The sequence below is a fragment of the Lissotriton helveticus genome, chromosome 4_1 (genome assembly GCF_964261635.1).
Source record: "Lissotriton helveticus chromosome 4_1, aLisHel1.1, whole genome shotgun sequence".
In the NCBI taxonomy this organism is placed as follows: Eukaryota; Metazoa; Chordata; class Amphibia; order Caudata; family Salamandridae; genus Lissotriton; species Lissotriton helveticus.
Genome location: NC_136063.1, coordinates 522,590,773 through 522,662,861, shown reverse-complemented (window position 1 = coordinate 522,662,861; position 72,089 = coordinate 522,590,773). Strand labels below are relative to the sequence as shown.

Genomic DNA, 72,089 nt, shown 5'->3' with positions numbered 1-72,089 from the left:
AGCAGGGGGCGGTGTTCACGTGGGCTAAGAGGAGGGGGACGGACATACTCCTCCTGCAGGAAACGAATTTGCTTGGTACTAAGGCGCTGTGCCTTCAGAGAAATGGGTTTATACACGCGTATCACTTGGGGTTCACGAGAGGGTCACGGGGGGTGGCGGTCCTTGTCCATCGGAGGGTCCCATTCACCCTTAAACGTACATGGACAGACCCACAGGGTAGATTTGTCTTTGTGCATGGAGAGATCAGAGGTGACCCAGTCCTGCTTGGTAGTGTTTATGCCCCGCCCCCGCTACAGTGGCCCCTAGTCGAGAAGCTGCTCTCCTAGTGGGTGGACATGCCAGATGCCATGTCCGTCGTTGGGGGGGATTGGAATGACGTGATGGATGTAGCGCTGGATAGATGGCACAGCGCAGATGATACTAGTGGAGTGGCGGGAGGGGGTGGCCACACCTCTAGGTTGAGGGCCCTGGCCACAGGTCTTGATTGGGTGGACACGTGGAGACACAAGCATGGCGCGCGCAGGGAATACACGTATTTTTCGGCAGCGCGGGACTCCTTCTCCAGGTTGGACTACGTTTTTGTACCAAGGGGCATGGCGCATAGGGTGCAGGCTGTCGAAATTATGCCAAGGGCACTATCTGATCATTCGCTGGTGTATGTCATCATTGATACTGGGCGAGCCCGGCAACCCTTCAGATGGCGTATGTCGCCGTGGCAACTGACGCAGGGGCCATATCGGGCCCATATGACACGTGAAATTGCTAACTTTTTCTCGGTAAATGAGGGCACGGTGGACACCGCGGCGATGCTTTGGGAGGCGATGAAGCCCACACTGCACGGTATGGACATCTCATGGTGCGCGGCGGCACGCAAGGAGAGGCGTAGGGACCTAGTGCGGCGCGAGGCGGATATAGAGGCGCAGGAACGCAGGGGCAGAGAAGAGGGCGGGGGGGGGTGGCCAGGAGACAGCTGGTGTTAGCTCAGCTGCAATACTCAGCGGTGCTGCTAGACGAGGCCAGGCAGGCATGGTTAGCCACGCGCAGTCGTATTTATCAATGAGGCGATAAGTCCAGTAAGATGCTGCATCGTCTATGCCAAGGTGTCATGCATGCACAGCCTCTGCCCCAAATAGTGAGATCCGATGGGGAGCCCCTATTGGAATCGGCGGCATTGGCTGAGAGCTTCGCCACATACTATGAGGCCCTCTACACGCCGAGGGAATGCTTGGACGCAGAGGTAGTACAACGCTTTGTAGCTAACCTTCCACCCAGGGCAGTCGCCGAGGACGCACGTGAAATCCTAGATCGCCCCCTGTCGGACGAGGAGCTGGCCACAGCACTAGGAGAACTGAACCCGGGGAAAGCGCCAGGGCCGAACGGGTTTCCTAGCGAGTTTTTTAAACATTTTTTGACACGGCTGAGCCCGCACTTCCGCCCGGTTGTGGAGGAGGCGCGGGAGACAGGCTCGCTGCCACCGGACTGGCGACATGCCGAGGTGGTGGTCTTTTTGAAGCCAGGGCGCCCTCCGGAGCCACATGAGTCATATCGCCCGATATCACTGCTCAATACGGAGGCCAAGATACTGGCCAAGGCTCTTGCCAATAGACTCAAACCATACATTACCGATCTGGTGCACCCCGACCAGGCGGGCTTCATGCCGCGGCAGGCTACACGCCACAATATACGTCGGGCACAGGTCGCTGTGTCGGCCTGGCGACGGCTGGGGACACAGGCCGCATTGTTCCTAGCCGACATGGATAGGGCATTCGATTCCCTGAGCTGGACATACCTTTTTGCCCTCTTGGGGCGGCTCAATTTGGGTCCTCGTTTCTTGGCGCATGTGCGGCTCCTCTATACGGATCTTACGGCGTCAGTGCGAGTGGGGGGGTGATCTCTCGCTCCTTTCGGCTCGAGCGTAGGACGAGGCAGGGTTGCCCCCTTTCCCTGTATCTGTTCGCCCTGGCTATGGAACCTCTAGCGGCGTGGGTGAGGATAGATGCTCAGCTCAGGGGTTTCCAGTGGGCGGGTGGTGTGACAGATAGGATAGCGTTGTACGCTGACGACGTCCTGTTTTTTCTCACTGACCTGGAGCGCTCGGGCCTAGGCTCCTGCGAATTCTGCAGATTTTTGGCGAAACCTCTGGACTATACTTGAATCCTAAGAAATCCACTTTGTGGATTCTGGGCGGCCCGCAGCCGCCTGGGGATTGGGCCGGGGAGCTCCAGATAGCCACAGATGGATTGAAATACCTGGGAGTGTTCCTGTCGGAGGACGCCTCCGTTGCTATGGAACGAAACATTACCCCGGTGTGGGAGCGCACAAGAGAAGACATCAAGGTTTGGTCTAGAATGCCACTCTCCATCCATGGTCGGTCGGCCATCTTTAAGATGGTGGCACTTCCACGTTTGATTTACCAACTACAGAATCACCCAGCCCTGATAGCGCGTAGTTGGTTCGGGCGCCTTAACTCGGCGCTCAGCCGCTTTCTGTGGGAAGGGGGTGCGGCGCGGGTTGCCCTGCGGACCTGCTTCCGGTCAACTTACACAGGGGGCTTGGCCACTTCTGACGTCCTCTCTTACTACCAGGCGTCCCATTTGCTGGTCTTAAACGATTGGTGGTACGTGGACAGTAGCGACCCTGCCTATGCGGTCGAGAGGGCCATGATTTACTCAGCGCCGCTCAGGAAGGCCCTGCCATCAGCCACGCAGGTGGTCTTCCAGGTCTGGAGGCAGACGCTGCGTAGGATGGGTTGGTGGAACGTGCTGACCCGGGAGACCCCACTCTGGCACAATGGCCGCTTGCCCCAGTTGGCCACCTTGATGGGCTTTCGGGGTTGGGATGCGATCGGCATCTCTACCCTGGGGGATGTCATGTCCAGGGGCGTGCTTAAGTCCTTTGAGACATGCGTGTAGAATTTGAGATGCCGAGAACTCAATTCTATAAATATCTTCAATTCAGACATGCTCTTACGCCGTATATAGTGGGCTCGGATGACCTACCTGAATTTAGTCCGATAGAGGCCAAAGTCTTTATGGGGGAGCTACCCGACAAAAAACTGTCTCGAATTTATCAAACCGTGTTCCGACACTGCACCACTGACCTGCAGCACCTCAGAACTACTTGGGGACAGGATGTAGGGGATCTAGACGAGGAGGATTGGGTGGAGGCACTGGAGAGCCCTAGGGGAGCGGCGATTTCCACGCGCCTGCGATTAATACAATTTAGGTACCTCCACCGCACACATTACACTAGGCACCGCTTGTGGAGGGCGGGGCTGATAGCGTCCCGGGATTGCCTGAGGTGTGAGACGGAGGCTGGGACGTTTCTCCATACTGTATGGGAGTGCAGGGTGTTGCGGAGATTCTGGACAGGAGTGCTGCGGTGTCTGGATGAGGTCCTTGCATGGGTAATTCAGAGGGACCCTAAATTGATCTTGCTGCATGTTATGGCTGGGGTGGGAGGCAACCGGTACAAGCGGCATCTGCTCCTATTGGGCTTAACCTTGGCTAAACGAGACATTGCGCGAGCGTGGAAGGCACCCCAGGCTCCCTCCATAGCAGCCTGGAAGCGGGGAATGGACTTTTGCATGGGGATGGAGCAGCCCGTGTTCGAGGCCAGGGGGTGCCAACTCAAACATTATAGGATCTGGAAACGGTGGGCGGACTATCGGGGTCTGGACCTGGACCCGCCTCCCGAGGAAACCGCAGACCAGCCTCGGATGTAGCCGGACTACCTTGGTAATACAGTGCATTTGTCGGTGCAGGTGCTAGGCCGTGCACTAAACATGTTTATGTAGTGGAGTAGGCAGCAGCGCGCAAGGGGGGGAGGGAGTTGTGGGTGGAGTTGGGACGGGGGGTGGGCTTTGTTCGTGGTATCCTTGCTATATATGCTTCTTGTATTTTCCTCCTACTTTGGCGTACCAACTGAAAATGATTGCATGTATGATCAGATTAATGATGGTGGTGATCGACTCTGGGTTACAGAGCGTTACAGAATTTCTGCTGAAAGAGAGCGGTCTGTGCATCCCAAGGATCCTTCTCCTGCAGCCAACAGGGGATGCAGCATCCTCCTACCATGGAGACGCCATACACTGTGCCATCTGCTGTGAGGGGGGAACATTCCTCAGTGATGGTATTACCGCTGGGGAGAGAGAGCCACCAATTTGAGCCCCCAGTGCAGTGTCCTCTCCCCAGGCAAGTGGCACTCCGTGGAAGGGCCTCAAGGGGGGGCTTCACATGGCCATCAGTAGGAGATGGTCCCATAGGTCAGGTCAGCTCAGCACTCCTTCTTCCTTCACGGCTCCACTCACCGTGTCCTTCGTGGTGATGGGGCTCTGCTAGGGGGGTCCATGCAGTGTGGTCGGCGATTCTCTAACAACAAGAGCCCGGCGCGCTGCGAGGGAGTAGAACACAGGAAGACTAGCTCAGGGCACCACAAAATAAAGTGCTCACCACGCGCTTCCTTTTTTAAAGGCAAAGAACAGTCCAGTTCTTCTCCTGCTCCAGATAGGAGCATTAACTGCACACCGACACACACTATAAACATCTTGGGCAGCCCTTCCAGGAGGCAAGCACGCACAAGTCATCGGAGACCTTCTCAAGCAGGATACTACAGCAGGACAAAAAGAGTCAGCCCTTTTCCTCTGCCCACCGATACAACTACAGGCAAACCCACTCCTCAAGCATAAAAGGCAGTGCTCCTCACAAACCTTGTCAACTCTTCTTCTTGGCAGGGTCTTCTTGTTTCCAGAAGTAATCGAAAGTCCTGGGGATTTAGGTCTATTACTTATACCCCATTTTCTCACTTAAGTCTTTGTTTCAGATTCTGTGAGCTCAGTAAAAACCAGTTATGTCCTACCTGGTCCTGCTTGACCACAGGGGGTGGAGACAGCATCATGCGAAGGAGACACAGCCTATTCAGGTGCCAGAGAAAACTACTCCCACCACTCTAAATGCAGACCAGGTCTATTCAGCCTCTAAGTAACAGGTACGGCAGGACACACCTCAACCGCTCTTGGGACTGTCTATGGTGAATGCACATTCCTAGCTCCTGTCCAAAACCAGACTGTGAATAACCAAAGATGCCGAGACACACAGAATGGTAAAGCAAGAAAATGCCCCCTTTTTAAAAGTGCCATTTTGAAACACACAATTTAAAGAACACCTTTACAAAAAGGTGTGTTATTTAAATTCTGAGTTCAGAGAGCCTAAACTCCATTTCTCTATCTTGTCCCAATGGCAAGGTACACTTTTAACATGTTACAATGCAGCTCACATGTTAACCTGTGGGACAGGCAGCCTTTCAATAGAGAAAAACGAAATATACAGTATTTCACTATCAGTACATGCAAAACACACCAGCACATGTCCTACCTTTCACATACACTGTACCATGCCCATGGGGCTACCTTGGGTTTACCTGAGTGGTGCCTTACATGTATGAAAAGGGAAGGTTAGGGCCTGGCAAGTGGGTGCACTTGGCAGGATGACATGGCAATATAAAACTGTGCACACAGACACTGCACTGGCAGGTCTGAGACACATTTACAGGGCTAATCAGGTGGGTGGCACAGCCAGTGATGCAAGCCCACTAGTGGTACATGATTTACAGGCCCTGGCACACTCAGCGCACTTTACTAGGGAGTTACCAATAAGTCAAATATGCCAATCATAGATAACCAACCATAATCACAATTTGCACAGAGAGTATATGCACTTTAGCACTGATCAGCAGTGGTAGAGTGCCCGGAGTACTCTAGCCAACAAAAACAGGGTCAGAAAAATAGGAGGCAAAAGGCACAACTTTTGGGGATAAACCAGCAAAAAGGTCCAGGTCTAAGACTGTCCATACATTATGGTTGTATGCTTCAAATCAATTTGGATTTTCATATTTGACAATGAGTTGGCAATTTACCTTCATTCACTTTGTGGTCTGTTGTAGTACCCGTCCTAAGTTGAAAAAATTCAAGACTGACATCATAATTTGAGGACTGCACAGTTATCTTGTTTCCCCTCTTCAGCTACAGCCTGTGGCCTTTCCCTACATAAGAATCCAAGCTCCAAAAAATTTGATTAAGTGTGGCAGAGAAATCTTCACTGAGCGAAGGTGCCAAAAAGTATTCGGCTGGTAAGGGACCTTCCTTGCGTGTGAAGTTCGAAATGTTCCCTCTCTGAGCTTTCCTGACAGAAATCATCCTGTGTGAATAAACCCCTCCAACAGCCTTGATAAATAAGGCCCATCGGAGGCAGACCTCTAATTCCGCCCACCTGATTTAGATGGGCAGAATTAGAGGACAGTTTTCACAGCCCATCACTACCAGGAAACCCCTGGCGCAAAGGGGCAGTGAAAACTGTAAATGCTCCCCTCGCCATGGAGGAGGACTCTAATGGCAAAGATAGCATTTTCTTTTTCATTTCCAAAAAGAAAATCTCACTTTGGGATTTTCTTATTGAAAAGAAAAAAGAAACCAGTTTGGTGCAAACTTTATCGTGTTGACAGAACTGTGCACCAAACTTTAAAAAACATTGATAGGAACCACTATGATGGTGGTTCCTGTCAATGCTTTAAGAAATGACCAATTGCTTGGGGATCATTTCTCAATTTGGAGGGTAGCTCCTCTCTGTCAGGGCAACAGAGTAATTTTCTTTGTCACTTTAACAGAGAAATGGCCCAACCTCCAACATCTAAATTAGGCCCTCAGGCCGAAGGTAAAACTTTAACTTGGTCGAATGTGGTTTCGAGAGGCTATGCATGCTTCATTGGAGAGCGCCTTAAATTGCACCTACGGCCCGGTCTACCAGGACCAATTGACCACGGTTCATTGGCGCGCATTTTTTTGCACTACTTTTATCCTTAAACTTTAGAAATACATATCTACAACGAGATTAAGGAAGATAAACAGGTACATTATCCCAAGAATCAAGTTCTGAGAGTAGAACCCTATCAATTTCCAAAGAACCCAGGGTCATAGCTTAGTGAGTAGGATTGGGGGGGAAGGGTGAACTTAAGATTTCTGACAATCACGCTGGCATATGATGTTAAAATACATTTTACGACAAGCAGGGCACATGGGAGGGGCGAAGAGGCAGGGGAGAGGAATCTGGATTGGCAGGGGTGCTAAGTGACAGACATACAATATTTTGTAAAATAATCAACATTTTTAGGGCAACCAGAACAGAGATGAGAGAGTGTTTGTGTGTATTTTTGTCAGTGTGTGCATGCTAAAATCCGAGGTGAAATCCGACAGATACCTCACTATACCCGACTGAAAGCGCCTGTTCCCAGGTATTCATCACAAACTACATATATTAGGGGAGTGTAACACCCCAAATACCCCGCCCTCCAAAATTGCTAGGCCCCTGAAAGAGCCATGCAGATGCATATGACCCCTCTTCAATTTGGCACTATCAATGGCTAAATGCACATTAGACTGATGTTTGGCTGCCTTCTCTAGACATTGGGTGTATGTAAAAACATACTAAATGATTCACTAGCTGGAATTAAATCTTGAGCAATTACTCTGGAAGGAAGTGTAACTGGGCAGGCAGCAAATAGTCTGGGCAAGGAGTGTTAACCAATTCATAAAGGACTTTGATTTAATCCAAAAATGGACAAAGGCTTGTTGGAATATTGTATAAAAGACTTTTTGAAGTAGGGCCTCTGGCTTCAGGACCTGCAAAAACTTCAGTTGTTAAACTGTATGTCGGACTTTTATTGCACTATAATTTTTATTAAATGAAATAGGAGAAATCCAACATTATTTGTTGAAAAAGGATTCACTTTCAACATGTTGCAAAGAGAAAAGAGTCACTACTCCCTGTAGTCTATTATGGGCAGGTCTTAGTAGAAAAACTAATGGCTAAAACCACACTTAGAAGAATGCTCAAAGGTACAGCGATTTAACTGGCTGTGGTAAATCACATATAAATGATATTCGCTGTGTGAAAAACACGAGGACTGTAAATTAATCTTATTAGACAAACTATGAGAAAACACTACTGGATACGAAAAGAAAGGCTTCAGAATATAAAGATGAGAAGAAATAACAAAACACAAACAGAAATGCTTGAAAATATGAGTTTGTTGATGGCCCCATTTTCAATAACTTTGGATTATATCATATGAACATTAGGAAAAGGAAGCTTCAATCTAAACAATACTTCTTCTTTTCTAATATTAGCTATCTAGTCATGCATTGTGATGATTTAACAAACTTATTTTTAATAAGGATTTTAATCCTTTAGAATTAAAACCTCAAAGATGATTTGTACAATGAAAGCAGTCCTACAAAGCTCCCTGGAATAAATTAGTCACCAAGTTTTTTTTTAAATATCTAACTAAGCATTGTTTTTTTACTCTGCTGCATTTGCAATGCAAGATATGTGGATCATCCCTGAAGAAGACTGGTCCAGAGTGTATCGATTCACTAAACTTTGGAGCCATTGGAGCAGTGAGGCTCTAGCAAATTAGCCTTTTCTTAATCATCACCCCAGCTTCTTTGCCTTGTTCTAGAACCTATTTTTGCTGGCTGAAGAAGACCGGTTTAGAGTGTATCAATTCACTAAACTTTGGAGCCATTTGAGCAGGGAAGCTCTAGCAAATTTGTCTTTTCTTCTTCGTCACCCCGTCTCTTTGCCTTGTTCTAGAACCTATTTTTTGCTGACATTAGGGCTCTGTGCGTTTCACCCTTGCTGAACAGGAGTTAAATGCCTGTGCGGCCCCTTTATTCATGCTTAAATTGGATTATCCATGATTGACATATTTAACTTGCCTATACGTCCCTAGTATATGGTATAGAAAATGCACCCTGGAAGTTACGTGCAAGCTGAGGATTGCAGCACCTATTGTGCCAACAACAAGTTGGCCTGTGAAACAATGCATCAGGCCTATCATGTGTAGCCTGAATCCAGCAGCCTAAAAGCTTGCTCTAAAACCTGTAAAAAAATAAGTTTTAAAATGCAAGAAACTATCATTTTAAAATATTTATAAAGCACCCCTAAATCCACCTTGTCACCCACAAGCTATGGTGCCTAATATTTAAATGTGAAGTATGTGCGAAACTAAAGCTGGCATGTTCTTCCAGAGTTTAGACTCCAAATGCTATTTTCGCTGGCAGGGCAGTAGTTGGATCCCAGAAAATGTCAAAGTACATAATATAAACTTTAATCCCTAACTTGTGATAGTAAATGGCTAAAATAGTCATGCAAAGTCTATTTTTTTTAAAACCCAATTCAATGAAGAAATTAGATTTTCAATAAATCCTTAGGAAGGTTACCTTTTAGAAAGTTTATTTTTCCCTGTCTGAATCTCCTGAAGCTAATTTGCCAGCAGGTGCCCAGCCAGTGACTAATGTTAAAGGTGTGAAAACTGCTCCCAGAGCAGACCAATGGCTTAGGTCTGGTGATAGGATGGACTGGGCGTGGAGCATGTGATCCTTATCAGCTATGGAAGGACAGTTCCAGGAACTTCATTAACTTGCAAAGGACAGATGTAATGTCTTCCCGTTCGCAGTTTAGTGTGAGGGCAGATTTGAAGAAGAGAAAGCCTTTGTTTCTATACTATCCATATTTGTCCCTAACCCAGTGGGAGAGAAGCTATCACCATAACTAGTTTTGAGAGGTCACTGTATCGGAGGCTGACAATTTACCTAAGCACACCTCTGATGGGCAGACAATTTCCCTCCAAGCGTAGAAGGTCTGTGCCATACTGTATTTCCCTTAAAATGGTGCAATATTGGATAGTTTGCAGAAACACAAACAGGATGTTTTGCAAATGTGAGGATGGTTGTCCCCAGTACCTTTTTCCACATTGGTTAGGAATGGTCCAGTAGTCACTGGCAGCATTTTGCAGCCTCACGCCGCTTCGCCACCATCTTGAGATCAGGGACCCCTAGCAGTTGCAGTGGTCCTGTAGTGGTCCCATCGCTGCAGTTGTATTGCGGCAGGTGGACCACCATCACTGGTTCGGTGATCCAATGCGCCCCCAAACTCGCAATTAGGCCCTAACTCAGAAGATAAAATCTTTGACCTGGATGAACCTGCTTGGGGTATCTGACCCATGCGGTCGGTCTGGAAACATGCCAAGGTCCCAGTCTAACTCTTCCATAGACTGTAATTGTCACTCAGGGGCATATTATCAAGACAGGCGATAAAATTATCCCTGTTTTAGCAGCAGAAAACTGTCGCTAAAACGGTGATAATGGGCTTCATAATATGCTCTATGGAATTCCAATTGAAGCCCATGTTAGATGTCCTTCACAGTTAACATAGGCTTCAATTGGAATTCCATAGAGCATATTATCAAGCCCATTATCGCCGTTTTAGCGGCCGTTTCTGCCGCTAAAACAGCGATAATTTTATCGCCTGTCTTCATAATATGCCCTTCAGTTCTTTTTGGCAGTATTTTCTCTGACATTGTTTAAAATTCATATCTCTGGATTCTTGTTGATTTGGCGGAATTTTTCTACTAAACTGTACTGTATTTTTATAACTTGGTTTGGGATTTTTATTGATAAGTGTTTTGACTTTACTAATGATTGGGTAATGCATAAATATTTTACATAATGCTCCAAGTTAAGCCTGTCTGCTCTGTGCCATAGTTGCAAGGGGGCTGAGGTGAGGTTAATTTAGTTACTTTTGGGGTTCACCGTTGAGAAGTAAATGTAAATATTCCATGAGGTGGACTGCCACCCAGCCTAAAAAATAATCAACTTTCTTAGTGGTTTTTTATGAAAATCATGAGAAATGACATGCATTATAGGAAATTAACTTAGCTATTATCCTGCATGAAAAATTAACCAAATGGTATTCCCAATGTGCAAAAACCAGTCGAGATATGAACAGACAACTGGTTTGAGCAGAAAAATATTTTTGCCACAACTGTTTTACAATTCTTGCAAGTCACTCTCTGTTCAAACCAGTGTTCCATGGGCAACAATTCTGAAAAACAGCACAGTCCTGAAATAAAAATATTTTCAAAATGGGCTTAATACGGCAAAATACAAGTATCCCAAGACTGCGCTCATATAATAAACATTCAAACTGGGTCCATGCTTTAGTCCTCAAGAGCCTTATTCCACCTGAAACCTTATCTTTTTTACCAGGTATTCCAGCGTGATTCAATGCAGTGCTTTCTTGATATCCATTTTCTGTAAGTCTCGGTTTTTCTGGGTGCAGCATGGAGACTAAATGTTAGAGGTGAGAAGAAACACTAGAATCCACTCTTTGAATGCATCTTTACCCTATTTTTGAAATGTTTTTTCATGACAAAAGACTTATGGAACAAAGGAGAAGAAAATTATAATATCTGACATGGAGCTTAAGGATTCTGCGTGATGTTTTATGGCAGCCAGGGAAGCAATGTTGGATAGGTTGGGTACGGTTTAGTCAAAGAAATCAAGATATTTTTGAGTCAGATGGCATTGTAGTGAGTCAGGCAAAACCAGGGATGGATGCCTATTTTCAAACGCACATCTAGATAGAACTGGGTTTTGTGCACATAATGAGAGAGTAATGAGGCAAGCTAATAATGAGGACATTAATCTGAACACGTATCACTATTAAAGTGAGATCTTTCTTTTCAGACTAATACATAAGTTTCCACATGGAGCACACTCGACAAATAGGAAATCCTCTTAGGCCTCAAATTAAATAGAGATATTTGCAAACACTTAAAGGAAGGGAGCTTGTCCCTTTATCTGTGTTTAAATGTGGTTCTCATGGCAATTAGATTCCCAAGTAAATATTTTCTAAAATGAATCTTGAACTCCCTGCCAGGCTCTTTCAAGGAACAGTTTGCAGCAATGATCCAGCAAGAGAATTTGGCTATATATTGCCCCCATTAACAGCAAAGATTGCCATTGGAAGTGCATTCGCTGTTGCCTAATGACAAGTCCATAGAGAAAAACACCATATTTAGAGCTATGGAGATACGTGAGTATGAATGTATTATTCGCAGATCACAGACCTAGGCAAATGCAGTGGACTGTATATGCTCAAACCATGACACAGTCAACACATGATGGGAGGAGTAGCTGGATTCTGAGAGCAGATGTGACTCTTACTGTGTTGTGATATAGGATTGTTTAATGAAGTGCATCTTCAGCCATTTCCGAAATTGGAGAAGGTCTAGGATGGTTCTGATGGACAACGGGGTAACAGGTGGAGAAGGCCTCTTTACTTGTTTTTTTCCTTTTTTTGTCTCCATTGACAGTCTGGTTGTGCCCTCGCTGTTGGTGTGTCGAGAGATAAACCAGGAGCCAGATACATTTGCAAACTAATGATGAAAAAATATTTGGAAGGAACTGGAAATTCAAACCACCAGTCAATCTCTCAGTATGTGTGAAATATACGCAGAAAAGCTCATCAAATCAGGCGGCGCAATCAGTTGTCAAGGCAGGGTCTCCTGCAAGAGATTTTTTATTCTGCTCTTAGACAAACACATCTAAGGGATTGTGTACTATGGTCCTTTTATGCCAATAGATCTATTAAATCTGCCATTAATCCACCACGTCTGATACAGAACGCTGCCATCGGTGCCCCCGCCTCTGAAGTGGCAGCCCATTGTCTCTCTTCCCATCTCGCTTGCTTTAAACACCCAGGCCTCATTACCTCCCTTTCCCAAGCCATCGGCGACACTATTAAGAATCGAGTGAGCGCATTTAAATGAAGAACGCAATTACCATGCGCTCGCCTTCATGCGCTGTGATATATGCCCGCTATCTCCGTCCATTCGCCAATTAGGGCATTATAATGTGCCTAGGATGATATGGTGACGGTTAATGAACCAATTATTTCTACATAAGACGCACCAGTCGCATGAGGCTGTTTTCTTCCGCTTAATTATGTCTTAAAAAGTAACAAGTGTTCGTTTTCCTTTTAGTCATGTTCACACCCACATGTCTGTGTGAGGCGCAAAATAGGAGAAAAGGATTAGGCCGGGGTTCCAAAAAGGGCTAGCTTTTAACAAATAAACAAGGTGCAGCGCCCAAAAAAAGTTCTCTCAGACTGTGTGTGTCAGTCGGGTAGCGAGCGCGCTCGCGCCGCGGGGCGGGAATGCCTCGTATAAGTGTGTCGCCACTTTCATAAAGTAATCGTTTGCATATGGGAACAATGCTCTAATGATCGGCAGCTCGTGAACGTTCGGGGAGTTCGAATGTACTTAGCAGGGGGCGATGTAAAGATCATATACCCAGCTGTGTTTTCAGGGGCTCGTCTTTTCTTTTGAACGGATACCCTTTGAGCTTCAGCTGCCTCTAAGACATGGGTACTCACAAACTTTCTCCCCGGGGGCCAAATTTAGAGTGTGGTTCGTGGACGAGGGCCACACCTGTGGGGGCGGGGTCAGTGGGGGGCGGGGCTAAAGTGGAAAAAAAATGTGATCGTGAGGTTGAACACAGGCCCCTGCAGTGGATGCATTAGTCCTCTGAGCCACCAGACCCAACATACACACACATGTCTGTCTGTCTGTGTGTGTGTGTTTTTCTCTGTCTGTCTGTGTGTCTTTGTCTGTGTGTCTCTTTCTGTGTGTCTCTGTCTATCTCTGTCTGTGTGTCTCTTTCTGTGTGTCTCTGTCTATCTCTGTCAGTGTGTCTCTGTCGCTCTCTCTCTGTGTGCGTTTCTGTCTCTGTGTGCATCTCTGTCTCTGTGTGTCTCAGTCTGTGTGTGCGTCTCTGTCTCTGTGTGTCTCAGTCTGTGTGTGCATCTCTGTCTCTGTGTGTCTCAGTCTGTGTGTGCGTCTCTGTCTCTGTGTGTCTCGGTCTGTGTGTGCGTCTCTGTCTCTGTGTGTCTCGGTCTGTGTGTGCGTCTCTTTCTCTGTGTGTGTGTCTCTGTGTGTGTAACTGTCTGTGTATCTCTGTGTGTGTGTTTCTGTGTGTGTGTGTGTTCTGTCTCTATGTGCGTGTCTCTGTGTGTGCATCTCTCGCTCTCTCTGTGCATCTCTGTGTGTGCATCTGTCTCTGTGTGCACTGCATCACCAAATGAGTTGCAGTGCACGCAACGAAATTCGTTTTATTTATTTATGTTTACTTACCTGTTAAAGTCCGTAATCCATACATTACAACCCCCCAACCTCCCCCTCCCCCTCCCTACGTCACCGCCCTGCAGTTACACCTGCCACCGGCCGTGGCTGGTGAAAACGTATTTAATACGTATTCACTACTTATGCTGCTGCGGTCATCTTCTGTGTTTACTGTCGGCCTAACTGGCAATGTAAACATGGAATGGCAAGGTCCGGAGGCCGCCAATGAAGACCTGCCAGGCCGCTGGCGGCCCTCAGGCCGTACTATGAGTACCACCGCTCTAAGACAATAGAGAGTCATACCCAAGGAAATGGACCTCAAGGCCTTGTCGCTGTATTTTGACGCAGTGTTTTATTTTACACCATTGTTGTATTGAATGTTTTGAGGTGCAGTGCACATGCTGAATATCACCTTAATTTGAGTTAGATGGGTTTTCACTTAGTTTCTCCAAGGAGATTTATTCACAACTCTCGGAGACTTTTCTCTGTGAGTTATATGACTTTAAAGAAATTTGAGAGTGGCACGGAGCAGGGAGTATAGTGCACTTCCTGACAGGAAATGTTTTGTGATTCTGGCGCTTGCTTTTAGCCTATTCCAGTGATCCTGCAGTAAGAGAGAATTCCGCAATATTGTAAGTGTTTTTGCGCCCAGGATCAACCAAGGTTGACATTGAACAGGTATTCAAGTTTATGAAGAAAGATGCTATATTTAATGGTGGGATGTATTTACAAACCAAGGAAGTTTGAAATCAGAGAGTTACCAGGCCAAAATAAGTACATCAATACATTGACCCATGTTGTCCTTACCCCTCCACAATTTTCTACCCACAAACATAAGATCCACTGACAACCTTTTCAGCTTCAGAAGATTAGTCAAGAGCTGGCTGTTCCCCACATGACTATACTCACAACACAACAGTAGACTCAGGCGTGGCAAACTATGCTTCTCACTGTATGGGGATGGAGGTTGTTGTTACACATATGTGACTGTATATTTGAACCATGCTTCCTGTTATGAGCAGATACATTTAAATAAGGAGTAAACATGTATTTCATACCACAAGATACATGGGCATATCAGACCTTGTCATACTTGCTGCTTCTATATACGTATAGGTGATTATATAGAAGGGTTTATACCTGATCGTAAAACTGTAAGAAATGTCAAGTGCATATATGGGTATATGGTAATTTCAGTTTTGTTAAAAAAAATACTTCTTTAATCCTTTGTCCCATCCCTCCTCTCCCTGTCTCATCTCAAACCTTTCTGACTACTATAAACTCCTAAACACTCTTCTCAAATGTCCCACTCCTTTTTTAGCCATGTCACTCAACTAACAGGCACAAACAACCACTACTTTCAAAAACAACGTACGACTTTCCCTTTTAAATCCATTGGCGTCATTCTATCCCATGTCCATACTCCACTTAACACACAAGAACTCAAGAGCGGAAACCTAACATAACTAATGTATTACTTATCTTCTAACTATGAACTCTTATCTTTGGCTCCGGAGTACCATGCTACTCTCTGCATAATGCCTCAATGCTGCTTTGTTATGGGGAGAAACCGCTAAATAAAAGAATTTACAATTAGAATTACAATCCTAAACTTGTTAAGGAAATGACCCATCAGCATTTCCCCAGCTCTCCCTCCTTTCAACTGTCTCTCTATTTCTGGAATCAACAGAAAATGTATGCGAGGAAGCAGCAAGGCTTGCCCATCCCAGTAATCCACCGGGTCTAAGTTGTAAGGACATGCCATCACTGGGACAGGCAATAGACTGCTGTCTGGTCAGATTCAGGAGCACTAGTCTAAATTCTCACTTTTCAAGACATCAGAAACACCCCCAAGCTCAGCTGGGCACCCATTCATTCTCACTGAGCACAGAGATCAGTATTAACCCTCTCTTTGCCACAGCAAGTAAAGCTATCGCCCACTAGCCAAAGACAGCAGAACTACACTTACATTTCGACAAAGTATTCTTTGGCTTCACTAGCTGGCTGGTTTCAGGTTAACTGCAGAAAGCCCATCTGTCCCCCACTTGTGACCGACAGCAAAACCACCCATTACTTGACACAGGCAGCAGAGCCAGGCCTCCTCTGCATATTCATCTAATTGTTCTGGCTGTCCTTCTACCAATCTGTTCTGTTCCTCTTTTGATCTACCTCCATCTATCGATTGCATTGGTCAACAGGGTAGGCATCCTCAAGTGAAAGAACTCTTGTGGGACAGAGAGGCACAAAACAGGAATCCTAGTGGAAAGAAACTCCAGAGATGACAACTGATGGAAAATTAAAATAAAGTGTCATTGAAACAAGGGTACACGGGAAATGGGAATAGTGACACTGTGATAGAGTGACATGGGAATGGGAAGCACCAGGCAACATGTCACAGAGATGTTGGATAAAAGAACAACTAAAACAAGGAAGAAAGCGTCCTCACACATTGAACTAGGAAGACTCTAACACACAATCATTGAGTGATTTTGAAAGGCAAAAGATCATTTGTCCCTAAATAAAAAAACTGCTACAGCTGAAGTGAGTTAGATGAAGGCTCCTATGACCCGAACCAGCCCAGTGCACACACTGCAGTACTAAACCATGACAACTCTGATTCACAGGATTCGGGAGGAGGGTAGAGCAGTCTGCCACACCAGCGAAGAAACATTTATTTTACAAACTAGGGGGCATATTATCAAGGACCGGTGTTAAAGTTATCGCCGTTTTATCGGCAGGAAACTGACGATAAAACGGCGATAATGGGCTTGATAATACGCCCTTGTTAATTCCCATAGAAGCCCATGTTAACATCAGAACATGGGCATCTATGGGAATTAACAAGGGCGTATTATCAAGCCCATTATCGCCGTTTCATCAGCAGTTTTCTGCCGATAAAACAGCGATAATTTTAACACCGGTCCTTGATAATATGTGCCTAAATTACCCACATTTACTGAAGCCACGGTAAAGCTGAACTTCCCTTCACCCCCAGAGAGACCTGTCCACGAGTAAACCTACAATCTCAGTCATGAGTCTGCCCACAAGAATGCAAAGTGTCAAGGAACTTATAAACACTGTACTATCCAAAACCACATAACAGAACTTTAATAATACACTCATATATCGGCGTGACCTTTTTTAAGAGCAAAACAGTTATAGTAAAACGTGATGAAGGTCAGCACCATTCATTTTTTTTGTTTGACTGAAATAAACTCGGCTTTGGAAGGTTTTTTTTTTTCTCATAAAACAAGAAAAGCTTGCAGAACCAGGCAAACGACATGATACTCTCTCGGCAAACTGCTTTGCCTTGAGTGCATCCACTAAACTAACAAATTAACTGCAGGCATAGAGAGACTGGAAAGCCTGGCTGGTACTCTAATTATGGCGGGCAGTCCTGTGCGAGGGGAGCGAAGGCCAGAGCCTCTACGGACCTAGTGGGCTGTCATGCTGGCCACCAAAGGTTGAACAACTCCCATAGCACTTCATTGCAGAATAGTTTTTTTTTAAACTTATTCTGAGGTACAACTACTAAAGATATAATTAATCATTTTGGCCTAATAGGATATATTGATGTACCTGAAATTCTTTTGTTTTGTTTAGCAGTAACCAGGGCAGGACTGGCCAATATATTTTGATTTTTGGGATATTTCTCTGCACACGTTAAGAGATTTGAATTATGAATTAACCACCTGGCCAGCTTGAAGTTCAGTTCCTTTCCTGAACAGCATGCACATTTTGGAAGATTAGCCTTGTCCTTGAAAGAGCAAGGGGCCATAAACTGCCTATGGTGATTAGCTGACATCCTTTGTGAAGCCTGTTCCAGGAGGCTACTTGAAAATGGGGACTGGTGGGCAGATCCCCAAAGCTCTTCCTCAATGGAGAAAGAGAAGTCTAAACAAATATCCAGCAAAAAGTAATGAAGGTTTTAGAGGCCAGGAAGATTTTAAAGAGCATTGCTGGTGACTTGAGCATGCCACTAATAGTCAGAAATTAAAACCCCATAAGCAAGACCAGCGATATCACCTCTTGACTTGGCCCTTCAAGCATCACATTTGTTAAAGCTCTGCATATCCTCTGAGCTCATGTGTGGCTGCCAGACTCACCTTGTTCCTGCACACAACCAGTGTGTAAAATTCTCCTCATTTTGTTCATAGGATGTTGAATGTACTGCAATGGGGAGAGTTGAGGGTGGGTGGAAGAAAGAAAGGAGATTGCCTCTGGCTAGTATGATATGTAGTGTGTAATGTAAGAGGGGAGCCAACCTCACCAAATGGGCTCTCAGGCTCTCTAGATGTCCAGTAGAGCCAAGTCACAGGGGCCACAGGATAAGAGCAGAGACGCCCAAGCTAACACAAAAGTAATTATGCTAAAGTGTGCAGTTCTAAAACTACACTGAAAAAGGACAATTTGAATGGCTGTTTCAGCAACAAACTGTGAGGTCCAACCAAAAATATGAATATGTATTGGGGGTAGTGCCCAGTAGGGCATGAGCGTACCTACATGCTTGGCAGGTTACCAGGAGTGCAGCTTCTCCCCAATAATTAGCGAAAACACAACTTCCGAATTCTACTCACTGTAAGTCACATGTGCCTCAGAAAGAACAATCTTGTTGAAAGTAGAAACAAAATCTTGAGTGAATATTGGTGAGTGCCTCGGGCCCACCCTGGGCACCCACTATGTCTGCATTTTTGGAGACTACAGAGAGAGCCCCAAGGCCCCCATGGCTCCATTCAACTCCCCGGGCAGCATCATACTGGGTGCTGACGGGACCCTTCTCCATTACTTTGTTCCCACCTAAGAGAAAAAAAGTTATCAGGTGGAGGATACGGTCCCTGGGGCCGCCCAGAGGCACAGCGAGGGGGCTGAATACCTCCCTCCCCAAAAAATGTGACTTCGCTGCACCCCCTGGGCTCTGGCCCACCCCACACATTTTATTTTATAAACAGTTGTGTTTTCAAAAGACAAAATACAGTTCTTGGCCCTAGGGTAATCCTTGTGACCACCCACCAGGACTAGGTGGGTAGGGTATCTATGCCCTGTTCCCCTATATGTCTTTTCTTACTTTTGTCTAGTGCAGGGGACTCAGTTACCGAGTCCTTAGATGTCTGGTGTCACAACTTTCTTGATGTGGTGGTAGCCAACCAGAGCTTACCCATAGATCTGTTGGGTCTGCTGAGCTTCTGCAGGATGAAATATCAATATTTCTTTTAACCTTAGTTTCGAAAACACTACTGAATGGATTTACACCAAATCACAAAAAGGACACTTGCTGCACTAAGATCTAGCTTTCTGCCAAATTTGTTTTAATTCATTCAGCTGTTTTGGCTGTACCTGTGTTGAATTTTCCTATAGAATAATGAATAGGGAAAATGTGTTTTGGTACCCCCTTCCTCTTGACCATGCTTGAGGGGATCACTCTCAAAACTTTCCAGGAAGGTGCGCGGTGCATGAACTTTTTTGAGGGAACATTTTCTAAAGATTCGCCAAGCAGTGCCAAAGGTATTAGCAAACCAAAAAATAATTTTCTTAAGTGTAACAATTTTAAGGTCATAGTTTCCAATGCAGTGAGATATCTTGGAGGTGGGGGTTGTGGGCTAATGCACTTATCAATGTGTGTGTTTGTCTGTATATCTGCATGTGCTTTGCATTGGTCCACACCTACATTTCTGTACTACCTCAAGGTTGTCCTTATTAGATTTTTACAGTTATTTGATGTTTAGACTACATCTAACTGTAGGAACAGCTAGTGCCACACATCAGTAGCATCTCAAGACTTAAGAGGTGCTGTTATAAAAAGAGACTATTCCGAGGTGGTACAGAAACACATAGGAAGGTGAGAAATAGCTAAATTACAGAAATCAATGGGTATTTAATAATAAATTGATTCCACCGCTCAACTCCCCAGAACAAAAAAGGTGACTTCTAGCATTTGCAGAATACATTTCTTTTAAGAAAAAGGTGGGTGTGATTGTGCCCATTTGAAGTAAAAAGACTAAACGTTATGATTACCTTGATAAGAAATGGCTGCTGTGAAGTATGTACATATATCTAAGGGGCTTAATTGTACATAATTTAACAACTTTCCTCTATAAAGCATAACGGTGCAAGGAGTGATGTTGTGTACTTTTGTCCTGTTCAACCAATCCACACCCCTTCCTTGCCATAAAAACAGAAGAGCTTCCGAACAGATGGCCACTGGCATTAAACCGCTCTCCCATTCCCAATACAGAAAAGATGTTTTAACATACTCTGTAAGACCCCAAGTACATAATCACAAATAGACAACTGAAAATCATTATTCTTAGGGCTAAATGTTGAGAATCAGTTTGACCTGTTAAGGGGTACTCAACATCAGATCACGTTAGAGCCAATAAATATCAATATACCCTAATGATTGTCTTTGTTTATCATTGCCAAATGGTTTGTGGGGAAATACAGAGGGGCTGGTCTAAACAAGCTCTTTATCTTTGCTGTGTTTATAAGGCAGGGGAAACCCAACACCGAAAATGCTCACTCCGATACAGATTCCCTGGACCCAATCAGGAACCGCAAAATGCATTTATTAGGCAGTGTGTGACACCTGACCCAACTCCCCCCCAACCCTCCGCCATGAAGCAATACCCCTGGTTACTTGATCTCTGTGGCCACTATGAGGACTGTTGTTTGTGAGGCCCTTTAAGTGATGTCACCATGGCCATTTCCGGTCTGTATATATTTATTATTTTGTGAACTGTATTTTGTTTGGTGTGAAATAAAGTATTTTTTGTTTTAAAAGTAAATGTAACAACATTGACCTCCCAGCAATTTACTGAGTGCTCTTTGTTCTGTTGCTGAGTTCTAACCTTGCACCCCACAGCTCCTCTACTGTGTAATCCTTGGACTGTTCAGCCTGAGAGTCAAGTGCTAATATGGTTCCTGATTCACAGATTGGGGGTGCTCAGATCGTGAGGTCTAGTGCACCAAAAGTGAAAGCCCCAGTTGTTAGGGCCAGTTAGCATCAGGCAACCCTGGGACCCTCTGACCTGGAATTTCACACAGCCCTTCAGTATCATTCACAGATGTCATGTTAATATTAAGGCTTGAGCATCCGCTCTTACTGCTTAGCAATACAGCTGTGCCTCATCAGTGTATAAAAAACCCTGAAATCAAGCACATGACTTTTTATCAAGTGCAATATCAAAAAGGCAATTTCCTTTGGATTACCGTATATTGAGAGTACAAACTGCTAATCGTATCCACTCGTGTTGGCTTCAACCATACAATCTCTCAGCCACCACACATACATCATCTACACAAGGGAGATATAATGGTAAACTCAAGGTCACAATAATAAAATATGAAAAATAGATCTATTTATTTTTATATCAAAAAGAAATACAAGAAGAAGTACACATTGTACCTTCAGTAAAAAACATGTTAAAACCATATTAAAAAGGCTTTGTTTGTTATAGCACTTAATCAAAGAACAAGACATATTTTTTTTATACATATATGATTGGTAATGTTCCTTTGTAATATGACCAACCAAATCAATTCCTAACCCTGAATTACAGTAACAAATCTATGTGATCTAACATAGAGAGTACACATAACAAACAAACAAACATAAAAGACAGTACAGTTTGTCATTGGAAGAACACACATCCGTGATAAAACAATGTCAAGCACTAGAACCCGATACCGACGAGTTAATTAGTAATCTGTGGTTCCAGCCTTATAACGGATTGTGCCATGGAGCGTTGACGCGTTTCGATGGAAAAGTATTATTGCACCATCTTTTTCAAGATCGTATCTGTAACTCTCTTGGTCAAATGCTTTTTGAAGAAAACTAAAATAGAAATACCTATATGTTAGCATACATATATTTGTCTACCTATCAACAGCTTTATTTTAATTGATTCAAATCACAAAACATCATAGTATATGTACATAAGCATGTATCTCAAGGTACTATCAGCACATTTAGAATTAGTCCACAATTCTATCTTTACAAATAATAATTTTCAATAGAGCACCAGCAGAACTCACATTGATAAACCATTTAGAAAGAAACTCCTATTTCTAATATTCGCCATTTCTTTGGGCTTCATATTATAGTTTCCCTATATGTCCATACACTTGCACTCAAGACCCTTAAAATACACCCCCAACACTGGGCTTCTCACTCACTCCAGGCATAGACCCCTTTCATCCCGATGTAACTAATCTATAGGGATAGTTATTCTGTTGCTTATCTCACCTTATACTTGCTGGTTAAATGAAGGGAAAAATCTTTCTTTGTTTTTTATCTCAGGGTTGTTTGTATAAAGGATAGCTGGAGGAGTAAGTAACTCCGTCCTCCTTGACTGTATCTCGTAGTCTAAGTCTCTGGACGTCTCTATTAAAATGAAGAACCGTTCTAATTAAATAAGAATATAAGTAGAGTGTTAAAGATCTGAAGCTCTGTGTCATCTATTGCCTGCAGTTATATTGAACACAGTCATAGTCACAGCAAAATTGACCCCTCACCTGTGTCTCTGTCCTGATAAAAAGAGAATATTTTCAAATATCAGGTAGTTAAAATCACTGGGATTTCGATCACACCCTTCGTTTATTCTGTTATGATCTGCAGGAATATAGTACACATAAATACAAAGGACAACTAGGTCCTTAGTTTCCTCTTATTATTTAACTTTACTTTTTCTTACTGCGTATGCTTGCATTATTGACATACCTTTAGGACCGAGCCTGCCACCCTCAATGCAAATCCCTGGTCCTGCCAATTTTGATCCAGCCACACTTTTTCAATTAGGTCTAGAAAAAGGAAAACATGTCATGAAAATTATCATGATAGTAGGCCCTCCTAACCATAGAAAAACCCACCCCAGGTTTGAATGAATTTACGCAATATTGCTCGAGTATAATTCCAAATGGAGGGACCTAATTTTATATTTCAAATACGTAAAGCACATCGCGCTCAACCCTCATGATAAAATATCATGAAGTCCAATTGTTTTCGCTCTCTGGACTAAGAAATGTCTAGAATATTTACCGAGAACAATTTTAACCTGAGGGGTTCATGCTGTTTGTATTGCATGACACAATATCACGTTCCCCTTCCTGCTCAAAAAATGTCCGGAGTCGATACCCCATGTGTCGTAATGTGGTGGCTGCATGCTTACCCGTCGGCTTGGCTAGGCATCCCGTACTGTTCCCGATTTTTGTGAAGTTTAACAACAATTTTTTTTATCAAGTGCACCAAAAGGATTACATACATGTTCAAGATTAAAAGCACAGTGACGACTCTTGAGATACCCTATGTTAGAAATGGGAGTCTCTAGTTGGCCAAGGAAGGTAGCTTTGTCCAAATAGGGACCCTTGCTTCTAGTCAGGGTAAGAGGGATACACACTTTAGATAACCCCTGCTCACCCCCTTGGTGGCTTGGCACGAGCAAACATGCTATCCCAAAGGCAATATGTAAAGTATTTGTACCAACACTCACAGTAACACAGTGAAGATACCACAAATGGACACCACACCAGTTTAGAAAAATAAAATATATTTATCAAAACTAAACAAGACCAAAATGACAAAAATCCAACATACAAAAACTCAGTAGAATGTCTTTAGAAAGGTTGTTGCAAAAATAAACTTGTAGATGATTAAATGCGACACTTTACTCACAAAGTACCTGGGATGCGTAAAACAAAACAAGAAAAAGGGTTGCAGAGAAGGCGTTGCGTAGACTCTTCCTGCACTCCGGTCCCGATGCGACAAGATGGCTCCTTGATGAGTTGGGACGATGCGGTTCGATGCGAGAAAATGACGTCTTTACTGCGATGCGACAACGTAGAGGAGATACGTGCACCCCTGACGGCCATGCAGCGAACTCTGTGGTTTTCTGAGCCGCAACAGGCCCTGCGACACGCTTCTCCGGTGATGCGACGCCACCCTCTGTGTGGCGGCACGCTTCACCCGTGATGCGACAGTGAACAGCGACAGCGGCGACACGCTTCCTCGATAATGCAACATCGGCTGCTGCGGTGGTATCACGCTTCTCTCGTTGCGTCGTGCTTCCAGCTCCCTTCAGCAAAAAGGCCTCACACACAGTTACAGGCCCTCCTGGCAGACTGGAACTCCCAGCAAGGAAGTTCAGCAAAGCTGCGGGTGAAGTCATTTTGTGCCTGGGACTTCAGAAACAGGAGGCTAGCTCTTCTCAGGCACTTGGAGACTTTTCTACAGAGGGACACAGCACACAGCAAAGTCCTTCTTCAAGCAAGGGACACAGCACACAGCAACGTCCTTTAGTCCAAAAGTGCTATTTTCAAACACAGGCTTTAAAAACCATCCTTCCTAAAAGATGATTCAGGGATACCAGACTCCAATTTTCTATCTCACTTCTATGGGAAGATATGCAGGTAAACATGTTACACAACATTCCCCATTCTGTCCTATGGGCAAGTTAGCCGTTCAATAGTAAAAAATGAAATTGGCAGTATTTCACTATAACTACATGTTACCCACACTAGTACATGTCCTACCGTTCACATACACTGCACCCTGCCCAGGGGGTACCTTGGGCCTACCATAGGGATGTAGTAGGTGTAAAAAAAAGGGAATGGTAAGGCATGGCAAGTGGGTACACTGGCCAGGTCAACATGACAGTTAGCAAACTGCACACAGGCACTGTGGTGGCTGGCCTGAGACATCTTTTCAGCGCTACTCATGTCGGTGGCACAATCATTGCCGCAAGCCCACTAGTAGCATTTGAATTGGTGCACAATTTAACATTTTAAAAGAACTTGCTAGAAGTACAGATTTTGAAGCTTTAAAATGGGAAAAAGTACATCACTTTCAGGCTCGTTCTGGGAGGAACACGTTTTTGTATGTGATTTTACCTGCATTCGTTTTAATGAGAGATTTCTTCCACAAATTGTATGTTTTGCATTTTTATTTACCCAAAATACCTATATGTTGCAGGACTTTTCTCTGGTATTTTATAGTTTTTTACCAAAATTGTGAAGTCGGCTGTTTAAAAAACTTTGTGAAGTTGGCAAATGCCAACTTTCCAATTTTGTCATCCCTTCTAATTTAAGCCAGGAACTCATTGGCACTCCCTGAACTAAGTGTTCAAGTCTTATATCAACCTTGCTTGTGGCAATACACAGGGATGTGTCACCAGCCAGAGAGTTTGTATCTGTTAACGGCTAGGAGCGACATTTTGAAGTTAGTTCAAGATTGAAGTCAATTGATACTTGTAAAAAAAAGGGTTATTATTTGAGAGGAGTGTGAGCCTCACTCAAGTAATAAATACAATCATTGTCAGGGTGAAACACAAAAGTCACTAAATAAACCTGTGACTAACCATCTGGTACCAGTTTGCTAAATACTTTACATATTACCTATAAGTTAAGCCTGACTGCTTTGTGCAAGGTAATATGTTAAGTATTTATACAGCACTGAAACAGTAATAAAGTGAAAACACAAAACAAGAAAACTGAAACCAGATGTATGAACTTAAAGCTTTAGGTGAAATAGTGCCCAAATCAATCACATGGCGCCATTCGTGGTGATCTGCACTGAGTCAAAGTCACAAGTCCAGGTTAGAACAGGGACTCGGTTCATCCTGATGAAGAGTTCACCTTGCCAGACTCCAGTGAGCCTCAGCTGGACTTTCCACTTGGCATGGGCTGCGAGGAGATCGCCATTGGTGCAAAGAGCCGGACGCCACTGGAGCTTCCCATTGGCTGGTGATGCGGGTGGTCGCTGTTGGAGAGAAGAGCAGTTCACCTTCGGATCTCCATATTGGTGTGAGATGCAGCATTCATTGTCAATGCATGGTGCATGCCTCCATTGGACCTTTGCGTTGGCTAATGATGTGTGTGGTCGTTCACAGTCATGAAGAGCCCAAAACTATTGGATTTTCAGCTAATGTTCAGTCATTGCAGATTTGAAGCAGGAGAAGTAAATTCTGACACCTGTCTAGGGAACTCACTCTAGCACAGCCCAGCAGCAGGGATCAGAACGGTCTAGTTGGTGCTGGTCAGCTTGGTAGTTGAAGGAGATGATTCTAGAAGCTTGCAGTAACTCTGTAATTCAAACAGGAGGTCTGCCAATTGACCCTTAGAGCCACATCTGGGGATCTTGGGTTCACAGGCAAGCAGGTCAAGTTGTCCTTCTTCAGACAGCATGGCAGTCCTTCGTCTTAATCTTCCACGGGCACAAGAGTGTCCTCAGGAGAGACTCTGAGAATGACATTTTTATACCCACTTCAGACCTGTGTGTGGGGTCCTTCTCTTTGTCTACCCCAAAACTAGTTCTGGTCAGTTCTGCCCCTTCTGCTGGATGTGGCTCCCTATTTTCCAGGGTAACAAAAGGGCAGGCAGGCTGAGGTGTCAGCTGCATTTGCCAGTGACAAAACAGGCAGTTTCAGAATTCAGGATGGGGGTGGGCAGAATGCTCAGGCTACACTTTAAAGCTCAGTGAGGGCTAGGTATAAACCCCACCATCCTGCTAAGGAGAAGAACACTCTTCACCACTTCCAAGGGCCTTTTGTTCCCTGTCTGGGAGGAATACAGATCACACTACAAGAGAGAAGGTACAATCATGTGACCCAGTGCACTGACAGCAAGGCACATTTGGTTTCGGCAGGAAAATGCCAACTTTCTAAAAGTGGATTTTCAGAATATTAATTTAAAATCTGACCTTACCATTAACAAGAAATATAAATTACAATTCAGGTGAGTGGAAGCACCCTGCCCTATGAGTTATTATTGCCTACCTTAGGGGTGACTTAAAGGTATTATAAATGGAGGTTTAGGCCTGGCGAAAGGTTTATTTTGCCAGGTCGAAATGGCAGTTTAAAACTGCACTACAGGCTGCAGTGTCAGTCCAGAGACAGGTTTTACAGTGCTACTTCAGTGGGTGGCATAATGAGGGCTGCAGCTCACTTGTACAGGCCCTGGGTACTTGTAGTACCATTTTCTAGGCTATTTACAAATGTTACCATGTTTAAGGGACAGGTGCACAAGTACTCTACCATTGGATAGCAGGGGTAAAGGGCGCCGGGTTCCAATGGCAACAGAAATGTTTTCAGGAACAACAGGAAAGTGAAGGAAAAAATGTCAGGTCTAACACTAATATAAACAATGAGGTGCTAAACTGAGAACACTGCAAGATATAACTACCACTAAAATGTAGAACAATCTTATTCCACTCATATTGCTTTATTCCATGGATTTGTTACGTAAATTGATATATCCTTACGCTTTATAATATTTTGAGCAAATCATGGATCTGTTTAGTAGTTCCATCCTCTGAAATCTTCGTCACAAACGAAAACGTTCTATACATTTGAATCTTTCCACATCCTATCCTTTCTTCCTCCTCGACAAAATGGAGGAATTTGTTTACATTTCCAGTATCTCGTACAACCTACAGTTTGCTGTCACATATTACGTATGTACCTGCAATAATTAAAAAATAGCTGTAAGTCCACACTACTGACAAACACGTAGTACAAAATGGCACAAATGTAATATTGCATCTGGTACTGAGTGGTTTAAGGCGATTAAGGAATTTGCCACAGCCTTTTTAAACACTGAAAAGTGCAACTCAGCTCTAAATGAGCCCTCTAATTAGTTGTGGTAAGCAGCTAAACATTGTATCTGGCTGCTATCCAGTGCTTAGGCTGGCCTGTTCTGAGATGCCGAGCGTGCGTGACTATAGAACAAGTACAGTAAGTGGAAACAGGGTTTGCTTTTACTTGCAGGTAAAGGGCTGTGCAACACACGCTGTGACGTGACTAAAGCATTAGGCCAAAAACAGCAGAAGAAAATACAAAGGCTATACATTTGAAAGTCCCTTCCCGATCCAAGTACTAATTTGGACAAGTGAGGAATAGAGCGAACCTAGTTTCTGTGCTGCTTCTCTCAAATGATAATTATACACCAAGACTGAAGAAGGTCTGTGCCCATGTAGAGCTTTAGATGATACATTTACACCGCCCTCGGCCAGTTTTCTTCAAGCTTTTATTTAGCAGGTGGATCTCAAAACTAAGACAGTGAGCATCATTTCTGGACACCCTAATATGGTGCCATAAACGAGACTCAGGTTCGCAGAAACGTTTTGTTTTTCCTAGTTAAAACAGGCATGAACTAGCTTCAGATGATAAACGAATCTTGGTTCTTCCCATAGGTTCTAAAGACATTATGCGCTTCTGTACTGCGCTCTGGCGTACATGCCAAAAGACCCAATTTAGGCAGGAGACTACGGTGTCTCTGCCTAAAATTACCTCAGCTTCAATAGAAGCCAACATGGAAAATACATTTCCCCATTATTCTTTTCAAATTCTCCCACTTCCCAGAATGATTTTTTTTTCAGGTGAAAGAGGTAATTTCTAGTCGTTCTGCAACTTTTCTAGAGACACACACTTTTAGCAGCATGGAAGTGTGAAGGGGAGAAAAGCCTTAGAACACCTTCAATTTAGAAACATTACTCCTGATATTTAATAACCAAAGGACAATTATGACAGGTTAGTTAAGTTTATTACAAAGACAAAAATAACTGAACACCTCAACAACAGGGAAATAGAAATATAAAGGAAACAGCATAAACCCAAATCACAGCACCCAGTTCAGATGGTGCAACATGAACAAAACTATTCGCTCAAGAAGAAGGATGCAAACAATCAGGGAGCAAGAGTCAGGGGTTGGTGAATGAAAAGCATTTAAATCTATCCCTACTCTATTGCTACAATGTCATCCCTACGGTAATGAGTAAGCAGTTCTGATAAAGAAGAAAAGGTGTCAGTCATGGAGTTTTCCTAAGAAGTCTTTCCACCATTCGGATGGGTCAAGCAGCATAAAGCCATTACCACAAGAGAAAGAGCTCATTCTGAGATGCTCCCTCTCCAAAGGCTAGGAAAATGTAGGCACTATCCCTATTTCCAACAACCAATTATCCACAGGTTGAATTCCCATAGTGCACCTTGCATTCGTTCTCCCATGAGCATACTTTTCCATGGTGTTATCCATGCCCATCCTTTGCAACAATTGGTCCTTGGTTCTGTGAAACCAACTTCTGTGTTTTTTCAGCCCAAGTCATACGATTATAACTTTTTCCCTCTTTTCCTAGCTGCTAAAACAATTATATTAAATTGCCTGTAGAATGCTTCTTCACCTGCAATGGAAATCGTGTGAAAGAACAGCGCCCACAGTGCACATGAGATTCTCAGGGGTTTCCATTTCGGGCCTACACCTCTAGCTAACATATGAACGCATCATTTAAACATTACGAGTTGCACAATTACAATTCATTTCAATTATTGCATTTACCAAATGATAGAAAATGTCATTAATATTAAACATATCTAGTACATGAGCAATGTTTAATTTCACAACATGGCTCCTTCACACTAGCATTTTCTGTCAGGTGCATTTATTTCCTAGGTTAACTCTTCACACTGTTGTCAATAAACTAAAATATGTCACGTATATACTTTAACACGGTTCACAATTCTAACACTCCTATTTACACAAGACACAATTATATGTGGGTGCTCTCCAAATGTGATTATGATACACCCCTACAAATAGATAAATGAAATGCAAATTTTCCACTCTTTCACCTGTATGTACTGAGACAATTTGAAGTCACACCAGTGCAGTGAATAATAAGCTATGTGGAGTGTTTGCAATTGCTTCCAGGGACTGTCTGTTTTTCATATTCTTTGGTTTGCTGATCAAACTGCGGGCTAATGGTGACAAATCTTCACTGCTGGACTCTAGGCTTATTAGTACCCTGTGCGGAGTGGCTGGATTGTGGATCTTCTTGACAGTTTTGCCTGCAATGGAGCAAGGCACCCACTCCATTGCAGTTACAGGAAACCATTGCTTATGTTTGCCAAACGTTCCCAATGACAAATATGTTACCTGACTATTCTGAAGCTGTTTGGGATTAACTTCTCTATTATGAGATTGTACCCTATCTCAGTGGCTAAAAGCCATATGGTTGTCGTGCATGTACAATGCTTACTTTTGGTTCTCAGCAAAGAGTACTGGAAACAGATATACAGCATAGAGTAGGTACACTACACATAGCACCAAAGGGTTCCATGTGCAACACAACCACACACACTCACACACACACTCTCTCTCTCACTGTCTCTCTCTCACATGCTCTCTCTCTCTTTGTTTGGTTATTTTAAGGTTCAATCTTCATAGTACAGACTTCGGGTTAGTACTGTTACAGTTTCAATTGGCTTACTAGCTCAATGGTTTGGCTTCTTCAAGAAAGCAGAAAACTAGAAAATATATTTCTTCCTCACTCCCATAGAGCCTTTATGCTATCATGGATGAGTAAAAAAGATGTTTTCCAGTTTATACCCTCTTGCTTTCAGCCTAGGAGATTGGGTTACTGATTGAGGGGCCTGAAACCCTACTCAAGCAGCAACCGCAATGCTTGTCAGGGTGAAACACATGCAAGCCCCAAATTAACCTGTGCTTAGCCCTCTGATAGTTTGGCACAAAAGCAGTCAGGCAAATTGTAAAGTATTTATGCAGCACTTCAAACAGTAATAAAGTAAAACACAACACAAGAAAAAACCCACTACAATTTAGGAAAATTGAGTAAAATTAATTAATTATTTCAAACCAAATGGACAAAAATCCAACCAGTAGAACTGAAGATATGAATTGGTAGTCACTGTAGCACGAAGATACTGCCAGGCATCACGGATGGCATTACTGGAGAATCGTGTTAACGTCACAGCAGGCTGTCAAAGCTGTAGCACGAAGCACACATCTCTCGTTGCTGATGGTCGTTGTGAAGCCCAGAGTCAGGTTCACCAAAGCTTCACATTAGCGGTCTGTGTGTGCAGCAAGACCCTGTCATAAACAAGCTCTTTTGCGGTTGCGAAGAGACCAACATTTGAAGATTTCTTCTTTTCTTGTAGAGATAGCTCAACTGATGCAATATAAAGAGACGAGGATTTGGGGAGCACCTCTTGAGGATCAGGATCTCACTCCAGCATAAAACAGCAGGGCTCAGGCAGGTCTGGTTGCAGGTCCAGGCCACATTTCAGCTGGGCAGCTGCAGAGAGGCCTTTAGAGCTTGCTATGTCTCTGTAGCTCAGAACAGGAGGTCAATCAGCTGACACTTGGAGTCATTTCTGCCAGGGATAAAGAGTGCAAGTCAAGTCTTCTTTCTCAGCAAGCAAAGCAGCAGGCAGCAGAGCCAAAGGCCGCACAGCAGGAGTGCTTCTGGCAGCAGAGCAGCGCAGCAGTCCTTCTGTAGTATGCACAGGTCCAGAGCAGTACTTAAGAGTTGGATCTGAGGGTTCAATATTTATACTTGGTGCCGTATTTGAAGTAGGAGAAATTTCTATAGGTTTCCACCCCCCGCGGTGCTAGGTATTCCCTGCCTCCTGGCCTTGGTTTCCACTTGTCTGGGGTCACAAAAGACAAGTATCAAACCCTTTGTGAGTATACTGAGGCAGAGGCTTTGTGATGTACAACTGTGGTAAGTGACAGCTCCGTCCCCCCATCATGTCAGAGATGGCCCATTCTACCAACAGCTATACCCTTTTGTCCCACTGTCTGAGAGCAATACACAAAGAATGTCTGCCAGCTACACCTTGTCATGTGACCCAGGAAACACGCTGCAGGCATGGTTAGGATAAGAAAATGCCAACTTTCTAAAAGTGGCATTTTTAGAATTGCGACCTAAAATTCAACTTTTCAATTGAAAAGGGATTCAAATTACAATGTGTTAGACCCCAAACTCGACATTTCTATCTGTTCTCAATTGTAAATTATCACTATGGGAGTGGTAGGGCACACAGTAGTTAAAAAAAAAACAAAGTTAGGATATTTTTTCAGTGCCAAGACATGCAAAACCTAAAAGTAAATATCCAACCTTATAAATACACTGCACCTTGACACTTTTGGGCTGTGTAGGACCTACCATAGGGGTGACATATAAATATTGTAAATTGGGAGGTTTGAGCCTGACAAGAGGTTAATCTTGCCAGGTTGAAATGGCAGTTTAAAACCGCACACACAGACTGCAGTGGGAGTCCTGAGGCATGTTTGAAAGCTACCTAAGTGCTGCAGGCCCACCAATATCACTTAATTTAGAGGAACTGGGTACATGTAATACCACTTTACTAGGAACTTACAAGTTTAGATGCGAGAGCACAAGCACTTTAGCACTGGTTAGCAGTCTTAAAGTGCACAGAGTCCTAAGGCACAGCAAAACAGGTACGGAAAAAAAGGGTGAAGGCAAAAACGTTGGGGATCAACCTGAAGAAAGGCTTAAGTCTAACAACAGCATTATAGTTCCTGCCCACAAAGCGGAGTGTACCATGTCCAATTATGACCTTAGAGATTTGGGTATTTCATGGCTCAGTCTCTAGTCTCTGGACCCTGACGCTCTGAGGCTGTTGAAGGTTTGAAGTGTTCTTTACTGCTTGGTAGGATGCTGAAAAGTGTTTGAATTCTCTTCGACGTTGCCTTGAAGGGATTATGGGCCAGTGATCTGGTAGAGAGCATCCTCAATATTGCCACTCTGCAATCCTTATCTTTGTGACTGACAACAACTTCATTCACAATACCCTTCTAGTTGGGCAACTGCAGACCAGAAAATGCATTAACACTTCAAACAGAGGAAAAACTATTCAACATTTTGGAACAGAGACTTCCATCTTCTTCTTGCATGGCAGCTTAATTTCTGAAGACTTTGTATGTCTTCTGGAAAAGCCCAAGCAGGGACAGAAGGGACTGATGCAGCAGGGGCCATTAAAATGCTGCTATAATCCACTGACAAAGCACTCTCTTTGCTAGACAATTCCTTACATAGCATGTATATGACTGCTGGTCATATATAGTTTTTGCTAGACAACTGGCAGAGTCTCACTTCAGATTTTTGGACCCTTGGTGCCTTGATTCAAGATATCGGATTAAGTGTAGTAGGATTAGGGACTGGAGACTTTAGAGAAGAGAGCTATGGAAACCAAAAAGCCTCACATTAGACCACTAACCTGATGTTTACCTGAAGACCTCAAATGCAAAAAGAACAATTGATGGACAGAATTCAGAACAATGTCATACATTCATCCCAGTACAGAGATCTGGGCCTAAAGCCATTGTTTTTTGCTCACCATGCCATTCCACTTTGGACCCAACCATAGGCAAATCAGTCTTGACCCTGCACCCAATGGGAACAGTCCAGCCCGAACTGCGTCTTTTACTTGAAGACTTCATTCACATCCTAGTCTGAGGACATTTTTGGGTAAAAGAGGTAGAGTCGGTATTTAAAGGTCTAGATTACATGCCTTTGGTTGTGGTGGCTCTCTGTCCATTCTAGTTCACCTTAGTTGTTGTCCTCGTATCTAGGTTCCTTACATCTCTAATCCACCCCCTAGTAGAAGTGTGTTTTCTCTACCTTTGTGTATCTTAGCTCTCTCTGAGTAGCTTTCTCAACTCCTGCCAATTTGGCTTGCATTGAAATCCAGAGGTCTCCTCCTCTTGTTTCAGAAGCAATTCTTAATGGCAACATACACCACTGAAACAGCAAGCCAAACTGTTGCCGATACTATTATTGTGTTCTCTTTTTCCGAATCCAATACTTAGCTGTGTTATCACCAAATCTTTGAGCCCTCACCATGCTGTACCATACTCCTGCCAGCGAATCCGCCTCTACTGCTGCCAACCTGCACCGAATTCAACCCAATAGTTAACACCAGTCCAGTTTTTCTCTCTCACTCCCTTTCCACCCATTGCTACCCCATGTGTGTAGTTTCTTTACTCATTGGTATAGTAGTGCAGGATAGCAAGGGCATTCAGCGGGTCTACATAGCAGGACCCTGACAGGAATATACCATCAAGGTGAACTCAAAATTGAGAGTGATCACAACACAGATGGCTCATTAGCTAAAGTGATTTCAATTTGCCCCTTCGTCAAGTGAAAAAGACCAAGACTACAACTGCCTCATTGCTGTAGACTGTCAAATGTAAGACTAGGGGTTGGAGCTTTGTTTATACACTGAGCAAGTTGGCAACTCTAATCCTCTGCCTTAAAAATGTTATTGCAACATGGCTATGGGTCTAGACCTGGCTTATCTGACCACTGCTTACCCTACCTATGTCAGGCTAGAAAATTCTTTAGAAGTTTTCTTCATATCTGTTTATTTATCATCCGGAATGAATCCCAGTTCCGGAAAGCTTTGAAAACCTTTTTGTTACCTTACCATAAGTACTTTGGTTGACATGATACCCGAGTCCCTAGTGCTGGGACACACTTTGAGTAGCCATGTGGTTTAGAAACTCTTTCTCATTCATTCATATTTTTATTCAATCATTTATTTGCCCTTTAAAAGATGCTGATGGCAGGAGTGTAGAAGAAGAAGAGAAAAAGGTGCCTTGTAAAAAAATGGAAAGGGTCCCAGCCTGTTCTACTCTCTCCATTCTAATCTTACACGAGAATGTTCTTTTGAGTATTCTGAAAATGTGTCACACTTGTAACCTACCGGCATTTTGCACTGTCCATACCTTGTTTAGCTTTATATTTACATGTGTATATTTGTAAAAGTTCATATTTTGACAAGAAAGTCCAATTTAAATGAAGCTTCAGATACTCAATGCATTTGTATGATTTTCTTGGGCGAGAATAAAAGATGTTTTTATGAACGTAACATACCAGTAAAACTATTCTACTGTCATATGAATGTAGGATGTTTGCCTATGATGCTGTACAATGATCCAGCAATGGAGTATTGTTGAAAGTGACTCTGGACGAGGATTCTTTAATATATCAAACATAAAACACAGTGGGCCAATTCACAAAAACATATGTATGAGAAACAGTACTACAAGAGTGCTCTTATACGTACTCTTACATGCCTTTTATTTTCATTTTCCATGTTTTGGGCAAATTCAAAAAAGCAAGTGAAGCAAGAGTAATTATGTAACAAAGAGCTACAGGACAACTACTTTCAATAGGCTCCATCATGGGTATATTATGCACATTTTACACGTCTGCAGTTTTGCAGCTTGACATCAGGGCATGAATTTGATTGGAAAACACCATATTACCATATCCTAAACCTCGGCTTCCAACTCCTAGAGTCATGAAACACAACGTGATGCGAGTTTAATGTGAGTTGAAAAAGACAACTCCTAAGAAGATTTTTTTTATTTAGAGAAGCACCCCTAGTTACCAGGGTGAGGTATACGGTAGGCATGGTATTCAAGGGGTCTGGGCTAGATCCAATATTTCAGAGTTCATACAACGTTTTCCTTGGTGACCCCAGGGACTTTGATGCCCTCTGTGTGGAATGGCGTGTGCCATTTACTGAAAGCCTAGACATGTTTAGGCTTTCAGCTTGGTTTTCGTCTACTTCTAACATAAACTCTGTTATGTTGTAGAAGCTACAAACTTACTTTGTCGTCATGGGTGATGTGCTGCTTGCGGTATTTTAAGTAAACACAGGGGTCTATTACATAAACCAAGCAGAGAAAAGAATGTGCAAACTGAGAGATTTCCTTGCAGCCCTAATTAGTAAGCCTCACTGCATTTGCATAAAATAAGAAACGTGTTCGGTGCTCAAGAATTAAGCCGCTTCTTTTCGGATTGTTGGCTCTCAAGGGCTAGCAGTGTTTCCATTCCCCCAAGCCACAGTAGCTTCTAATTATAGGCCAGTGAGCATACAATTTCTATTTGTGGGTGGGCTGTGGTTCCCAGTTAAAAAGATGATTCATAAAGTAAATGTCTAATTTGACAGACACATTTACAAATGTGGTAATGGATATGGAAAACCTATGATTTTCTGTACACATTAACTACATAGGATAGAAACCCTTTTTTATAGCATTTATGGATTGGTCAGAGAGTAAACATCAAAAAGCCCGAGGATTGTCTTATATTACTTTTGGTAGGGACAGTAGCCTAAAATAGTAAATTAAAAAAATGTAGCAATAAACAGGTTGGTAAAAAGGCACACTCTGCTCTATCTCAGTTATAATGCCTGTGTTAAGGGCGAAGAAGTGGTAATACTTGCTCATATAAAAAAGCACACACATTTCCCAATGATCTGCATAGAGGGTTCTTCTATCTCCACGTAACTTCTGCAGACTCTCAGACTCACATGAGAAAATAGTGATTTAAAGGAGAGGGGTCTTCTGGTCTAAGTCGGTCTGTAACACAACTGGTGCTCATGTAAAGCGCTCTGATACCTTCGGGTCCAAGTTCGCGCTATATAAAACTCCCAAAAAGAAAACAATAATTATAAGCCTTCTAATATTGCAATGTGAATTAGAGAGTATATAAGTATACCCTTGAGGGCATGACCACCAACCCTCACAATGAAATTAATAGGAGTTACCTTAGAATTTTATGGCAAGACCGGATGCTCATATTATGCTGTCTCTAAACTTGAACTCTATCTATATCCCCATGTTATCATCCATATCTAGGATGTTGGAAATCACAATTTGGCTATGATTGTTCTCTACATTTTTTATTTTATCTTTATGGTTGGCGCCATTGGCAGAAGAATTACCCTTCTTAGAAGGATACCTTGGAGAAATGACACCTTCAACCCCATATGAGGAATACTCACCTGTCAAATTAAACTTTGCTGACTGAGATTGAAGAGATAGGAAGGGGTTATTGGGAAATTGTCCTGGCAGGGAGAACCTCTCCTAAGGAGGAGTCACAGCATTGGAAATAGCAGGAGAGTCGGAGAGAAGGTGAGGCATCTTTACAACAACACTTTACTGAGACAGCAGCAAGCTGGCAGTCGAGGATAAAATGCTTCGTGAAGAGAAGGGACGCGATGTGAAGCACTTTCCTTCTGGGCCAAATGATGTGTGAAGAAATATCGTGGTGTGTCACCAGGAATAGCGGATGCGACCACAAGAACGGGGAAACTGAAAGACACTCGCGAGCACACTAAGTGGATATGGGAGAGAGAAAAGGAAAGCAAACAGTGGCGGCTGGTGACATTTGAAAGTGGTGAGGCATAAAACAATTGTCGTACTTCACTGCGGCGAGCAAGCCTCAACCACCTACGGGGGTTCCAGGGGTTCACCCCTGGGGATGGATCCAAAAAACATACAGATCATTGAGCAATAAATACTGTAATTGCTTTCTAGTGAACAGCACAAACACTCCTAGGAGCAACACAAACACCCCCAGGAACAGCACAAACATATCTAGGATCAGCAAAAACAGACCCACGAACAGCACAAACACCCATAGGAACAGCACAAACATCTCTAGGAACAGCACAAACATCTCTAGGAACAGCAAAACACATCCACAAACAGCACAAACACTCCTAGGAACAACACAAACACCCCCAGGAACAGCACAAACACTCCTCTAGGACTTGGATCAGCACAAACACATCCGTGCAGTGACACATCAGATGGTCATGCAATGTGGCGTGACCAGGCTGTGCGTGGAATCCTAGCGCCAAAAGATAACAGGTCCAAACAATGACCAAGATTCGGGATGGGTAACATTGCGTTATTTTTGCATGCGTAATATGTGTAACCTTTGTGGAAGTTGCAGATAGCACCCAAATCACTCTCAGGGGGGTCACATAAGTGACGATAGCGCTCAACTGCAAAATAGTGCATTATCAAGACCTGTGCTCATCGGCACAACACTAAGGGCCCGATTACGATGGTGGTTTTCCCGCATCCTCCGGGCCGGCGGAAGCCACCGCCGGCCCGGAGGATGCGGGAAAACCGCAGCGGACTGAAAAAGACCCCCGCCAGATTAGGATGGCTGGGGGATCGTTTTTCAGTCTGCAGCTTTTCTGCCGCGGTCGCCTCCCGTCCGCGGCGGAAAAGCACTAACATGGCTGGCGGTGTCTATCAGACACCGCCAGTCATATTAGGATGTCTGGAGGAACATGCCTTTACTCGGCGGCATTTCCGCCGTGCAAAGGCATACGGATTTTTGTTTGGGGGCACGTTGCGGGCCCCCAGGGTGAAGGGGGTGGGGGGTGCACATGGGGGGTACCTATGGTACCCCCCTGCATTTGCCTGCGCAAAGGGGAAGGCACCACGCGGTGCCTGCCGCTTTGTGCATGCAAATGCACAACTTACATTTTTATCATTGCGGTGGGTGCTGCTTCAAGCAGCACCCGCCGCAATTATAAAAATACAGGATGTGACCGCCAGGGTGGCGGTCACATCCTAATTTGCATGGAGGGACCGCCGCTGTCCCTGCGGACGGTCCCTCCTACTCTATGGTGGCGGACGGACGGTCCGTCCGCCATCATAATCGGCCCCTAAATCAGGCCGGCCATTACATTAGATAATAAACTGGCCTTCAGAATTCACATCTCTGATTTAAAGACACGCATTGAAAAGCAACGCAAATGTGTTTATTCATTTAATTCTCTTCTGAAGTATTTAAAGAAGAGAGACCTCAGGTAATGGTCATTGGCATGCTCTACATTGAGTATACCGGCTCATAACAATATGACAGAGAAGGACAATAACAATAAAAAGTCGGTCAGAGACGAAAAGAGCCTAGAGGGATCAGTGAAAGGGGAGGCAGGCGCTAATCACTAGTTGAGCAGGTGGAAAGAGAACAAATTAGTCTCTAGGATTTCACGTTACACCACCAGGTTAATTGATTGTTTTGGAGGGATCGCAGAAGGAGGGTTTCTTCGCTGGCTGTATCTTTCTTTAACACAGGAATATCCAAGCAGATCGGAAAACTGCTTTTGGTATTTTTAGATGCACCAGTCTGGATTGTGTGCATGTGAAGTTGCACAGTTCTGGCTTACGCCACCCAGGTGGACGCAGTTCAGAGTCAAAGATTTGGGGTTACGGTATCCGCTTCAAAGAGACATGGGTACACGTGCCCACTTTAGAGATAGTATCAGAACAACCCACAGTAAATACCGCCGCCACCACAACACTCACCTACTGTCAAGCACAATGTACCCCGCAGCCACCTGCAGCAACCTTGAGCACCTCGTTAGGCATCCCCAACGATCCAAAGGCAGCGAGACTCGGGAGATGAGGCCGGAAGTATCAGTTGGCTTGAGCCCCCAGATCATGATGACCCGGCCTTCACAGTCAGGCTGCAGCCCCTCCTGATCCACCATATACAAGGCCCCGGGTGCGATCCTCTCCCGGCTAGGGAAGGGCCATGCTAGCGGCACTCCACGGCCTCCTACTCCAGCGGAGAGGAAGGCAAAACCAGCACCAACCCAGGATCAGGGCCCCTCTGCCACCGCGCCTTCGCAGCCAGGCCACAATTGAGGGAGGGAGGAGGGAAGGATGATGCGAGGCTGCGTGGTGACTGCTCTCTGCCAATCCTGGCACTGCATTAGCAGCACCACTGTGCCAGGATTGGCTGAGAACTGGTTAGTGCCTTCCCATAATGGGACCCGGGGGCCCGGGTTCCTCGCACCCTGACTCGCTGTAGGGGAGGGAGGGGAAGGTACTGTACCGTGCGCGCATGCGCCGGCCAGTCCTAAAAATCACTAGCCCAAAAATTGACATGCGCACACTGCAGCTGCGCTGTTTCTGCAGACTGCTGTGCTGTGTCAATCACTGCCGCAGCCCCACCCACGCACATTTCGCGATGACGGGCATGTCCTGGTAAGCTGAGCTGAGCTAGCGTTGCCGCAGAGAAATTTGCGAGTGAGCTCACGCTCAGTTTATTAATTACATTTAAACTGCCTGTTCAGCGTGACGGTCGTCCATGGCTAGTGGGGCAATGCCCCAACGCCCCAATGGACGCACCGCCGGGAGTATAAATACTTACATGAACCAAATACACAGTAATTCATATAAGAAACACATTTAAATAGACTAAAGTGTATGGGTAAAGCAATATATACTTATCTTGACAGCAAGCAACAAGAAAAGAGGACTGATTGCAGTCAAGATAGTTATAATAGGCTGTGCCTCATTCTTGATTGATCCATACTACTCTGTTTTTCTCTGTTCCCATTGACCATTGGTCCTTGGCATCAAGGGACATGTAGTTTTTCTTGCAATCTTGACTGCCTCTATTCAATAAAGCAAGTTTGGAGACAGCATAATACTTGCCTCTGTGTCTTTAATAAAATGAAAACTTTCCCTCATAAATTGCTAGGAAAAGCTACATTTGGGCATATCTATACCAAAACTGAAGGAGTCGAATTCTTGCCATCTCATACAATTTCTTTTCATACATAGAACATCAGAGATATAAGGAAGTGTGTGAGCCAACAATTATTCAACTCCTTCAATTTGGTGTAATATGCCTGAATTCTAAAGTGACATGAATAATTAAGCTCACCCAAACTTCAGTCACTCTTCTGTCCAGCTTCCTCAGCAAACTGGCAGCCATGCCTCACCATTGGGTCTATCATGCCACCTTCTTCTCACAGAGAAGGACCTGCATTTATTCTACCATTCTATGTAATGTGTAGCACTGCCACATAAGGGTGACACATAGGTCATTCACTCTCCTTAACCCCTTTGCTGCAGGGGTAATTCCCCCGCTATGCTGGGGGGAGGGACGCACAGCACCCCGGTGCTCGTGACGAGCTCAGCTCGTCACGCAGCACGGTGGCGCTGTGCTCATGACGAGCTCAGCTCGTCACGTCTACACCCGTTTCCTCAGAACGTTCAGCACAGCGGAGGAATTATCGTGCGAGCGGTGCGATCGTTATGACGAGCTCAGCTCGTCATGAGCACAGCGCAACAGTGCCTCATGACGACCTGAGCTCGTCATGAGCACGCATGAGGCTAAAAAGCACTGGCCAAGCATAGATCTGACTTTAATGTGATTAAACGCACTGCTTTACAGCATTATAGATAGACATAAAAGAGGGAGTCAGTAGGAGTGGATAGAAGGGAGTAACTGTTATAAAGTAGTACCTAGTGCATTTCAATGCTTACATTCAAATGGAGACTGAAGAATACACCCAAATAACCAATAACTTTGGTTGAGAGATGAATACTACAGTATGAGGAGCCAAGATGTGATTGACAAGGTCTCAAGCTAATAACTGAAAGAGTCTGATGGAAAAATTCCAATAGATGAATGGGGCTGAGCATGAGTCCCTTTTATGCATATTGTTAGAAATAGGTCAGTTGACAATGGACAGTCAAAACCAAGACCTAATTATAGCACCCAATTCTGTGGCTTGGGCAACGCTCAGGGCCGGCTCTAGGGCAGTGCGACCGGTGCTACCGGACCGGTTGCTGACTTCAGGGGGCACTGAGTTTGCGATTTTATCTAGGTTTTAAAAGCACCTGCTGCCATGTTACTTTCATCCAGCAATTTCCATGCAACAATGAATATGGCAAGATACCTACTGTGATTAATGTTCTCCCTGGATAGAGATCAGAGTTTTGTCTAATCATGAACTAGCACAGAGGGTTAATATTCCTGCTGCAAAGAATATGTACTATGCAGATCACAAAGTGCATATAATGTAGATAGGTCAGTGAGTTACCAAATATAGAACAATGAATTATTAACTTTCATGAAAGAACTGCATGTACTCTGCAAAGTACAGATTAGAGCATAGATTAATGTTGCAAAAAGGGTTCATTTGGGTAGAAAACGATTTTTATTATTAAAGAGAACCCCCAACTATGGTGTTCCGTTATCAATTCTTTGTTTGAGCTTCTCCAGATCAAGAACTCTTAAACTATACTGCCTACCAGTATGGATGTCACATCGCTCCTACACATTGTACTCCTGTGACTTATGTAACAAATCCTCTACACTGATTTACACATGTATGATTGATTGTCTCTGTGTATTGTGTGTGTGATGAAAAGTCCTCTGACACCTTTCACTTGTATGAGTGGCAATATGTAACTAATTAAATGCATCTGAAAGAGAGTGATTATGGAGACTTCAGGGACACTGTTAAAAGTTTGTTGTGAGGGAATCTGGGGTGGGGTATTGGTGACATTCACCACCTTGGATAGTGGGCTCCAACAAACATTGTCACACCGGGTGCCACCAGCTCTAAAGCCGGCCCTGGCAATGCTTTCAAACAACCACTAACAAACAGACTCCAACACTACGAATCAAAAGAAGGAAAATCAATTTTTGTTGGAAAATAGTTTTAAAAGCCAAATTTTTAAAAAACATATCAGTAGTTTAGTTACAAATTAAGGGTTGGTTTGTACTGTCTTTTGAATTCAAGAATAGGGAACATTTTTAAGCATGGGCGGATTTTGCGGATTGGCAATCCGCGAACTTGCGTATTTACGGATTCGCAATCCGCGAAGATCCGCGAACTCTAGCGGACTTGCGGATTTTTCCGTTTTTTGTGTTGGCGCGTGTTCGCGCCGATTTTGGGACAAGTTCGCAATTGCGAACTTACTTTTCGGCTTGCAACGGCCGCGACTATGTTGTTTCTACGTCTGGTTTATCATCACAGGTTCACAGCACCCTCTGTTTCACCACTGCCACCCTCTGGGACACCCATGCCACCCTCTAGTACATCCTCACAGGCACCTATTAGGTTTATTTATTACTGTAGATTATGGTGGTTGAAAAAAGCTAGCACACCTGCCCTTCTTCAACTGCCATCAATTAATTTGTGTTTCATTAATGTGTCAGTAATTTTGAAAGTTCCAGTCTGGCTGGCACCTGCTTCCTTCCTTATCTGTAATTTGCTTTTTGTTGCAGTGAAATTTTTTTTTTACAGGACCTTTATGGTGCTATTCTATGAGCCTGCTGTTTGGGTCATAGCAGGGTCATAGAATTGTTGCAAACTCTGGAGGGGCCCATCAGGAAGCACTACCTTGAATGTTACTAATGTTAAGTTTGAACTTTTGCACCTGCTCATTGCTTTCATTTTAGCTAAAATCGTTTTTTTTGCAATTTCGCGCGTTATTTGGGGCGCGAATCCGTGCGAGATCGATTTCGGAAGCCGCGAATACGTGCGAATACAAAATTGTTTTTGTTGCGACGTGTATGTTCGCGTGATCTTGCGCGTGTTCGCGAGGCGCTTCTAGCTATTCGTTTGCCAAGTTACCCTATCGGTCGTACACGGGCGCGGCCATCTTGTTGGCGTGACGTAATTCCGTTTCCGCCCGCTATGTGTAATCTCGCAAAGTGTGCTGCTCGCGAGTACAAGTTCGCGCGTACTCGCAAGGAAAATCTCGCGCGAACTTACCCACGCGGTCGTGAACGGGCGCGGCCATCTTGTTTCTCATTCATTGCTATGGTTCTGGGCATGCTTTCTCTATCCTCTCTCAATCTCTGCCATCCTTTGCTTGTTTGAAGTTTTTTTGATCTAATTTTACTTATTATCTAACCCTCTATTTTTCTAGCTTTATATTTTTGTGTTTTCTGCAGCTTTTAGTTACTTTTAAACTACTTTTTTAAACTCTTTTATTTTCTTCTTCACTATTCTATTTCTTCTTTATCATTTAAGTTTATTTCTGCCCAGACCATGGTAAAGGGAGCCGGGAAGCACCCTGAGAAGGGGAAGGGTCCCGCACCCCGTGCCCGGCTCCCGTGCGGGCGTTTAAGGGGGGAGCAAGTGGTCCCGAGGGAGATCTTTAGCGCGGAGGAAGTGGCGGCACTGATCTTCCATGTCCAGCGCCGCCTCCCCAAGACGATCCTGGGAGGCGGCAAGATCGCGACCGGCTATGGCATCCGGGAGCGCCGCCAGCGGTGGGAGAAGGTGTGCCGGGCCATGTACAAGATCTCTGGGGTCCGGCGCACATATAACCAGGCCACCCACCGCTGGACCGATGTCATGGACCGGGAGCGGGACTTGCTGGACGCGCTCGGCGTAGAGGTCCCCGGGCTTGGTGAGTAGTAGTAGTAGTACATTTACTACTCTGTTTTATCCTGCTCTGTTATTTGCAAATCTTTGTTCTTTACCAAGAGCAATAATGCTGCCGATTACATTGAGGTAAATTATATTTCAAAATCTTCTATGCATTTCATTTTCAGGTGCACTGCTCTCCTTCTCAGTAGCCTTGCTTGCTACTATGCTTCTTTGTTTTGTATGTTGTGTTCAGAAGCATTTCATTGGCCTGAGAAATTATGTATCAGTGTACTGTAAAGAAAAGAACTGCGTAATGCTAGACAGTAAGGGTCATATTTTCAATTACCGGCGCATCCCTGCAAAGTAGCAGGGATGCGGCAGTAATTGTGTGCCATGCCACCACCACCCATTGGCCCAAAACGTCACAGAAGCCTTACGCATCTGTGCCGTAAAGGCAGCGCATTGCTGGAGTTGCGTGCCAACGATGGCGCAGCTCCAGCAATGCTCTGGGGTACCCTATCTCCCCAATGCTGCATCAAGCCGTACGTCGGCTTCAAGCGCGCAGGGTTTGAGTCATGCATCATTGTCATAAAAATGACTGATTGACATCTTGTAGATTTCCCTCAGCCACTTTTAGGATTCGTTCCTGCGCAGGTACGCCCTCCCTTGCGCCGGAACGCCCCCTGATGGCGCAGGGCTTTACAACGTGATGCATCGCCCATATGCCCATATGTGTTTTTTTTTTTAATATATACGCCGCACCAACACCATGGCGAGTCTTTTGTTCTGCCGCTGCGTCAGAAAAGGCACGCAACAATGGAGGAAAATCAGCCGCAACTTCCGCAAGGGACTTATAAATCAGCCCCAACAGACTGAAGTCCAGTGTCCTTCCTTTAGACAGTCACATGGCTATCAGAAGAAATAGTGGCGGTGGTGGCGGGTGGATTGATAGTTTGAGTATTCACTGATCTGCAAGCAGGATGGACTTTGTCTGTCACGTGTTGTGCACTACTGCCTGCAGTGCCAGGCCTAGGCAAACCTCTTTAGTAGTCTGTTTATTGAGTTACATAGGAACTTTCTAAGTCAACGTTCCGCAAATCAGGCAATACGAATAACGTAGTATACCACATGAGATAGATCCCGTGGAATAGTTGTCTATCTATTTGCTATTTTTCCAAAATATGTTGTTATTGTTCTTTTGAAATGTTTGATTTGGTTGAAAAATCTCATCCATGTTTTATGGTTTTTCTTTCTTTCATGTTGTACATCAGCTCCCCCCAAGGGCAAGAGGACACAGGAGGACGGTGCTGAGGATGCAGGCCAGGATCGGGCAGGCGAGGGCTCCTTTGCTGGCCCCAGTAAGTTTACATTTTACTAAACAGTACCTATTTTTTCCTAGCGTTCCTCATTCGATTTTTTCTAAATCGTCTTTGATCTTCTTGTAGACTGGATATAAATTCTTATCCTGCTTCGAATATGATGACTCCCTGTGGTATTACTAGACTATTCTTATTAGTCTGTCTGTGTAGCTAACTAAGATTGGACATTTGGCAATTCCATTGGACTCCCATTATATTCAGCAATACCTCTATGCACTGTCTCCTTACTGACTAGATAGTGTGGCAGAGTCATTCAGCTCCCGAAGTCACCGATTATAGATCCCCAATGATCTCTAGATTATCGTACGCAAGACAAGAGAGTAGTACGGAGTCACAGCACAGTCAAGAAGTGTCAGAGGCACTCATGCTTGCAAAAATTCCAAAACCTTTAGCTCATCCACTCTAGTCTAGAGGAACAAAAACCACAGAGTCTATTTAAGTGTAAAAGCTTTATTAAAAGTAAACACATTTATTGAAATCTACTTTGTCATAAAACTATTTAACTGTAAACGGAAAAGTGGTTAGTGCTGACGATTAATTGGACACATTTCTTGTGGTCGATCCGAACTCTCACCTACTTTGAACTTGATCCTGGTCGTGTTCTTAGGACTCATGAGTCAAGCTTCTGTCTGTTAGGAGAAAAAGTGGTGCGTGTTAAAAATCAAAAGCAAGCATTCATCAGTTGTGCATAAAAGTGCAGCAAGACAACAGCCTTCCCTGGAAAATGGGACATTTTTACTATGGAGTAGACAGTCACAAATTATTACATTGTATTCTGTTTTTTTAACATTTCTCCTAGACCAAATATTATATAGTAGTGAGTGGTGTATTCTAACTTTCTTAAATGTACTTTGTAGGTGTAACATCTGGTGACGGGGCCAGCGCGGAGGTGGCTGATGTGTTGGACTTGGACTCGGAGGCCTCTGGGGAGGATGCGGCGGTAGAAGAGCTGGTGGCCGTTCCTGTGGGGGATCAAACGGTGGTGGCGGAAACAGGTAAGCTATATATTCCTTACTTATTGAGATTGAAGACTGCATAGTGTGCTTTCTGCACGGGTGTATTACAATTACAAATCAACCAGGTAGTAGCCTCCTCGAAATGTACTTCGACTTAGCTGTGAAGTTTTTGGTGAGAAGAATCCCAATAAGTTCTTAGACGAACGTGATGGATGGGATGAACGAAAAGCGAAAGAAGGGTGTAAGTAAGTGGGACGCGAACTTGTATGATGGCTGGCAAAGAAGAACGATATGTGTTTGCTTGGACCCAGAGGTGGCTGGGAAGGAAAGAATATGGTATGGTGCATGGCTGGGTCAATGATGAAGCAAGGATGGGTGGAAGGACAGCAGCCTGGGTGGGTGAAACAGAAACTGTATGTGTGCGTATACTTTGAATGAATGGATGCCTGGAGCATGGTATTCTCTGACTCTTACATAGCAAATGTGTATCTAGAGAGAGTAGATGGTCGCCAGGTGAAGTAAGTGTTACCTTGAAGAGCATGTACCACCGCACCCGCACGTCCGTCCCAGTGCAGGGAAGGCAAGGAAAAGAAATTGTAAATGTGTCCAATACTACCATGAATAGTAGCAGTACTTTGTATTGCGTTTGCATTCACAGCATATATCTGGTTATTACGGTGGACACTCCGTACCTCTCTTAATAACTTTAGTTTACTTGTAGTACGTCATTCATGTGTGGGTGTATCACTGTGTTCACTCAATATTAAGCAAAGCACCTAAAGTCATCTCATCTGTCATTAAATACGTCCCATGTGAAGTGATAGATAATCAAATTAGTTAGCTTCTTCAGTTTCCTTTTCTAGTACTCATTTGCACTGTAGGGTGAAAGGTAAATTAATTAAGCAGTAGCCCTTGTAACAGAGTATTCTCAGTGCCACCCGTAATAGAAAAGTAATAGCTTCACCACCTGCATGTACTGGACCGGTACAGTAACGCAAGTCTGTCTCCATCATCATGGTGTGCAACTTTTTTTCTCGGGTGCAACTTCACTGTGCTGTGTCCATGTCATTCTGCCGGCTTGCATAAGATAACGTACCCATTTCCCTAAACAAGAGAGAAGAAGAAGAATAAGACTGGTGTACTGTCATAGTCGACTGTAATGGAAGTCCATAGTGGTCGTAGAATTAGTTCATTAAACTACCACTACTGTTAGAGCAAGGATGCAGAAGTGGGAGGGTTACATAGATACTGTCCTCAATAGTTATGTACTGTGCTTTCAATTTGCTACTTGTACTCTGTGACCCAACTTTCGGCTCAATCACTTTGTGTTATTAATAAGGAGCATTGGTTACAGACTATGTCTTTCTTTCTTCATATAGTTGCTCCTTCTTCCAAATCAACAACAAGGAGGGAGCAGGCTAGATTGGCCCGGCAACGGAGGCTGGAGGCCACAGTCGCCGAGTATCGGCGGCTGGTGGCCCTGGAGGAGGAGGAGGACACGCAGTCGAGCGGGGCAACATCTTCGACTGCATCCTCCTCCGTGACTAAACCAGCGGGACCGAGCCGGGCTAAGAAAGCCGACCGCCACCGCCAAGCACCCGAAACACCAGCTGCCCCCCACAGGAGCTGCAAGGAACGCCAACACCGCCTACGAGTCCGCATGTCCAACCTGGAGCAGGAGGTCCTGAGGTATAAGACCTTGGTTAAGGGCCTCCGCTCCGAGCTTGCCACCCTCCGCAAGGAGTATGATGCCCATGCCGCATCATGCACCAGCACCAGCACCCTCCAGTAGTGGAGTGTCCCTTGCCCTTTTTTTATAGACTTTTGGGGGGTGGGATTTGGGAGTTGGGATCGTTTTGGGACGTTTCAGAGACAATCGTTGGGGTTAGGGTGGGTGAGGGAGATTATTTTGTTAGGGATAAATAAATATATTTTTCAACTACTTTATCTGACCATACCTGTTTTTTACTGCTTTTCAGTCTGGTGGGTGGGGGGCGGGGGTGTAACAGTAACTTTGTTTTCCTGAACAGTCGTAGGACTTTAGTAGTACAACCGTCAAACTCTTGTCTACTCCGAAATAATACTCCATTATACTACCTCCCACCAAACGCTTATCTTACCTGTAATTTGTGTTAGAAATTAGGGCTAGGCCCAGGGCTGGCTCCAGGTGAAATGGGGATTAACGTTGTCATTCCTGGGCGGGTGACATTTCCTCATTGCGGTGTTACTAGTGGTGTGACACAGTGGCAGTTGCATGCCTATGGAAAAAAAGAAAACGAAACCTTGTTTGTACTCCTTACTGTAGCATTACAACGGTTACGGTACGATCGAGAAAATAGCAGGTGACAGTACACTAGAACAGTGCCATAATGTAGCCTAACAAATGGTAAAGTATTGCAAGTATAACTAGTACTTGCGTTGAATTTATTTGACATTGGCTACTACTACTAGAAGATATAGTACTGAAGCTGAGTAAGTCTAGAAGATATCCTCGTATTCCTTCACCAGCCTGTTGCTGCTATCACCTTATCCTCCCCAGCAAGTGTGTGGAATTATTGATGTCATTTTAGTCAGACATCAAGCAAAACAACACAGCCCGGGGGAAGAGGGTTAGGGTTTGTAAAATGGATGGGAATGGGGGTTTCTTTTTGGGTAGGTTTTGTTGAGAGAAGAAAAAAAAAGCAGAGCATGGACAAACAATAATTGAAGATACAGAGTTTACAGACAATCTTTGGTTACAAAGTAAAGGTAAGCACATGCAGTCACACTCATAGAATAAAAGACAACAATGGATACTGTATCTGTATTGCGTATGTTGTTGGAGTTGTCCTGTTGAAATTGGTAAGTAAGTTGCATGCAGCAAACAATTCCTCTTATTGGCGGCACTCCTCCATTCCAGCTGACGCTTCGTCCATCAATGTGGTGGTGACCACTGACAGAAGAGACACCCTGTCCACTGCCTGCCTGGCGGATGTTGACTGAAACCCGGCCTGTAATTATTGAACGGAAAACAGGAAGTGCTATTACAATACCACTGATAAATAAATAAAAGGTATGTACGCTGTGTGGTTCAAAAAGTCACACTTTGATGATGCCTAGCAGAAAAATGGTTACAAAACGTACTTTGAAAGTAACAGTAGACCCAAATACAGACCGTGGATTGTATTCAAACCACTTGCCTGCAAGCAAAAGTATCCATAGCCAGCATCGCTCCAACAGTGCTCTACAACAACAGAACCGCGTTGCAATAGAACCCCCCTAAACACATGCAATCCTGCTGCTAGGGCTAACCCTAACGAACCCTAACTTACAAAGTGCCAAAACTGGTGTTTCCTTATGGATTTTGTCCAACTAACTTCTAGCCGGTATTAGACCTTCCCAGGAATGCCCCAGGCAAGACCCGCCAACCCACCCGCAAAAAAACACCCGACACAACACCACCAAACAGCAAAAAAGCTAAATCTCATACTTACAATGTCTCTCGGCCTTCGGTCCAAACGCGGCGCTGTGCAGCTAGGTCGTCATCATCATCATCAATCATCATAACTCCTGTTTTCCACCACGGATTTCCTGAAAAGCAAATGCAATCAAGATTAGACTGTCGCAGCAGTGCTTCGACAGAGACCCCGGCCGCAACCCACCCACGAACAGCAGGAAGCCCCCCAAAACGCTACATTGAGCAAGATGTCTGAAGAAATGGCAAAAAAAAGGCTGTTCCTTATGGATTTTGTCCAAAACACTTGTATCCGGTATTAGACCTTCCCAGGAATGCCCCAGGCAAGACCCGCCGGCGCCAACCCACCCGCAAAAAAACACCCGACAACACCCCCAAACAGCGAAAAAGCTAAATCTCATACTTACAATATCTCTCGGCCTTCGGTCCAAAGTAACGCGCTGTGCAGCTAGGTCATCATCAATCATCATAACTCCTGTTTTCCACCACGGATTTCCTGAAAAGCAAATGCAATCAAGATTAGACTGTCGCAGCAGTGCTTCGACAGACACCAAAAATTACACACAAACCCCCGGAACCCCGCCAAAGAGCACCTCAAAGGCAAGCAAGTCAGCAAAAACGGCAAGAAATTTTCACCTCATATTTGGTCCAAAACACTTTTGTCCATTATTAGAGCTTCACAGCAATGGGCCCAAAACCGTCAACTCACCCGCAAAGAAGTACAACACCCCCACAAGTGCTGAGTCTTTCTTCATTGTGCGTAATCCAGCACTCTGCTTGGAGGGAAATCGCAGTCTGGAGGAGGAGGATAGAGGAGCATGTTCTTCAGAACTTGTGAACCTGAGGAATGTAGACTGCGGCACCTTCAAATCAATAAGCAAACAAGTGAAGACAGTTCTGATGATGGTCTTCTTTTTGGGATTAGGTGATTAAAGTTTGAATTAAATTAACTGTGCAAAACAAAGAAAGAGAGACACAAAGCACACAGGAATAAAAGTGAATAAGGACGAAAAAGAAAGTTCTTGATTGATTGTCTCATTTTCAGGGCTCGGTGTCAGGGAATAAGAACAAGATTTCGTCATCATACTCTGCGAATTCAGGCTGGATGAGGTCAGTGGCACCGAACAGAGAAAAAATCCCCTCATCTACGTTGCTGTCCTCATCGTCTTCATGTGGCGTGCTTTCTCGCACTTTGTAATCTGGTGGTATGAGGTGCTGATTCATCTTGATCATTGTCAGCCGCTCCACATTTTTGGGCGATAGGCGGCTCCGTTTGGCAGTTACAATGCCACCAGCAGCACTGAAAACACGTTCAGAAGACACACTTGCGAGTGGGCAAGACAAATAGTTTATAGCCAGGTTGTAGAGCTGTGGCCACAATTGTTTTTTGCCATGCCAATACTGCAATGGCTCCTCATTAAGAAAGACCACTGTTGAGTCATTCAGATAGTCCTGCACCATCGACTCAAGGTCATCAACTGTTCCTCCACTTTGCTTACTTTTTGCTGTGCCTGTGACATTTTTTAGAGAACCATACCCCATCAAACTTAGCCAATCCTCCTCCCCAGCCACTGTTAGTGTTGTCATTGTGTGTGGTGCAGATGATCCAGTTGCCGGTGTCTTTAACGGCTGAGAGGTCACTTGTGCCCCAGCCACAGGTGCAGAAGTGGATTCTTGTGACTGCGGATGGCCTGCTGATGCTGATGCTGATGTACTGGCTTCTCCTTCAATAACCTGCCGTTCTTTTTCAAACCTCTTGGCTGACCAGGCTAACCAATGTTTGTACTTTTGAACATCTGCATCAGCGAAAGGAAAGAATGCGTTGTCTGCCAGCGCCTTTTTGTAGCGTGGATCCAGAATAGTAGCACAAATGTAATGCTGATCTGAGTTGATGTTTTTAAGACGTTCATCACCACGTAGGCGATGTAATAATTTCTCAGACAAAATGAAATGGTTTTTTTTTTTTTCATCTTTTTCAAACTCAGAAGAAACCGCCATCAGTTGGTGCTCCAGTATGCACAACAATGGGATAGCTTTTCCCAAATTACAGTCCTCCTGGCTGACTGCACGCGTGAAGAACTCAAAAGGACGAAGCATGTCTGTCAGGCTTTTAACTATGGCCCATTGCGCCTTACTCATCCGCAGGTCCTCCTTCTGAGATGTAGCCTCTGTCAAGAAATAGTGATCGAGTACCGTATACTGCTCATGCAGACGCTCAAGCATGTAGAAGGTTGAGTTCCAACGTGTTGCCACCTCCTGGATGAGTGCTTTCACTGGCATTCCACGTTGAAGTAGCAGTCTCCGCAGATGCTTCCGGGCCTTAAAAGAATGGCTGAAATGGTTGCACATTTTGCGGCAGGTGGCCATTACCTCGAACGCTGGACTCTCTTTATCACTCAAGAATTTTTGAACTACCAGGTTGATACAGTGCGCCAAACACGGCACTCTAACATGGTGACCCTGTGACATGGCCTTAACTACATTGGCGCCATTATCCGTGGAAACATAACCAATCTTGCGTTTTAGGGGGGATAGCATTGACAACACCTTTTTGTCAAACTCTTCCAAAAGGTTTTCTGCTGTGTGACTTTTCTCCAAGGCAAACATGGCTAGTGTTGCATGTTTCCGAGCAGCTTTGAAAACTTGGTCCGGGTCAACACCTGCGTTTAGCTTTGCTATAACACCTGAAAAAGAGACCCAGTGTGCAGTGATGCACATGTAATCATCGCCTGGGCCACTGGTCCACATGTCTGTTGTCAGATGTATTGTGTGAACAGCACTCTTCTGCAAAGCTGCCCCAATCGCCTGCAGCACATCTTCATGTAGTGCTGGAACCGCAACTCTGGCAAAATAGAACCGGCTCGGAACCTTCCATTTAGGGCAGAGCGTTGCAACTAATTCAAGAAAACCTACCGCTTCTACAAAAGAAAAAGGTAGAAGGTCCACAGCTAGCATTTTAGCCAGCTTAGTGTTATACAGACGCGTCAGTGGGTGGTTGCGTTCATATGGCACGTCTGAAGTAAGCATTGTTCTAATGTTGGCCTGGACCAAGCATTTACGGGCTGATAATGACTTCGTTGACCCAATTTTGCTCGCTGGTGAACTTTTGTGCGTTGTTGTCTCACTCGCTCCAACACTCTTAGTGTGCCTCACATTGGGTGTGCTGCTGAGAGGGGTACTGGGTGTAAGGGAAGTGTTTGACACGTCTTCTTCCTGCTCGTCAACATCAGATGAAACATCAACGTTTCCTTGATTTTGGCCTTTCTTGATCGCAGCTAGGTGCGCAAACCATTGGACACCGTGCTTTCTGTCAAGATGACCACTCTGGCCGCCGGTACCATAGTTGCTACCTGGCTTACCACGACTAACTGCAAGCTTACAAAGGGTACAAATGGCAAACCTTGGATTTTTGGGACAAACAGTAAAGAAGTCCCAAACTGGGGACTTGAAGTGTCTGTGGGACCTGGAGGAGGCGGCGATACTGGTGGTGGTGGTGGTCATGAAGCTAATGCCAGATGAAGTGGAGGATCTGGATTGGCCAACTTTTGTACGTTTTCCACTTTCACCGCCACTAATTAAGGTCGAGGTTGACGCAGGTCTCTTCTTGCCAGAAAGAAATATGGAAGCGGGACGAGTTGGTGTACTACTTAACTCCAATGATTGTGGTGTTTCCACTGCCTCCTCATCGACAACATCATCATCATCATCATCACGCGCAGCAGCTCTTCGGGCTAGGGTCAAAATGTCTGTTTGCTGCATGCCCGCTGGGGCTGCAGTGACCTTTATGATGACTGGGTCGTCGTTGGCAGAGTCTTCATCAGCAGCAGTATCCGCCACTTCTTGTTGAGCCTCATCACACTCCATAAGTCTGAGACTTTGGACGAGCTTCCTTTTACGCTTAAGTACCTTTGTTGGATCATGGTGTGCCTCACTCTCAGACGGCTGTGGTGCTGGTTCCCAAGTTTGATCCGTATCATCAGAAGGAGGTGTGCTTGAAGAGGATGTAGACACCACCCTTGATCTCTTCCTTGCTAGGGTTGTGGAAGACAATGAAGGATCATCAGGAGGAGTGGCTTCCTCAAATGATACCTCGCCTTGATTGTCGATTTCCTGATGTGCCCCTACTTCGGGAGGAACAACTATTGTGGGCACTTGTTGTGACCCTCCATGCACCTCTGCATGCGCATCTCCTTGCGCTGCCTCTCCTTCCACATGTACTTGGGCTTGTACTTGCACATGTGATTGTTGTTGCCGCTGTGGTTGTTCAACACTCGTCAGATGAGCTACAACAACCTGTGTTGATTGAGGGACATTGCTGCTGCTTTTTTGCGATGAGCCAACATCACTGGTCGATGGTGATTGAAGAAGTATACTGGCTGCCTCTGCAGCACTCAAGGGCTTGGACTTAAGTTGGCGTGGTGGTGGTGGTGGCACTGAGCCCAATGGAGCGGGGGTGCTGCTGCCAGCTTGGTCCCCAGCAGATCCCGCTGCAGCTGCTGCAGGCATACTTTTTTTTTTACTCACAAAAAAAGGGGCGGGCGGCACACCAGTGTCCTTGGTAACTTGCTTCTTCTGCTCCTTACTGGCACCTTTCTTGCTAGAGGAGCTACGGGTTACTTTTTTTGGGGCCATCTTCTTCAGAGCAGGTCAGCAGGCAGCAGTTGCACGAGTTGCAGAGGGTTCTGTGTCCAGACGTGACGTCGCGTGACGTTATGCTGCACACACCGCTGCAGGACTTCTTCCTGGCACTGGTGGTTCTATTGAGTCTTCTTGTGCACCTAAAAGCAATGGAAGACAGAGGAACATCAGTTCAGTTATACACCCCAAAAAATCGACAAAACACAGAAAAATGAGCACAATCCCATGCCATCCATGATGTTTACATTGAAGACACCCCACAGAAAGACTAGGGACATGCAAGTATGCAACACTCACTACCCCTGGGCATAAGGGATGAAAAGTAGGCAAAATAAGTGCAGGCCTCAGACACTGCCTCTCCTCAAAATGGCCCCCTTACACCCCAAGCACATGTTGCTGCCTGTACCAGCCAGCACTCAAGATGGCCACCACCACCACCCACATGGCCAGTCCACATCAACAGTACACCCCCAAAAAACAGAAAAACAGCCAGAAATCACCACAATCCAATGCCATCCATGATGTTTACATCAAAGAGAGTGAGACAACACCACAGGCACACTCAGTCCATGCACCACCACCACCCCTGGGCAAGCAAAAGGCCACACCAGCAGCCCCCCAAAAACGACAAAAAACAATAAAATAAGCACAATCCCAGCCCATCCATGGCCTCAATTATGTTTAAATTCAAGAAGACACCCCACAGAAAGACTAGGCCCATGCAACACTCACCACCCCTGGGCAAAGGGCCACACCAGCAGGCCCAAAAAAACGACAAAAAACAATAAAATCTGCACAATCCCAGCCCATCCATGGCCTCAATGGTGTTTAAATTCAAGAAGACACCCCACAGAAAGACTAGGCCCATGCAACACTCACCACCCCTGGGCAAAGGGCCACACCAGCAGGCCCAAAAAAACGAGAAAAAACAATAAAATCTGCACAATCCCAGCCCATCCATGGCCTCAATGGTGTTTAAATTCAAGAAGACACCCCTCAGAAACACTAGGCCCATGCAACACTCACTACCCCTGGGCATAAGGGATGAAAAGTAGGCAAAATAAGTGCAGGCCTCAGACACTGCCTCTCCTCAAAATGGCCCCCTTACACCCCAAGCACATGTTGCCTGTACCAGCCAGCACTCAAGATGGCCACCACCACCACCCACATGGCCAGTCCACATCAACAGTACACCCCCAAAAAACAGAAAAACAGCCAGAAATCACCACAATCCAATGCCATCCATGATGTTTACATCAAAGAGAGTGAGACAACACCACAGGCACACTCAGTCCATGCACCACCACCACCCCTGGGCAAGCAAAAGGCCACACCAGCAGCCCCCCAAAAACGACAAAAAACAATAAAATAAGCACAATCCCAGCCCATCCATGGCCTCAATTATGTTTAAATTCAAGAAGACACCCCACAGAAAGACTAGGCCCATGCAACACTCACCACCCCTGGGCAAAGGGCCACACCAGCAGGCCCAAAAAAACGACAAAAAACAATAAAATCTGCACAATCCCAGCCCATCCATGGCCTCAATGGTGTTTAAATTCAAGAAGACACCCCACAGAAAGACTAGGCCCATGCAACACTCACCACCCCTGGGCAAAGGGCCACACCAGCAGGCCCAAAAAAACGACAAAAAACAATACAATCTGCACAATCCCAGCCCATCCATGGCCTCAATGGTGTTTAAATTCAAGAAGACACCCCACAGAAAGACTAGGCCCATGCAACACTCACCACCCCTGGGCAAAGGGCCACACCAGCAGGCCCAAAAAAACGACAAAAAACAATAAAATCTGCACAATCCCAGCCCATCCATGGCCTCAATGGTGTTTAAATTCAAGAAGACACCCCTCAGAAACACTAGGCCCATGCAACACTCACTACCCCTGGGCATAAGGGATGAAAAGTAGGCAAAATAAGTGCAGGCCTCAGACACTGCCTCTCCTCAAAATGGCCCCCTTACACCCCAAGCACATGTTGCCTGTACCAGCCAGCACTCAAGATGGCCACCACCACCACCCACATGGCCAGTCCACATCAACAGTACACCCCCAAAAAACAGAAAAACAGCCAGAAATCACCACAATCCAATGCCATCCATGATGTTTACATCAAAGAGAGTGAGACAACACCACAGGCACACTCAGTCCATGCACCACCACCACCCCTGGGCAAGCAAAAGGCCACACCAGCAGCCCCCCAAAAACGACAAAAAACAATAAAATAAGCACAATCCCAGCCCATCCATGGCCTCAATTATGTTTAAATTCAAGAAGACACCCCACAGAAAGACTAGGCCCATGCAACACTCACCACCCCTGGGCAAAGGGCCACACCAGCAGGCCCAAAAAAACGACAAAAAACAATAAAATCTGCACAATCCCAGCCCATCCATGGCCTCAATGGTGTTTAAATTCAAGAAGACACCCCACAGAAAGACTAGGCCCATGCAACACTCACCACCCCTGGGCAAAGGGCCACACCAGCAGGCCCAAAAAAACGACAAAAAACAATAAAATAAGCACAATCCCAGCCCATCCATGGCCTCAATTATGTTTAAATTCAAGAAGACACCCCACAGAAAGACTAGGCCCATGCAACACTCACCACCCCTGGGCAAAGGGCCACACCAGCAGGCCCAAAAAAACGACAAAAAACAATAAAATCTGCACAATCCCAGCCCATCCATGGCCTCAATGGTGTTTAAATTCAAGAAGACACCCCTCAGAAACACTAGGCCCATGCAACACTCACTACCCCTGGGCATAAGGGATGAAAAGTAGGCAAAATAAGTGCAGGCCTCAGACACTGCCTCTCCTCAAAATGGCCCCCTTACACCCCAAGCACATGTTGCTGCCTGTACCAGCCAGCACTCAAGATGGCCACCACCACCACCCACATGGCCAGACCACATCAACAGTACACCCCCAAAAAACAGAAAAACAGCCAGAAATCACCACAATCCAATGCCATCCATGATGTTTACATCAAAGAGAGTGAGACAACACCACAGGCACACTCAGTCCATGCACCACCACCACCCCTGGGCAAGCAAAAGGCCACACCAGCAGCCCCCCAAAAACGACAAAAAACAATAAAATAAGCACAATCCCAGCCCATCCATGGCCTCAATTATGTTTAAATTCAAGAAGACACCCCACAGAAAGACTAGGCCCATGCAACACTCACCACCCCTGGGCAAAGGGCCACACCAGCAGGCCCAAAAAAACGACAAAAAACAATAAAATCTGCACAATCCCAGCCCATCCATGGCCTCAATGGTGTTTAAATTCAACAAAACAGTTGTATCATGCACCCATAACCAACCCTGGTCCTACTGGATACTGTGGCTACCCACAATATAATTTATTTAATTTTCTGAAAAAGTTCCAAAATTGTACTTGCAGCAACTGTAATGCCCCAAACAAACTTACTTGTGAAAGTTGATTTCTAATCCAAAAGTGATCCAAAGACAGTCAAAAAGGCCTCAAATCCAAATATCCAGCAGCACCCACAAAAAGTAATCCTTCCAGCTCCAGATCCAAATGAAAGTGACCAGGAGATGGACAAAGCACTGGGAGGAGCCTGCTGGACAGGAACAGGAAGTTGGAGACTGTGGGGCACTTCCTTCCTCCCCCCCCCCCCCAAAATGGACTCCTTGCAAAAAAAAAGGCCATGCAAATGTCAACCTGAGGAGTGATTCTGATAAAAATCATAATTTTCTGAAGGTTTATCCTGTTTGCTGGTGATTTTCTTGTGCGAAATTGCAAAATCTCTATTTCGCAAGTGCGAGATTGTTCCTTTCCGCCGCAACTACATGTTCGCAATTGCGAACTCTCGCGAGGTGTGCTGTGCAAGGTGGCAAGCCACGAGTACGTATTCGCGGGCGACAAACTCCCGCGGGAACACGCAGCAAGATCTAAAATGGCGCGTCACTCGCAAAGAAAAACAACTCGGCAAACGCTAAAATGACGGAAAGTGAACGCCGTGCACCACGCCGCGCGCCGCAACCAAGAAAAAAATCCGCCGCGAGCGGATTCACGGATTTTCGACAAATTCGCGAGCGTTCGCGGATTGCGGATTTGCCGAAAATCCGAAAAATCCGCGAGCGGAGCGGATTTTACGCCCATGCTTAAACATTTTACACAAACAAGGGGGGGCCTGAATTATGGTTATTTAATGTTTTAAGTAGAAACAGCATCACAAAAAACAAGGCATCAATGACAGTCAATCATCTCAATAGACTGGGACCTAGGCACAGTTGCGGCTGACCATGGTGGAGCATGGGTTGTATACAGCAACCAGATTTATCGTGGTCAAAAGTTTTATCGCCTGTCTTAGGGTCTGATTTATATTTTGGTGGACAGGATACTCCATCACAAACATCATTGATATCCCATCCACTGTACACAAGTGCCATGGGATATAATGCATTTGTAATATGGGAAATTAGATTTTTGTGACATTTGTGAGAAGGATCTCATCCACAGAAAAACAAATACGGTCCTTGGTCTTTTAAGCCCAATCTACCAAAGGGGTACACTTCTAGAGTACACCTGGACTGCAGGTTAGGGACTGTGAAACTCACAAAGAATCAGGCAGAGGCCATCAGCAGGTTACATGCCTGTCCCAATTCCCACTGGTAGTAGAGTACTTCCAGATACATGCCTCTTGCTCTTGCAGCTCATTGTCCCCTTGTAGCCAGACAGGTCAGCCGGCTGACTATTGGAGTCCACCTCATAGTCCTGTATGGAAGTCGGAGCTGGACCAGTCCTCCAGGGCTCGCAGAAAGCAGGTCAGTTCCTCTTCTGATCTTCTGCATGTCTAGAAACTGTTCTGAAGTTGGTGCCTGGAGGTGCCACATTTATTATGGCTGGCACTAGTTAGTTGTTGAGAATGATTCCTTGGCATGTCCTAACCAACATGGTAAATGTTTCCAGGATTTAAACAAGCTTCTTTTGCAGAAGTTTCTGTTTGTCCTTCCTCAAAACAGGCCTAAAATGCAATGCGTCAGGGCAAATCCAAGATGGCAAAAGCCTTCAGCCATACTAAACTTGGGATTTGAGGGCTGGGTGTTTTTGTGTAGAGAGTGTACTGTGGCAATTCTAGTGTCTTCCAACATTGAACACTAACATCCAGTTTGAGGCAAGCACTGTACCCACAACAAACCCAGAGACAGATGTCTGGTAGGACGAAAAGTAGGATCCTCCAGCGAACACACAATGGATACACAAGAAATGTTTTGACATCCAATTCTCTCCCTTCCAAGTGTGCAGCAATTGTTCTGTGTCCCTCAACAGATCTGTAAAGAAAGATGTGACACCCTAGTGTAAAAAACATGCCCACAGCCACCACCTTGCATATTCTGTTTAGTTAAGATAAATCATCTATGCCCATTCATGTGAACCTATTATTTGCTCCTTTGAGACATTTCACACTTTTATTTACACCTATCCAAGGTTAAGCACAGGATGAAAGGTGACAGAGGTCTACGTTATTTTGTTTGCTGAAGGTTCAGACAGGTAAAATGTAACTTTCTAAAAATGACCTTTTGTTACTATTTATTACAAATCAAACTTCACCATTGAATTGGATTTTTAATAACTATTTAAGGTAGTGGTATAATTATTTTTCTAGATGGTCCCATTCCTAAGATAGAGTTTCAGTATTTAATATTGTTTCACAGTGTTTCTGTGTGGGCCAGCCAGTCTTTCTATAGTAAAATCAGCTTTTGAGGGATAGTCAGTTTAAGAATATGCTAACTTTACATTTTTACATCTCTTTCTTTCAAATGCCGTTCATCCTGCCTTCTGGGCTACATGTCCTATAGGGGTGACTTATTAATATTTAAAAGGTGTGTTTTTACCTGTCAAAAGGGGTTTAATTTGATTCAACATGGTGCATGTTTTACACTGTTATAGTAAGGCTACAATTGTAGGCCTGAAACCATGTTTGCACTGCCTCTTATAGTGTATGGCACAGTAGATGTGATACATGCTGCAGTCCGCTAGTGACATTTAACTTCCAGGCCCTAGGTAACATTTTTACCATACCCTAACGCATTATAGACAAGTGAAATATACCAATTAGGAGTACCCCAATTTAGCCATGTTAACATGGAGAGCACAGGCCCTTTACTACTGGTTAGCGGCGGTAAAGTGCACAGAGTTCTAAAGTCAGCAGACAAAAATAAGGTTCAGCAGAGGCAAAAAAACCAGGGTGACCACGCAGAAAAGTAAATTTCCTACAGTGAGAAATGCATTGTTCACAATTGGCAGCTTGGCACCTTCAAGGCCTTCCTTAGGGAAAATGCTTGTGGCAAAGGATGCAAAAAGGAGAGAGTTAAAAGAAAGGAATACTTTACGATTCCAAGCCAAGTTAATTAAAACAAGAATGTATAGGTAAAATATATCAGTAATGATGAACATTTGGTTAACGAAGCAAACATTAAGAAGCTCTCAAACAGGCACTGTAGGAAAGTATTACAAAAGGTCTTACAAGTGACTGTTTTTTAACCCTGGCTCTACGCCAAGTTCCACAGAGTTGGGAAACAACTCCATGGAACTTCACTCCGCTCTGCGGCCTCCCCCTCCCAAAGTGATTATAAAGTAATACAAAAGGCACTTACCTGCCGTGGCTGCCTCCTCCTCGCCATGAATGCTTTCCTTCCTCGTCCTCCCCATCCTTCTTCTTAGATAACCCCTATGTTGTATGTCTTGTGCACCCGCAAGACGTACAACGTAGGGGTTATCAGTGAAGAAGGACGGCGAGGAGAAGGAAGGAGAGCCGCCATGGCAAGGAGGAGGCAGCCACAGCAGGCAAGTGCCTTTATAATTACTTTATAATTACTTTAGGAGGGTGGAGGGGCCGGCTAACTACACTTCACCACAGAGTCATAGTTTTGCCTAACCTCTGCGTTCGCAACGGAACGTGGAGTAGGCAGAACTATGTAAACTACGCTGGCGGATCATAGTTACCTGCCCGGTCTTACTGTTTCTCAAAATGTTCAATGTTTTTCCATAAGTTCTGCTTGCAATGCCACCTTGAAGAAATATCCTCAAATATTCAGGATGGGCTTCTCACAACCAGTTCCACAATTTCCAGTTGCAGGCAGCTTCCCACAATACACCTTTCCTGTCCACAAGAAAGTGGCAGTTTCAAACAGGTCTACTGGTATTTTGCATCAGCTTCCTCTATGCTGAGGACCCTGCAGACCTTCAAGTCACTTGAGAAAATATGTAAAGAAGCAAACAGGAGAAGTGAACAGTTGTAACTGGTCTACTGGAATTCCTCCAGGCAGTCTTCAGCTTTTTTTGTCTCAGGGCATTCAAACAGTTATTTCCTCTGTCTCAAGACCTTCAAGAAATTTCAAAACATTTTTAAAAAGAACATTTTCAGTTGCCCATTGCCATGACAGCTATCCTTTCCCACATTTGTAATGGGATGCCTCAGTAGAATGTTGGGCTTGGCAAGTGAGCTATGTGGGAAAGCTTCAAATGCCAAGTAAGGTCCATATTCCCTCCAACCTAAAGATAATGAATACACCAATCTAGCCTCCTCCTCTTGCTGCCTGCTGTTTCTAATAAACACACTGCTGTTATTTAAGCAGCATCACGCATAGTGAACTGTAGTATATGCAGTGCAGAGCAGTGTTTGTAATCATAAATAAAAAGTTCATCATCAAATATCAGTGTAGCCAATGGCAGACATATTTGGACATGTGTTTCATGCTAATTGACTTTCATCACCAGGGAGCAGTACATTTAATATGGAGGCATCTAAAAAGCTCCCCCAAAACAGAGACCTACTCTCGGCTGATGAATGGCAAAAAACAGGAAACAAGTCATAGATATCCAGCACTGGGTGTGCTTAGGGTTGATGGCAAGCACATTTAAGTATGAGTAGAAATACTACATTAACCTGAATATATCACAATTCACTGCTCCCCCAAAGACTGGTGCAATCATACCAGGCGTTTGCTTCTAGCCACTGAAATTCACAAACTCCTCCCAGAGCCATACTGAATCTACCACATTTGACTGGCTACCTGTACAACAAATTCATACAAAGAGCCTCTGTCATAATCCCTAATCCTGGAAATGGACATTTTTGCCAATCAATACTGAAAAAAGTAAGACCCATCAACATGCTATACAATATGACTGACAAAGCCTTCTCTCCAGTGCTTAAAAAAAAAGTGACAGCGCCCTCCTCAGGAGGCCACTGCAGCTTGCACAACCCATTGCTACTGTCAGTGTTGCCAATCACCGTACCTACACAACTATTAACCATCACACTGCTACAAGTGTAACAATTCATTCCATTCAAGGCCCCCAGAGTAATAGGAATGACTTTGCAGCAGGTATTAGTTGTTTTAAATGCACTTTAAAATAATAATCAACTGTTGGTCTGGCCCAGTAGTGATTGGTGGTGGGAGTAGCTGTCGGGTGATGACGTGGGGAGGGGGAGGAGCAGGGTGGGCGGTAGTAATCTATTACAAAATCGCATTTGGGGATGCAGCACCTGCAATGAAATTTGTTTTATTGATTTATATGTTTACTTACCCATAATCCTCCGTAATCCATAGATTACTACCCCCACCCTACCCCTCCCCCTCTCCACGTCACCACCCAGAAGCTACTCCCACCACTGACCACTACTGGTCTGGTCATTTTTAAATTACACAAACAACGCCGCCCTGTGACAGCTATCGGAAGTGATGGTGTTGACAATTAAGTGTTGATGTCGAGCACCGGAAACGACCAACTCAAATTAAGCACTTCTCTCAATAAATGTGTTGTGGGTTGATTTAACATGCACATGACACTCTTGACAAACAGTCCCTCAAAGAAGCTGGAACAAAGGAAGCGAAGGATGAAGGGGAACTTCTAAAGGTACTCTGTGGGTACTATGTTATGCTTATTAACATGAGCACAAAAAAGCTGCTAAAAATATAACAACTAGTGGGAGGCCTAATAATTTAAAAGAAGATGCCAGGAAATAAACCTGTAGTAAAAATCCATGCAAGTGGGAGTAGTAAAGGCTAAGGAGTTCTAACTTTTCAGAGCCAGTGGTAAGAATGAGAAAAAAATGTGACTTGACACAAGATCGAAGAGCAGAAATAAGCAAGATTAGAAATGCTTAATAGAAATTAGAGTTAGGGTGTATCTTCAAACAAGATGAGTGCTGAGGGAGAAGCCATGGGTATATTAAAAATACATTACATTTGAAACAAAAGAGCATACACATATTAAAGTGAAACCAGAAGGGTTAACTAACTGCCAACTGAATAGTTAACAATCGACTGAAGAGAAGAGGGAGATTATAGTGAAATTTCAAATGGAACAGAAGAGCAGTACTCTAAGTGTGAAAAGATAATGATGAAAATGAGGATTTTAATGTCATAAAATGTGAGTGTCCAGATTTTACAGAGACTGTAGAGCTACGAACAAGAAGCAAGAGCAAATAGGGACTTGTTAAAGCTGAATGAAGGTGAAGGATCTAAGAGGACAAGTATTAAGATGCGAAGACAGAGGAAGTGGCACATAATGAGGGATTATGAGGGTTCCAAGAAAAGGAAAGGGGACAGGGAAGAAAAGAGTTTAACTTTTATTCAGATTAAGGTAAAGGGAGTTAGATGTTATCCACATTTGGATCGGATGGTAGAAAGTCAAATTGAAGCAGTATTATTTAATGATGTGATACAGGTAGAGAAAGATACATAGTCATTGGAATAGAACAGGATACTTGAAAAGAAGCAATAAGAGATATGAAGGGGCAGTACAGTAAATTAACTCAACTAATCAACAACCAGGGACCTGAAATGAGAGCCTTGGGAATCCCATAATCAAAGAGGCAAAGGGTTAAAATGCTTATTACCCCAGATTGAGTGGCAGCACAAGTAAGTAGAGCAACAGAATTGTAAAGACCCCGCAATAATCCAATAGCAAGAACAGATATGAATATAGATTGACTTATTATGCTGAAGAGGAGATCGATATATATAGGAATGAGTAAATAGGAGTGTTTAGGATTACAAGAAAACATAAGAGACGACCATGGAGATAAGTGAAGTTGAATTTGCAGGCCAGAAGCCAGACTCTTCAGGTGAGAAAAAAAACATATGCTAAGGACAACTAATGAACTGAATACATGTGAATAAAGATGATATGCTGTAAAGTTTCTTCTGGGAAGGGAACTTAGAATTGGGTAGGTGGGAAGGATGGATTTAGAAGAGTACCTAATAATAATAAAATATTGTTTAAAAGATCTCGGTAGACATCAGATGCCAGAGAAAGAGTGAAAAGATTAAAGAAAGATCCCATGAAAGGTAATAGCTGTGGATATACAGCTATAAAATAGAGAAAAAGGAAGGAAGAGCCACTGTGGTATTGAATTTCTGAAGGAAGAGCACAAGACCATATTCTGTGATTGCCATAAAAGAAGTCAAAGTTGGATAAGCACAAACAGTAGGCTAGAAACCGGAGTTGAATGGGGAATTCTAGAAGGCTTGCTTGAATCCTAATTGAAGATGCATTGAAATTGTCAAGCATGCCCCCAATATTTCCATATTTGCCTCAGTGTAAAAATGTGCAGATTTGGCATACAACAGCCAGTGAAAATTTGCAGTTGTCCGAAGGTGCATGCTTATCCAGAATACTGTGTATTTTAAGAGAGTCATTCTATTCCGCTGAGACTTTTTCTATCAATTCTCTGCTCATTAGGAAATGTAGGTGTTCATGTTTCTTAGCAATTGTAAAGATCTCTTTCACTGCCTGTGAAGCTATCTTGTTCATTTTGTAGGACTATACTCTCGATCCTCTACCAGTGCACACATTCAAACCCAAATTCTTCTGTTTCTCCTAAGGACCATCATCAATAGATATTTTATAGTACGAGGCCTTATGAAGTGAGAAGGTAAAACGAGATTTGCAGGATTTATATGTCACCCTTGAAGACAGTAACTCTCCAATTAAAAATCTTGGGGCATTTTAGCCAGCACCTCGTTAAAATTATCGCCGTTTTAGTGGCAGGAAACTGCCGCTAAAACGGCAAAAATGGGCTTGCTAATATGGGTTATAGAATTCCAATAGAAGCCCAGGTTAGATGTCCTGCACATCTACCCTGGGCTTGTATCGCAATTCTATAACGCATATTAGCAAACCCATTATCGCCGTTTTAGCGGCAGTTTCCTGCCGCTAAAACGGCGATAATTTAACGAGGTTCTTGCTAATATGCCCCTCTATGACTATCCATTTGATTATGCTGTTCCAAACTTAGCTGCTGTTCATGCAAATCCACAGGAGTAAGATTTGTGCTTGTTCCCTCAAGGTACAGCCTGATCCTTTAACGCCCCTGCCACCTGCAAGCATCAAGGCAGCGTTTCTTCAGTACTTCTGGGAACGAATGTGTGTAACTTACATGAAGACAGGAAATGCCTTCAGACCTTGCTGAGCCTGTGTTTTTTTCCACCAAAAACTGGTTTAATGTTTTCTGACACCTTACTGGCAGCAATTAGAAAGGTACCATTACCTCTGGCCGATTTCATTGCGCCTGCCCATCGAACTGTTTCTTCATGATATTCTTTTTGTATTAAACGAGTTGTACATCAATGCACTTATTCCGCAAACTATCGATAATGTGCCTTACATTTTTTTCGATGAATATGATGCTGCTCCAATAATCCATTGGAATTATATCCATTCAGTTCAAGCAGTTGCTTCCGGTTCTCTTTGCTAAACCCGACATAGCAATAGCACTGGTGCTCAAACTCGTAGTGAGTGGTCTTTTCTATCACAGCCACACAGGTGAGACTGAATCTGGCAAGGTTGTAGTGGTTCCAATAAGCTCCCTGAGCATGGGCACATTTGCAATTGATCAGGCATAAGAAGCACATAAGCTCAGCGGGGTAGGAGGCCATCCTGAGGACTCAGCCACGGATTTTGGAATCATGGAAAGAATGTAAACATGGTGCAGAGTGGAATGATACCAACCATATGTTCTGTGTTTGAGATGGTTATAACTGTAGCAGCACAATAGAATTGCGTGAGCAGATGTAATATTGGAAGAAGTAATAGTAAGCATAAATGTGCAAGCTTAAGAATACAGGAAAGATAAGGGAACAAGGCAATCTTTTTCTTGATGCCCAGCTTTACAGCTCCTACTTTCCAAAATGCATCTTATTTGGTGTTCGTAATATCCCATGAGGTGTTCACTAAATTCAGGTGATGCAGAGAAGCCTTGAGACAATAAACATGGAATAGATGTATTAGGTTGCTGAACCTTTTTTTACCAAAGGAGGAGTTAAATCCTTCAAATGGATTGAAATAGATTTTGGTGTTACAACTATACTCAGCTACAACACTGGGAGTTGCATCCTCCCTTGAAAACTGGGGCCATCGGACCATTAACTCCCTTTGAAACATGGAGCTCCGTGCAAATTCCTTTTGGGCACCAGTTATTTCCTGGAATCTACCTGCTGTTGTGGGCGCTGTCATCTCCTGGCTGCTTCTTGCGCTGCTGTTCCGGGCTTCGGGCTCTGTCTGCCGGTCTCCCCCGCCGCCGCATCCTCCATCAGCGCGGCCGCCGAGGGGGGGGACCCCAGCCCCCAGAACGCACCGTGGGCATCGCCCCGCCCACCCACGGCCATTTCCGCACCCGGAGGCACTTAAAGCACCGGAACTCCCACCGCGTCGCGGGACGCGCGCGGGCGGTGCCAGGCTAAGACCGGGCAAAGGGCAGGCCCTCTTTGGCCCTCAGAGACCAGAGGAGGCCGGGCTGGGCCCACCTCTTTTCGACCCTTGGATTAACATTAGCCGAACCTTCTATAAGCGAGGGTTGAGACATTTTTTGGGCCGTTGATATCGAATAAACAAACAATTTACCTTAAAGAGACAATTGTGGATAGTAAGGTTTAATATTTATGTTATGGCTAAAACTAACCTTAAAGTGTGTACTGGGGCTGGGAGTGTGGGGACTCTTGACGCCTACTTGAAACAAGCAGAATCTGCAGTGGCAAAAGAAATTGAGCTAGTAGAGAGGAGATTGTCCCTGGATCCACTTCGGCAAACAGTCTCTCCGTTATCAAATGCGGAGATACCCGCCCTCACTGTTGCCCCATCAGATTGTATGCACACCCATCAAGTTCCCAATGGATCAGTACTAGATGACAGCCTATCAATTTCTTCCGCCCCTTCACCTGTAACTAGCTTGGTCCCTTCCCCTTTGGTTACATGTACCAGGCAGTTAAGGGTTAGGCCGGACACGACGGCTACCTGTAGTAAAACTATACCGGGGAAAAGGAAGGCGAAGAACACCCCTAAAGGGAGTCACCAACAGGCTAAAAAGCCGAGGAAAATCAATTCCGCATCTGGGTTGGGTCGCAAGGAAACTAATGCCTCCCATCAGGTTGCTGAGGACAGGGTTGCAGGAAGAAATGAATACACTGCTCTGGATGTAGAAAATAACAGGGGGGGAAAGATGTCTGACTTTATGAGACTTATGGATGAACGGCTCAGGTTATTTACCTCTCCACTAATGGATAAATTAGAGCAAATAGATGGCCGACTTAACGTAATTGAAAAATATCTTAAAGATTACAAAGGCCTAATGCCAGGGTCCAATCCACCTGTAGTTCACTCTTTGAGTGCAGTCACAACCTCTGTTAACAATTTGGTGGATTCCATGATCACTCCATTTTCCCAATCTGTATCACAAGTTGTAGCCCCGGTCGTAGTACCAAATATTTCATCTTCAGCCTCAGGAGCCAAGGGAGCTATGCAGGGAAGGAAGCAAGGTCCTCGGGGTCCAGTGGGGAGCTTTAAACCCTCGGGCATCGCCCCCTAAAAGAGAACTGCCATTGCATCTACCAGCGGAGGCATGCCCTTACACAATAATCCTGGCCAACGTCCCAAAAATCTAGGATGGCCAGAACGAACATTGGACCTCATTAAAAAATAAAGCCCTTCACTACCTGTCCAATAAAACAGTGTTAGGTGATCACCTGTATAATAATTTCAAAATGATAAGAAGGGTGCCTTGGGTGGGCAAGGCTAAGAAAAGTTTGGAAGGTGATTGCGTTATCATAAGTTTTAGGTCCCCCAGACTGGTTGATGACATACTGAGGCAGGCCGGGTCAGTTAGAACACATCACGAGTATGTAAATGTACTCCCATTGGGATTTTTTTTATCCCCCTCACAATATTGGGGCAGCGCATAGAGACCCATTAAAGGGGAAAGGTCCATATGAATTCTCTGTACTGGTTTTAATAGATTTGATACTTTTTCAAATTTGGAAGATATCGAGTGACTAGGTTCCTCCGAAGTTATCCTTACCTCTGTCACTCCATCTATAGCCCTTAGTTCGGACTCACCAGTAAGCAAAACTTGTCTTTTAGACGGGGTGGCTCAACCAGCTATGGGTGCAAGTATAAAGCTTGCAACCTGGAACATTGCTGGCCTTAAAAATAAAGTAGATGACCCGATATGGAGAAAATTTTTAGGTGGGGTTGACATTATCGGGCTGCACGAAACATGGGACACAGGGAATATTTTTAGCTTATATGGTTATTCTACCCACTTTATCCCTGCAGTTGCATCTAATATGGGGAGGGCGAAGGGTGGGTTGGTTACACTAATCTCGGCTACCATCCCAGGCACCCATACCCAATTAGACACAGGATCACCACACTGCTTGGCAGTACAAATCGCTTGCAGTGGGGTGGGCAGCATCTTAATTATTAATTTTTATAATTCGAATGATAGAGTCATCACGACTGATCACCTGGCCACGTTAAATCTTTTTTTGGCAGATTACAAAGAGGTCAATAAAAGCCAATGTTTCATCATAGTTCTGGGCGACTTTAACATTCATGGCTGCCCGGATAAATGTCAGGCATTAGATCAATTAGGCCCCATAGAGGAAGGGGATACCCATTTTGAGCACTCTGGACAAGGAGATTTCCTTGGAACAATTCTGGCTGATAACGGTTTAATGCTTCCATCTATGATGGATGAGGAGATACCGACTTTTAAAGGGAATGGAAGTCATTCAGTTATTGACTATATCTTTATTAGCTCCATGCTGGGGGATAAGATCCATGGTTACTCGGCGGTCTGGTCACATTTTAGTGACCATAGCCCAGTGGTCGTTAGTATTACGGACCTGATTAAAAAGCCAGAGACAGGCCATAATAGGACGGATAAGCTTGATATCCGCCCGACAGACCAGGCCCGCAGAATTAGATGGAGCAGAGTTGTACCTGGAGACGTGTATGAATGTGCAAGCAGGGAATGAAGAGGTTCTAGAGGCTTATTCAAAAATCTGTACCCAGGTCGCAGCCGATCTTAGATGACCAGGTAAAGCGAAGGACTCTGCTGGGATGGGCTGGTTTGATCAAAACTGTTCATCAGCTAACCCAAAGCTGATGGCCGCTCTGAAATGTAAACCAGTGGATAAGGCCATTGTGGCCTTATTAAGGTAAGCCTAAAAAATGCACTGGAAGTCAGAAGACGGGAAATTAGGGATGCGGCCTGGTAAGAATTAACATCTATAGATGTTCTGAAGAATAGCTCCAAAATTTGGGCTGTTGTAAACAAACCTTTTTTCCATGATCCTTGTAATGACCATTGGATTGTGGCATTCAGGAACAGGTTTGGTGTTCTTATTTCAAGTCAGTTTATGAAGGGGAAAACTTAGGGGAGGTGATTATACCTACCCCTATTGTGGATCCCTATACTTTAGTGGTTACTGAGACAAAGGTGGCAGACGCCATCAGGAAGATGACAAGTAACAAGGCTCCGGGCCCTGATGGCGCTCCAGCCGACCTCTTTAAATCAGACGTCAAGAGCTGGTCTAGAGTTTTAACCAATGTTTTTAACAGGGTATGTAAATCAGGTATTCCGGGTACCTGGTCTGAATCCGTCATTGTACCCATCTTTAAGAAAGGAAATAGAGGGGAACCTAGCTGTTATCGCCCGATCTCCCTCATTGATTCTACCGTGAAAGTGTTAGGTCGGGTGGTCTTAGGTAAACTTACAGATTGGTTGGCAGAAACAAACACCCTCTCATGCCTACAATTTGGGTTTAGGAAAGGACGAGGCACTATAGATCAAAGCCTTAACATTCAATTATTAATTGGAAAATACACAATCGCCAACAGGGGCACGCTATATTTAGCCTTCATGGACCTTTCCTCGGCCTTTGACCGTGTGAATAGGTCCAAACTCTGGGGGTTGCTTCTTAATCTTGGCATTGAAAAAAATATTGTGTACTTCCTTGCCGACCTGCATAGGGACCTCTCGGCCACAGTTAGATATGATCATTTGGGTAATTGTACGGGTAAGATTGGGATCACTAATGGGGTTAGGCAGGGCTGTATTTTAGCCCCCCTACTCTTTACCCTTTACATTAACGATCTAGGCACTGTTTTAACTGAGGTGTGCAAGGACATACCGAGGGCAGGCAAGCGCTCCATTCCGGCATTACTTTATGCGGCTGATGCCGCTCTTATAGCACGCACAGCAGTAGGGCTGCAATGTCTTTTAAATTCATTTGCTGATTTTATGAAATCGCTGGATCTCAGTGTGAATTTTTTGAAATCGCATGTAATGATTGTGGGCAGTAAACCTAAAAGAATTAAGGCTTTGCACTGTGAAGGGAATGTTCTGTCTAGGGTTTCAAGATTTCCATATTTAGGGGTTATTTTTGACGATAAGTCTACATGGTTGCCCCAACTGGCTGCAAAACGGAACGCCTTTGCTAGGTCCATCTTGGCTGTCTTGGGTTTTGCCCGCAAATTGGGGGTGAAGCCGTTGCAAGCTGTGTTGAAGATATACGATGCCAAATGTATTTCATTAGCTATGTACGGAGCTGATTTGTGGGGATTTAAAAATGTAAAGGCCATGCAGGTGGCAGAGGATACGTTTTTGAAATCCATCTTATCCGTCCCCCAGTCAACCTCCGGCTATATCGCTCATCAAGAGTGTGGGGTGGAATACCTAGAAGATCGTATAGTCATAGCCCCGCTATTAAAATGGATTTTAATCTGGCTGAACCCTGAATTGGAGTTGAACCATGAGATTCTTAGGGATTGTCTAGCCCTTGAACATGGCAACTCCATCCCCTGGCTGAACCATGTTAAAAAACTAGCAGTTAAACTGGGTCGCCCAGAATAAACTATTGAAGGGGGATGCGAAATGGGTGAAAGACACTTACAAGCTGATGGCATGTCTGGCCAGAGAAGACAACGAGCTGGGTAAACCAACAGTAAGGGCTCACCAGTAGTTAATAACCTCAAGTGAAATAAAACCCTATTTAAGAATCGTTAATAATACTAATTACCGATTCTTATTGACAAAGTTCAGACTGAACAAATTCCATCTTCTTCTTACAGAACGCCCAGGTTGGACTAAGGAGATAGATCTGGACATTTGTCCTTGTGACGGATTTTCCATTATGGACACTGTGCACTTTATCTTCTTTTGTGAATATCTTTGCCCCATTCGCAAAAGGTTCATTATTCCTTTTATTAAAGACAAGGGCTTTAGACAAGTTAAACCTGCCCTTTTGTATCTACAGCTACTGTCTAACGTTTGGGAGATTTTTAACATAGCGAATTTCTTGACAATAGCTATGAGACTCAAGAGGAAGATTAAGTGGACCTATTGTACATAGCGGTGAATCTATGAACTGTGATCAAGCGCTTTGTCTCCTTTTTTAAAATTGTTCTTCGTCTTTTTATGGTCTTTTTATATGATATTTGCAGATAGAATGAAATTCTCCCTTACCTATATCGGTAGTGTATGTTTTTAAATATGAAAATGTACTGTATGGATTGCTAATTTGCACAATTTTCTTTTGTATTTAATTGTGGTCTTGACT

The 72,089-nt window shown here is 44.4% G+C and overlaps 1 pseudogene; it reads right to left on the bottom strand.

Moving 5' to 3' along the window:
- Positions 1-22,609: 22,609 nt before the first annotated feature.
- Positions 22,610-66,128, bottom strand: LOC144828022 (NAD kinase 2, mitochondrial-like; annotated as a pseudogene).
- Between the last annotated feature and the right edge of the window lie 5,961 nt (positions 66,129-72,089).